General features: G+C 39.9%; 6 protein-coding genes and 3 non-coding genes across 11 annotated transcripts; 3 read left to right on the forward strand and 6 right to left on the reverse strand.

Annotated features, from left to right (window-relative positions):
- Window positions 1-419: 419 nt before the first annotated feature.
- On the forward strand, window positions 420-2,154 carry LOC120414828 (CAAX prenyl protease 1 homolog). Its single transcript, XM_039576155.2, has 2 exons — window positions 420-519; window positions 579-2,154. The coding sequence occupies exon 2, from the start codon at window positions 585-587 to the stop codon at window positions 1,938-1,940; it is 1,356 nt and encodes a 451-aa protein (XP_039432089.1). The 5' UTR covers window positions 420-519; window positions 579-584; the 3' UTR covers window positions 1,941-2,154.
- A 4,155-nt stretch (window positions 2,155-6,309) lies between these two features.
- LOC120414809 (GON-4-like protein) lies at window positions 6,310-20,527 on the reverse strand. 2 transcript variants are annotated; one of them, XM_039576128.2, is made up of 6 exons: window positions 20,013-20,527; window positions 19,333-19,951; window positions 19,207-19,269; window positions 13,343-14,778; window positions 7,025-8,760; window positions 6,310-6,961 (listed from the first exon to the last, which is right to left on the reverse strand). In XM_039576128.2, the coding sequence occupies exons 1-6, from the start codon at window positions 20,436-20,438 to the stop codon at window positions 6,370-6,372; spliced, it is 4,872 nt and encodes a 1,623-aa protein (XP_039432062.1). In that variant the 5' UTR covers window positions 20,439-20,527; the 3' UTR covers window positions 6,310-6,369. The 2 variants fall into 2 exon arrangements, with proteins under 2 accessions (XP_039432062.1, XP_039432064.1); XM_039576130.2 differs by having other exon boundaries at window positions 6,311-6,958.
- On the reverse strand, window positions 14,835-14,907 carry Trnaa-agc (transfer RNA alanine (anticodon AGC)). The gene has a single exon. It is a non-coding gene; the product is annotated as a tRNA-Ala (tRNA).
- On the reverse strand, window positions 14,981-15,053 carry Trnak-cuu (transfer RNA lysine (anticodon CUU)). The gene has a single exon. It is a non-coding gene; the product is annotated as a tRNA-Lys (tRNA).
- Trnan-guu (transfer RNA asparagine (anticodon GUU)) lies at window positions 16,762-16,835 on the reverse strand. Its single transcript has one exon. It is a non-coding gene; the product is annotated as a tRNA-Asn (tRNA).
- Window positions 20,528-21,049: 522 nt separating the features above from the next.
- Window positions 21,050-23,039, forward strand: LOC120414814 (protein C1orf43 homolog). 2 transcript variants are annotated; one of them, XM_039576136.2, is made up of 5 exons: window positions 21,050-21,580; window positions 21,641-21,770; window positions 22,228-22,314; window positions 22,373-22,641; window positions 22,923-23,039. In XM_039576136.2, the coding sequence occupies exons 1-5, from the start codon at window positions 21,187-21,189 to the stop codon at window positions 22,955-22,957; spliced, it is 915 nt and encodes a 304-aa protein (XP_039432070.1). In that variant the 5' UTR covers window positions 21,050-21,186; the 3' UTR covers window positions 22,958-23,039. The 2 variants fall into 2 exon arrangements, with proteins under 2 accessions (XP_039432070.1, XP_039432071.1); XM_039576137.2 differs by having other exon boundaries at window positions 22,942-23,039.
- A 22,338-nt stretch (window positions 23,040-45,377) lies between these two features.
- LOC120414825 (uncharacterized) lies at window positions 45,378-46,232 on the forward strand. The gene is made up of 4 exons (XM_039576152.2): window positions 45,378-45,529; window positions 45,594-45,709; window positions 45,769-45,901; window positions 45,958-46,232. Exons 1-4 carry the CDS (start codon window positions 45,481-45,483, stop codon window positions 46,230-46,232), a joined length of 573 nt encoding a protein of 190 aa, XP_039432086.1. The 5' UTR covers window positions 45,378-45,480.
- LOC120414824 (pickpocket protein 28) lies at window positions 46,204-48,046 on the reverse strand. Its single transcript, XM_039576151.2, has 5 exons — window positions 46,976-48,046; window positions 46,698-46,918; window positions 46,554-46,645; window positions 46,395-46,500; window positions 46,204-46,341 (listed from the first exon to the last, which is right to left on the reverse strand). Exons 1-5 carry the CDS (start codon window positions 47,800-47,802, stop codon window positions 46,229-46,231), a joined length of 1,359 nt encoding a protein of 452 aa, XP_039432085.1. The 5' UTR covers window positions 47,803-48,046; the 3' UTR covers window positions 46,204-46,228.
- A 19,972-nt stretch (window positions 48,047-68,018) lies between these two features.
- LOC120414821 (dynein regulatory complex protein 9-like) lies at window positions 68,019-69,076 on the reverse strand. The gene is made up of 2 exons (XM_039576147.2): window positions 68,626-69,076; window positions 68,019-68,570 (listed from the first exon to the last, which is right to left on the reverse strand). Exons 1-2 carry the CDS (start codon window positions 69,010-69,012, stop codon window positions 68,025-68,027), a joined length of 933 nt encoding a protein of 310 aa, XP_039432081.1. The 5' UTR covers window positions 69,013-69,076; the 3' UTR covers window positions 68,019-68,024.
- Window positions 69,077-70,285: the final 1,209 nt, after the last annotated feature.

The raw sequence follows: 70,285 nt of genomic DNA on the forward strand, positions 1-70,285 counted from the left end.
AAAAGAATAAAAGAATAAAAGAATAAAAGAATAAAAGAATAAAAGAATAAAAGAATAAAAGAATAAATGAATAAAAGAATAAAAGAATGAAAATTGAAGAAATTAAAAGAATGTATGATTTTTTTTTAGGTTTCAGGTTTTCGTAATTTTTAAATTTTAGAACTTTTGTTTTAAATTGAATTTTCCTTTTTTTATTTTTATATAAAGGGGGGGAGGGCTAGGATAATCGAATTCAACAAAATTGTTTCACAAACAAAATACAAAAATCAATATTTTAAAAATGGAAAAATGATGCTAACTGAGAACCTCTGAACGAACAAAATAAGAACACAGTTTGCTACATCACATAGTCGACATTGCGCAAAACGCCATTCGGGAGGGCAATCTGTCATCAATTTTCATTTTGTTGACGTTTCTCTTGCAAAGCAAAGCCGCTTCTCTTACGTGTGCCATTCATTCCTCGTAAAAATTTGGTTGCGATCTTGTTTTAAAGATTTTCCTAGCAGATTGTTACAAATTGTGAATTTTAAAACGTTTTTAAATCAGTTCAATTTAACAGCTAATTTTCTACATTTCAGTGCACCATGCTGGAGGGCCTGCAGGCGAGTGAGCTGACGCTCTACTCGATTTTGATTTTCCTGTTTTTGGAAAATCTGGTCAATCTGTACCTGACCCGGCGGCAGATTTTCGTGTACGAAACGAGCAAGGACATTCCGGCGGAGCTGCGCGATGTGATGAAGAAGGAAACGTTCGAGAAGGCCCGCCTGTACGGGCTGGACAAGGCCAATTACGAGGTGTTCAAGCTGCTTGTGTGCGACATTGCCATTTCTTCGATCGAGCTTTATACTGGATTTGTGGCCATGGTTTGGATGCGGGCTATGGAGGTGACTGCTAGAGTTGGGTTGGACAACGGAAGCGAGATCCAGGTCAGCATCGTGTTTTTGCTGCTGATCAACATCATCGGGACGTTTAAGGATATGCCGTTCAAGATCTACTCGACGTTCGTGCTCGAGGAGAAGCACGGCTTCAACAAGCAGACTCCGGCGTTCTTCATCAAGGACCAGATCAAGTCGTTCCTGGTTGGGCAGATGCTGTCGATTCCGATTGTGGCGGCGATCGTGTACATTGTGCAGATCGGTGGCAACTACTTCTTCGTCTGGCTGTGGGCATTTGTCGGCGTTGTTTCGCTTGTCCTCATGATGGTCTATCCGGTTTACATTGCTCCACTGTTTGACAAGTTCCGTGCGCTGGAGGACGGCGAACTCAAGAGCAGTATCGAGCAGCTTGCGGCTTCGTTGAAGTTCCCGCTGGGCAAACTTTTCGTCGTGGAAGGTTCCAAGCGATCGGCACACAGCAACGCGTACTTCACCGGTTTGTTTGGAGCTAAGCGAATCGTCCTGTTCGACACGCTCCTGCTGAACAAAGGCCTGCCTGATGATTCGACCCTGACCGACGACGAGAAAGGAAAGGGCTGCGAAAACAAGGAAGTTCTGGCCGTCCTCGCCCACGAACTTGGCCACTGGAAGCTCGGCCACATCCGGAAGAACATCATCATCATGCAGGTGCAAATGTTCCTCATCTTCATGGCCTTCTCGCAGCTCTTCAAGTATTCCCCACTCTACCAAGCCGTCGGATTCCCGCCCAACGTTCAACCCATCCTGATCGGTTTCCTCGTGATCGTCATGTATGTCCTCGCGCCGTACAACACCGTCATTTCGTTCGCCATGACCATCCTATCGCGTCGCTTTGAGTACCAAGCGGATGAGTTCGCCAACAGCCTGGGTTATTCGAAGGAACTGGGCAAGGCCCTCGTCAAGCTGCACATCGACAATCTGGGTTTCCCCATCTACGACTGGATGTACTCGGCCTGGAACCATTCCCATCCGACGCTGCTGCAGCGGCTGGAACGCTTGAAAAGACTCCAGAAGAAGGAGAAATAAGCGGCGAGAGTAAGATTGGAGTGCAAGTGGGATCTAGTCTCGGGGCTGGTCGGAAGCGGGGCGTGAGCGTTGAGAGCAACTTACAAACAGAATTGTCACAAATATTGAATAATCTACAGTAATTCATTTTTAACTATCAGAACTGGATAGCTTAAGATTAAGCCTAGTTGTAGTAATAAAGCATGCTGTCATCATTCTGCTATTTATCATTAAAGTGTGTTTAATTCTTCTGACATGTAAAAATTTATCAAATTTCAGATTAGAGGCAGTTTTTGCAGATTTTACTCGGTTTGTTCCAGAGATCGTATCGAGGTACTCCGATTTGGATGAAACTTTCAGCGTCACACAAATGTGAGATGAACTCATGCCAACGATTAGCCCTCTTCGACAAAAGGAAGTGGGGTTAAATGGACATTGAAGTTTGAGAGAAGATATCTGGAGTTTTTTTGAAAAGGTCCAATAAACCAAATTTTCAGTTTTTGCTTTTTGGATGTTTTTTTAATACCACTGACTCAAGGCGGTTTCAAAACACCCAAAAAGCAAAAACTAGAAATTTGGTTTATTGGACCTGTAAAAAAAAAACTCCAGATATTTGAAATCTTGAAATTCTTAAATTCTAACATTTTTAAATTCTTAAATTCTTATAAATTTGTCATCATCTTAATTAAAAAAAAAAAAACGTTACTTAATCCACCTTTAGGTGGTTGGTGCCTTCCTCACATTCATAAAGTCAATTCATTCAGTAAAAATAGCAACATGTTTAACAAATCCACTTTGTTACTCATTTCTTTTGATAGGGATCACAGACCTTGAATATTTCTGGCTCATCGGCAAGGTCTGATGAAAAACCTATCCAGCGATAGTTCGCATGGATGATTCAGGCAATATTTCTATCACAATATCTGAAATCCGGCCTCCAAAAAGTGTATAAATAACACTGAAGTGCTAATAACTTTTGATAGGGTTGTCAGATCTTCAATGTTTTGGACTCATTGGAAAGGTCCTTTTAATATCTTTCTGAAAATGTATAACATGATAGGTTTTGCTGCAAATACCACCCTTTTTACAATCTTCCGGACATACGCCAAAACCGTTTTTTTAGCATAACTTTTGAAGTACTTAACTAAACTTGCTGATTTTAAAAAGAGACCTATGGGACCCCAAGACGGATCAAATGAGACTAATACGGTCAAAATCCGTTCATCCAGTCTGGAGATAGTCGAGTGACAATTTTTTTGTCCACCCGCCTACACACATCCACACAGACATTTGCTCAGAGCATGATTCTGAGTCGATATGTATACGTGAAGGTACGAGTACGAGTTCAAACTAATAATTGCATTTTTCGAGTGATTTTATAGCCTTTCATCAGTAAAGTGAGGAAGGCAAAAAAGATAATTTTGGAACATTTGTTAAGCCATATTTTCGGCTAGAGACCAACATTTGGAGGAAAAATAAAACTTTCGTGATTCGATTATCCTGCGTGAAATTTTGACTAGGGCTTTGGATAATCGAATACAAACTGTGCATATATTTTTAAATTTCTGAAATATTTTTTTCTTTTATTTATTGCGTTTTAGTTTTATTTTTATTATCCTCAATTTTGAAAATTGGTTTTTTTTTATTTAAATTTTAGGTTTTTGAGTTTGAGAATTCGACCTTTTTTGTATTTTTTTTTAAACCTGCTGAAACTTTTTTGGTGCCTTCGGTATGCCCAAAGAAGCCACTTTGCATAATTAGCTGTCCATATAGTTTTCTATACAAATGTGGCAACTGTTCATACAAAAGTGATATATGAAAATTCAAAAATCTGTATCTTTTGAAGGAATTTTTTATTATTATTTTTTATTTCACGTTTTGTCACTAAAACTTGATTTGCAAAAACACTATTTTTTTATCTGATTGTTTTAGGGGACATGCCAACTTTTCAGAAATTTCCAGAATGTGCAAAAAATCTTTGACCGAGTTATGAATTTTTGAATCAATACTGATTTTAAAAAAAATGTAAATATTGGTAGCATTTTCAACTTAATTTTTCAAGGTAAAATTGAATTTGCAATCAAAAAGTACTTCACTGAAATTTTAATAAAGTGCACCGTTTTCAAGTTATAGCCATTTTTAGGTATTTTTTCTGAAAATAGTCGCAGTTATTGATTTTTTAAAATTAGTGCCCATGTTTGCCCACTTTTGGCAAAAAGTATTCTTGAAATGTGAGAAAATGCTGTATATTTTGCTTTTTTGAACTTAGTTGATACGAGCTGAGATGGCGTCTCGGGCGTCGCGAGGTGCGACGCATATCTTTTTTGCCGGGGCCGATTTTTCGAAAAAATGCCAAACTTTGAAGGTCTGTACCGAACTCCAGGAAGCTCCAAACTTCAATGTTATATATACCAAAAGATGCGCAAGGATCTGGCCTACACGCCAGTGATGTTTTTGGTAAACGCATTCGTGGCCAAAATGCCTCAAAAAGTGACATTTTTGAAAAAATCTTTTTTTACGGGTTAAACTGCCGTTCTACGCATAATTGTCCCATGTCATTTTTAGTCGATTCTGACTTTTTGTCATTTTTAGGTTTAGTTTGACGTTTACTTTTCAAAAAACACATAAAATCTAGTACTTTGTTAGGAAACTCATCAAAAACAACACCAAGTCTGTTTGTCCCATCGTTGTACTTCTACGCATAATTGTCCCACCAAGTATTTTCCTTCGAGGAATCATTAGTTTTACGAAGCATTGTGTCATGTTTACCTTTTGTAAAGCAAGAGAATAACAAATAAGAGAAATAAACTGCTAACTGGGGCGATCAGGAACATATGGGGTGAACGGTCGAAAAATTTCAATCGCGTTTTTCTCAGTTGCACTTTTTTGAACATGGGACAATTATGCGTAGAACGGCAGTAAATCCCATTTAAAATTAAAGGGCGGAGCACCAGCTCCTGTTACGTCCAATCAAGCTCACATTTGGGATTTAGGCTCAGTATGCCCACCGAAACAAACCCCTGAATGCCCGCCAAAAAGTCATTTTTGTTACACTCTAATGCATATCGATTCAAATTCAAATTCTGAGCAAATGTCTGTGTGTGTGGTGGAATGTAAGTCCGTGCACCGAAAAAAATGCACTCGATTATCTCTGGACTGACTGAACCGATTTGGACCGTTCTGGTCTCATTTGATTCGTCTTGGGATCCCACAAGACCCTAGTTATTATTATAAAGTTTTGTAAAGTACTTCAAAAGTTATGCTACAAAATAGGTTTTAACAAAAGTCCGAAGGATTGTAAAAAGGTTGTTTTTTCTAACGAGTTCAAAACATTGAATATCTGACAACCGTTTCAAAAGTTATAAGCACTTAAGTGTTGTTTATACACTTTTTTGATGCTGGATCTAAGATATTTTGATGAAAACGTTGTCCGGATCTATCATGCGACACATAATCAAATAGGTTATGAGCACTTAAGTGTTAATTTAACACTTATCAGAGGCTAGATCTCAAATATTTGTATGAAAATGTTGTCCAAAGACACAATGCGATTAAAAATTCCTTGCCGAGATGACGATTTTCGAATATTTTTACAGTAGTTGTTCGGTATCTGGGCTGAGAAGGTAGCCCAGTCACCGAATGTTGCTCGTTAACTGGGCTGAACAAAAAATAACGAGGGGACCACCGATGCATAATATTTTCCAGATGAAATATAAAAATAAAAGTTACTCAAATTTATTTACAATGCTTACTTTTCATTTTTCTTTAATTGTAACTTGAAATTAAACAAAAGTTTGAAAAAAGTTTTTTTATTTATTGAATATGATTTTTGCATCCATTAACCCCTCGGTCATTTTGGTTTGTTTTGGTTTTTTGACGTTTGTCTGCTTTTTAACTGGGCTACGGCCCAGTTATCGAGCGCCCAGTTAAAAAGCAACCCAATTAAACAACGCCCAGTTACCGAACAACTATAGTTATATACAGTATACTGTATATCAATTAGGTTTTACACCGTGACGTCATTTGACAGCTCGTGTGCACTGTTTACATGGTCTTCGTCGATTGTCGACGAATATCCCCGAACAAAATCGACGACCGCATCGAACTGTGCTAAGTCCATGTAAACAGTGCACTCCTTTCTAACCTCCAAATCGAGTCGGCGTAAAACATAATTGTATGGGCAGCCGTCAAAATTGTATTCTGATTTGTATCGATGGAACAATTATGCAAAACAAAGCTTTCAATAAATTAATAAGGTAAATGTTTCTAATTATTTGAGTGATTTTGCAAAGAAAAGTAAAGTTGTTTTTTTTTTATTAATTATCTAACAAAAAGGTTTGTAAATAAGGTCAGGTGATATCTTAGATTAAGTGCAACGAAACTGGGCTTAAAACTGATATTTTAATAAATATTCAACGATTAACACAAGCACTAGCCATTCTCCCCTCTCTTACGTCGTCTTTTGAAACTTTTTCAAAACTTCCATCAAAAACTCATACCGGGTCCGTATCTGCCCCCCGCTTCTCCCCTCAATCCTGGCCCCAATCCGTTCCAGCAGTTCCTCAACCGAGCTGTACCCATTCTTGATTTCTTCCAAAATTACCTTGTCTTCGTCCCTGGTCCAGCTAGGCTCCTCCCTCGGCGGTTCCGGCTCCCTCGTTTCCACCTGCTCCTCCGACTGCTGCTGTTCTTCCAGCTGCTCGTCGGAAGGGTGCTTCCGGAGGGGTTTCTCCTTCTTGGCCGGTACAGCGGAAGGCGAGGAGGTCGCGGTTGTGGGTGGTTTTCGTTTCGTTGGAAGGGGTGATTCCGGGGGAGCTTCCGACGAGGTTGCCTCGACCATGCTTTTGAGCTTCTTTGAAACGGAGATCACTTTGGAGTCGGCGGGTACGGTTGGGGTGGCCTTTTTGGAGGTTGTTGGAGAACTTTTTCCGGCGGTTCCGGGTTTTTTGCTGACGGGGGAGTTGATGCGCTTTTTGGGGACGGTTCCTTTGAGCTGCTGCTTCTTTGGTGAGGTGGGTTTGTCCTCGTCGGCGGGATTGCTGCTGAGAAATGGGGGGAAAAGAGGATTAGTTGCGATGTGCTGATAAACGAACTTGAACGCTTACCTTTCACCGGAAGTCTCCGGATCCGGCACCAGCAGGTGCGCCACGTCGGCATAGTTGACGCCTTTGCCGCCGTGCACGAGCGGATTCAGTCGAATGGCATGCGCCTTGAACGCGGCGTCGTCACAGAGTTTGTACCGCGGCTGCTCGTCTCGAACATCCTCGGTTGGGACATCAACCGTGGCATCTTTCTCTTCTTCCAAACCGCTCGGGCCGGCTCTCGATTTGTCGACGTTTCGTACCGCGTGGACACATCCCTTGAGCGGAGCTTCCTCGGCGGACGGCGTCGCAGCTCCAGCTTCGTGCGCCAGGAAGGATAACCGCGCCGGCAGCGTTCCGTACACGATCCGGCCCTGGATGTACTTGGTACCGCAGACGGTGCTCTCGCCGGCCGTCGGTTCCTGGGACAGCTCGACAAACGGGACGTCCTCGTAGATCTCGTTCGGGTCGGTATAGTCTGGGAGGGGGAGCTTCTTCATGGAAATCGCTTCGTAGTCGGAGAGATTGTTGCTTTCCGGGGGTTTCTCCTCCGGGAATAGCTGGACGAACCACTCGATCAAAAAGGGATTGCCTTTTAGGAGGGGGAGGATTCGAGCTTTGATCTGTTCCATGCTGACGTTTGGTTCATTTGAGAGATCATTTAAACTTGAGTAGATCTTTTTGATTTGAGAGGGCTGTTTGGCGAAGTAAATGTTCAGTTTAGCCAGAAAATCGTTGGCGTTGGTCAGGATAAAGTGTTCAAAGAACTTTCCCACCTCAGCGGCTTGACCTGGCAGCAGGAACGTCAGAAACAGATCGCACAACTCCGGATGCTCACCAAGAAACAGTTCTTCCATTTTACGATACAAGTCCGCAACGCGATCATCCTTCTCGTTGAAACTCTGCAGAATCTCCAAAAACTTTTCGTACTGAGCATGCTTGTTCTCTGCCAGCAGCGTTTCTTCGACCTTCTCGAAAAAATTATACGCGTAGTTGACGTCCTTCTCTTCGACTTGCTCCACCTTCATAAACTTCCGACCAACTCCGTTATCCACCGTCCCCAAATCCCCCACATTCCTCCCCGCATGATTCGCACTCATCTTTCTCAAATCCTCCAAAAAGTAACTAAACCCAACAATCAACTCACAGTGCCGCTGAACCTTCTTCAACTCCACCAACCCGAACTCTACCCCCGGCCCGTGCAAATCCCAAAACGTCCTATAAATCCGCCACAGCTTCTCCTTCAAAACTCCCCGCTTTCCAACCTTCCCCTCCTCTTCCTCCTCGTCCTTCTTCCGCGGCGTCCGCTGGAAGTACTCCGTCAACCGCTTCTGCCCCCTCAACAGCGCGTGTGGAGAGTCGCAGTCCTCCCGCAAACTCCCGTGGCAATCACAGCCGCAGCAGCACTTCCGGCTCGAGTCACCCTTGGACGCGTCCAACTCTACCACCTCGATCGATTCCTGCGACGAGTCCTGCTTGAACTTGGACACGTAGCTTGCGAGGGACGACGTTGGTTTCACCGGGTGGTACGATTGGTCTAGGAATTGCTGGTTGATCTGGAACGTCGACTCGTCGCCGTCGTTGCTGGCCACGTCCCGTGGCGCTGATTGGACGGATGGCTGCTGCTGTTTCGGATCGAGGATTACGCTGATGGTGATGTTTACGTTGGAATCCTTCGGCGGAAGATGCTTCCTGGCGGATGCTGGAAGCGGTTTTATTGAGAACGTTGATACGTCGGGGCAGCCGTTCAGTTTGGCGAGCTGGAAAGGGGAAAATATGTAGGAATTGTTGATGAATTTCCTGATTTATTTGAAAAATTACCAGCAACGAAAATTTTAACGATTGATGTTAAATTGCACTTTTGTGTTGGTAAACATGTCAAAAACGCATAATGAATGATGTCGATGACGTTTATGTCTTTTTAAGTCAAAAATGTTTATGGCAAAGTGCACAATGAGCGTTTTTCACAAAAAGGTGGTCAAAAATTAATTGAATACACTTTAAAAATATATTTAAAAAAAAGTTACTTTTAATTCTCCCTAAAGTGGTTTGGGCTTCCTCACATTGAAATGTGGTCCAGATCGCAAAATTAAGTGGAAATGGATTTTCTGAAAAATGGTGAAGCTTTGAAGCTTTGCTGTCTTCAGAAGAGTTGTTGCAAATAGAAAAGGGCAACTTTTGGTTTGGTTCAAAATTAGGATGGTTCAAGATTAAGCGGTGTATGCAAATCGGAAGGAACCGGTCAAGAAACATTTCAAATGGGCAGCAGCGGCAGCGAAAGCAAGCCAGAGAGGGTGAAGAAAAGCCCCAAGAAAACGCTCCCTCTCCTTTGTTCTGCTGTTCGTAAAGCTGTTTCTTGACCCCTTTCCTTCCGATCTCCATATTAGCCTTTAGGGTGATTTTGAAAATCTAACTTTTCAGGAATATTTTTTCGTCTCCTAAAAAGTTTTTGGACATGCTAATCCAAGCAACTTTGTCAGAGACACTAAAATTTTATCTCAAAATCTAGAAGCCGACCAAATTTAGAGAAAGCATCTGTGCAAACCTTTAAAAATCAGTTTTTTAAACGTAGCAATTTAGGGTCAAGTTTTAGAGAAAGTGATCTTCGAGGCACTTTTAGAGCTCTTAAAAACGAACATTTTTTTCATTTGACATGTCAATTTGAACTTAAGGGTCAAAAGTTGCAGCCATTTTAAGGTAAAAAGGATGCAAAATTGAAACTTAAATATCTCGAAAAGGCCAGGTTGCATTTATAGAGTTTTTTTGAATAGGTCCTATAAACATATGAAACACAATAGCATGAAAACATGGTTAAGTTATGTTTTCAATTTTCTGAGATACGATTTAAAAAAAAATAAAAACTGGGGGTTTCGACGCGCCACGCGCAAAAATGGGAAAATGACAAAAACGGCAAAAAAACGAAATTTTTCACTAAAACTGCGATAACTTGAAAATTTCAGCGATGACCTATACATGTTAGTATGTATGTATGTATGTATGATCCCCATACCCGCAGGCAACTTGGTCCCGAAACACATGTGAGCGCTAGGTGAACAATTCGATCATCTTTTACTCCATAATCTGTACACCCACGTGCATAAGTTTTTTTGCACGAATTTTAATGCTACAAATACCGGCGCATAGATCAAAATGGTTTCCCTCTTCCCTCCCCAAGCGCCGGATATTTGTAGCGGGTGTAGGGACACTTTGCATAGACGCCCTTGCTCCCATCACGTCACTGAGGGTATGGAGCGACGAGAAATTAATAAGCATGCCCCCTCAGCCGAACCTTCATTAGAGAAGCAGGCAATCCACAACTCACAAACGAAAAATCCACAACTCACAGCGAACGACTAAAGGGACACCCTACCGCGTATATAGTTAAATTGGCGTAGTTAGTCTTGAGTGAAGTGAGTGACTGTTAGCGTATAAGTGAAAGAGTTTTTTTTGTATTATAACAAGAACGGGCTCACCAAATTAAGTAGCGATGACCTATAGATGTTAGGGTACCAAATTTTTTTAATTGAAATACGCAACTTTTGGTACCCTAAAATGTATAGGTCATCGCTGAAATTTTGGGTCTCCTACGAAAGGCCGAATCTCAAAAGGCCGAATCCCGAAAGGCCGAAATTCAAAAGGCCGAATTACTCGAAAGGTAGAATTATCATAAGGCCGAATCTCATAAGGCAAACCGCGCCCGAAAAGGCGGAAACGCATTCCAAACTTCGTTTGTAATGCGTTTCCGCCTTTTTGGGCGCGGTTTGCTGTTATTTTTTTTTTTATAAACCATAGTTATGTAATAAACATTGGTTTCAAAATAAAGAGGGCATAACTTTCTAGCATTGCTGCTAACTAAATTTTAAAAGTTTCTATTTATTGGCCGCAAAAAAATAATTGTAATTATTTGAATTCATTTAAGTACTTGGTGACGAATAATCGAATTTCGGTTATCGTCACCATAATTCAATAAACAACACTATTGAAACACTTTTGAATTGCTTTAATTCACTTTACTCTACTCACTTGTATGCCGAATGTACTCATTATGTACTAATTTCGCTTAAAATTATAAAAAAGAACACAGTTCGTTAGTTTACTGTATCTTTGAATATCATAATCAATGAAAATCGTGAAAATATGAACAAAATTCTGAATTCCATAATCATTCTGCCTTTCGAGACATTCGGCCTTTTGAGACGTTCTGCCTTCTGGGCAAAAGACAAAATTTGGCCTTTTGAATTTCGGCCTTCCGAGGTTCTGCCTTTTGAGTTTCAGCCTTTTGAGGTAATCCCGAAATTTTCAAGTTATCGCAGTTTTAGTAAAAAAATCGTTTTTTTGCCGTTTTTGTCATTTTCCCATTTTTTTTGCGCGTGGCGCGTCGAAAAACCCAGTTTTTATTTTTTTTAAATCGTATCTCCGAAACTTGAAAACATAACTTCGCGATTTTTTTATATGTTATGGGAAATTTTCCGAGGAATCAGGTAAAAATATTTTCAGATATAGGCTTTTTGGTCCCAATACCTTCAAAACAGCATTTTAGATTTTCATACGACCTTTTCAAATGTTAAGCTAGATTTTTGAAACTCCTTACTATTTTTTGCAAATAGCTAAACTAATCACCTTTCTTTTGCGTCTAAGACAGCTAAAATCGGATTGAAAAAACGGGTTCATTTATTTTGACCAAGGAAAATTTTTGACCCCGGTTGGAGAACTTTTTTTCGAATCATGCTGTTTTCGTGGGGAATTGCTGAATATCAACGCTGAAAAAATCCCAGGGGTATTTTTCTTTATAAACTCGAGATATCTTCATTTGAAAATGTCTTATTTTCAAGGGAAAAGTGTATGGGACACCCCTAATGAAATTCGAAAATTTGAGTTTTTTCCATGTAATTTTGCCCGCTGAATCTGAATCTGCCCTCATAATTGAGCCAAAGTGTAAAAAAACGATTTTTGATCATATTTTTTTTGAATCTTGATTTTGGAAAATTAAAATAAAAAAATTAAAATATTTTAAATTCGAAAAAAATAAAATCAAAAATTTGAATATTTAAGAGTTAAGAACATCAAAAATTCAAAATCTACACTTAAAAAATTCAAAGAAATTATAATTACAAAAACAAAGTAAAATAAAAAAAAATTACAAATTTTTAAAACTTAAATATAAAAAAAATAAAAACTGTTCGTACTCTATTATCCGAAGATCTCGTCAAAATTTCGAATTTCTAAATCCTCTAAATAAGAGTTTCTAACCTAAAATATGACTCCAAAAATGTGTATTTTTTATGAATCAAGAAGGCGGCATTGAATTTAAGAAATTCAAGAACAATTTCTTAACAGAGAAATGTGGTGTAGAGTATACCGAAAGTCTGACTTTTTAACACTGGAACGCCCAACGCATGTCCAACTTACACGGACGCCCAAGCCTCCCAAAAAAGTTGGAACGGTAACTTCAACTCGCTGGTTCTCGGGCATAACTCACCCAATCAAGACGATTCTTTTTTCCAGTGATTTGTTAGGATGTCTAGATGATCCTAGAACTTTGCAGAACTCAGTTTGATCAAATATGTAATTTTTGCGAACAAAAACATCGTTCCAACTTTTTCAAAAAGACTGCCTTTGCGGAATTTTTGGCGAATTTTTTTTTACACGCGAAAAAAAAAGTTGGAACGATGTTTTCGATCGCAAAAATTACAGATTTGATCAAATTGAGTTCTGGAAAGTTCTAGGATCATCTAGACATCCTAACAAATCACTGGAAAAAATAATCGTCTTGATTGGGTGAGTTATACCCGAGAACCAGCGAGTTGAAGTTACCGTTCCAACTTTTTCGGAGCCTTGGGCGTTGGAATGTTAATAGATGAAAATGTATATTTTAATGTTTTTCGCTTGTGGAGCAGGGGGTCATTTTTTCTGGGCACCCTAATCCACAGACGTGTATCGTTCTTTTTGCGACAAGACTCCGCCTCCCGGGTCTCCGAAGTGTGAAGGTATGGCACGGGGAGAGGGCACCGAATACCTATATTTAAACTTAAAATTTTGCGAACTGGCGACCTCTGGATTGTGAGTCCAGTGCGCGGTCCGATTGATCCACACAGGCAGACAATATCTTTGATTTTGCCAAAGCTATAAATTTTTCAAAAAAAATAATCTCTCCGGTGCCAATTTTTGTACCATCTAAAATTCTAGCGCAAAAGATGCATTGTTTAGTCCCCTTAAACATTAAAAAATCTTTCAGAGATTTTGCAAGCAAAATTAGCGCTTCCCTAACACCAACGGGAATGTCAAGGGGAAATCACCAGTTTTAAATGTTTTGGATCAAAACAACAATGAAACTTCACTTACCCTCGCGTTTGAATACAGGTACTTTCCCCAGATCGTGGGCAGCTGGTCCTTTTGGTAGGATGCCGGCGGAATCACATTTCGCAGATCGAGCGCTTCCAGCACGTGCTGATACGGCGGTGCCTTCGAGTGCAGAAAGTAGTACTTGATGGGGTTCAGGTACGAGTACCGCTTGTGTCGCGTACAATAGTCGTAAATGTGATCCTCGGTGTAGTTTACGCAGAGATACTTGCTGATGTAGAAGCAAACCTGCTTGAGGGACGGGACCTTTTCCTGGACGTGCTTGACCCACCTGTTTTGTTCGGCTTTGAGAATATCGAAGAACAGCTCAAGACCGAACGCGATGAGGCGCTCTTCGCTTTGCGTGATTCGCTTCTTGGTCGTGGGTTTGGCATGGAACGGTGCGCAGGGTAGTAGCTTTGGGTACATGAACGCCTTGCAGTTGACCACCTTTTCCATCAGTCTCGGATGAAACATGCGCCGTTCTTGGTAGTTGCGGTCTGCTTTCGCTGATTTTTCTGCATCTTTTATGAGAAATTTAATGAGCTGTTTATTCTCCGCCGAGGGTTTGTCCAGTTCTGCTTCCCAGCTGAGGCAACACTCTAGAGCTGGGTCCAGGTTCCAAGGCTTAACGGACGCGTTGATCTCTTTCAAATCGGTCAGCATTTTCTTGAACGTGCTGGCCAGCTTCCAGAACTTGGGATGAGCGTGACATTGCATGAAGTTCTGCGCCGCAAGCTGGGTGTGCATTCGCAGCTGTTGTTGCAGAATCTGCAGCTGAAAGCTAGTGTATCCGGTTTGACCCTCGGGAAACTGGTCCTGCACTGGGTGAAGGTTGTGCAGGTAGCGATAGCGACGCTCGCTGTGGATCAGGTGGGAGGTTGCATCGATCGGAGCGACGGGAACCTTGTCCGAAGGCAGAATGTACGGATGGTAGCTGGACTTGTCCGGCGTCGAAACCTGGATGTAAAACTGCCCGTTGGTCATTACGCGCTGGTAGTTTGAAGGATAAACGCTTTGCACTGGAGGAACCACCGCCAACGGCTGAATCGCCGAAACTATCGGGGTATTGTCTGCAGCTCCAAAAGAATTCGGAAACTGTATCGCTTGGGCAGCCATAACCGGAACCCGGCTCACCGACTGAACTGCTGCCGTTGGCGTAGAAGAATTGGTCGGTTGAAACGAGACATGCTCAACCGAAGACACGGCACTCGAGCTCTGTTGCTCCTTCGGGCCCGGAGTGTTCAACCCCGACCTCGAATTCTGCTGCGGAACGTCGTTCTTTTGATGCACCTCTTCGCTGCTCGGCGCGGTCAGCGTGTTGAGACTCGTGTCCAGGAAGGACTCGTCGATGATGCCGCTCATCTCGATCAGCTCGGAAACCAGCTCGTTGAGCTCCTTTTTGGAGACCTTCACCTCGCGGAGTTCCTCGCGGTCGACTGCGGAAAGAAAAAGTGTAATTCCAGATTAAATCAACAAGCAAAAAAAAGAACTTTGGAGATGCGGGGCATCGATCCCCGTACCTCTCACATGCTAAGCGAGCGCTCTACCATCTGAGCTACATCCCCTAATGGACTTGAACGCAACACAACCCAATGCAGAGTTTTAGCCGACACAATGAACAATGCAAAAAAGAACTCGCGCCCAACGTGGGGCTCGAACCCACGACCCTGAGATTAAGAGTCTCATGCTCTACCGACTGAGCTAGCCGGGCAGATAAGTTTTGTTTGTGACTTTCGATGCTGTAAAGGCTTTTTTATAAGTATAGAGTATACATTTAATTTTTAAAAGTGTTTGAACATATTTTTTGTGTTTTTTTTGCCTTTCTTACAAAAGAAAGGTTTAAGGTTTGCTTTTGGAAAAACGCTTTTCTCAGAAATCTTAAAAAAATCGTGCGCGGCGAGGAATCGTCCCAGAAAAAATCCTATTACTAAATTGAAGGTTTAAATGCGCTCTTTCGATTGAATTTTGGCCCGAAACCCGGAACTCAAAGTCTGATTTTTGAGAGCTCTTTTTCTGAAATACTTGAGCGATGTCTGTATCCGCTCTTAAAAATTTGTGTCTTCCATCATTGGAAAACCGCTCGTAAAACCCACAATTTTTATATTTCAGATTTGTAGCCATGGGGTCGGAGACGAACATTTTATTTTTCGATTCACAATTTTCGACCAATAAATGTGGTCAAAGCCATTTTTAGAGGTATTTTTTGGACAATTTTACAGATAACACTATCAAATTAAAAGAATTCAGTTTCAAACAAAAATCCATTGGAAAACATGCGCCATAAACTGCTTGGGCCCAAAATTTGAAGCTTTTCCAAAATGTATTTCCAGAGATATAGCCATATTAGTGTTTTTCGTCTTATTTTTACCCTATTTTTTCCCATTAAATTTTTGGTTTTATACAGAATCATATACTGAACATCAAATTCGAAGTCCCGGCTCGTTCTCGCTCGAAAGATCGACAAGTCGTCAAGTCGAAGCATAAACGCCAGCACATTTACGCTTGCGCGTTTTACGCTGCGCGTGAAAGTGTTCTTTCTGGCTTCTCATAATAGATCGACAAAGTGCAATATCGATACATATCTTTTTAAGCTATTCATAGACTAACATTAAAGACTGAGTACCCTTTATTTTTTTCTAATAATGTCAATCCAATATGTTTTTCTTAATTAAATTTAAATATCTTGCGACCCATAATGTACCTCTGAAATTAAAAAAAAAATGGCATTCGAGGTTTAGCCTAAAAATATTCGAAGCTTTAGGTCAAATTCTCACTGGGTGGTATCATTTTGTTTCTGAAAAATTAATTGCACCAATATATTTGTCGGAGTTTCATCATTTTGTAAGAAAGGCTCTATTTCACCTCTGGTGATATTAAATCGGGTTTTTAATTAATAAACAATTATATAAAGATAAAAATAGTTAGAACTTTGGTTGGAACCCAAATATTCAATTGTTAGGCAGTGGCAAATATTTTCAATAGTTTATGTCGCTTCCCTTCAATTTTGGCTCGAAAAATAGGGGGCAAACAAATATTTTCTTCAAAAAACTTGAAAAATAATCGAAATAGACGTGCAATCTACTGAAAACTATGTAAAATGCACTAGCACCAGCTTAAAAGTATTTTGATTTTTTGTGTTTTTTTCGCAAACAAACGTTTTTGCCAAAACTTCTATATTTAAAAAAAAAACGAATGATAGTTAGACAACTGTACTACAAATTGTACAAAGGAAATTATTTTTTACTTATATGTAATGATGTATACATTAACCAATTTTAATTATTTTTAAGAAATTTTTGTCTAGTTATTTAAATGTAATTAATTAACATGTCTTCAATCTTGATTTGATAACCAACCCACAGGGCCCACTCGGATGACCTAATTAACATATCTTCAATACTCAGTAAAAATGAAACTCGCGCCCCCGGGTGGACTAGAACCACCAACCTTTCGGTTAACAGCCGAACGCGCTAACCGATTGCGCCACGAAGGCTCCTGATAGATTAATTGATTTTATGTTATCACATTGTTTAGAAATGTTGAACATTTCATGGAAACAGACATTAAATAATTGGACTAGGCTGCCCCTGTTCGCATAATTGTCTCATATGCATTCTTTTTCACTTTTGAGTCAATGATGCAGGTTGATTTAAAATCACGTGCGCTTTCAGAAAAACTAAAAATATCCAGTACTGTCTTCTACACAACCGAAGCAAAACAATTTTTTCGCAAAAAATTGAAACGAAGCCTTATTTATGGGACAAACTGTTAAAAGTCATATCAGGGCATCTGTTAGAGTCAATTGCCATCATTTATTGCATTATTGTTTTCCCTTGAATCATTGTAGGCTCCAAAAACTCCTAAAATTGAAGCATTTTCAGAATCGGGATATTTTTTAAAACTTCACTGTTTTAGTAGAAGTAGTTAATAGAATGCGAAAAATTCGATGAAATTAATTGTTACACGTCTCAAAAACAGTAACCTTGGAGGCTGTTTACTTTTTAATCCATACAAAAATTCACAAGTGGCTCTTCAGATCGACCAACAAAGAAAAGTCATTTTTCCTTTATATGGCCTGGGCTGGAAGAAAAGCTGAGGAAAAAGTTTTCAATGCATTATTTGTTTGTTTGGATCCTATTTAACATGTACACATGCTACATACATCGTAAATAGTCAAAATAGGCCCGATTTCCACCTAATAACAATGTCGCATTTTTTTATGGGCCATACTGTACAACCCAACCCCGCCTTTAGACGGGTTTCGATTTGAAAAATCGCCAATTTTTTTTTTCCAACTAATTTTTGATCTTTAGAAAGCATTGGAAAGAAGAACTCTTAAAATTTTAGAAAATTTCTGGGTTGGAAGTTTTACTTGTTTGATGTGACATTGCCAATGTTTTAAAAAATGTAATTTTTTAGGGGTCAACTTTGGCTGTGATACTAACAGTTCACGCAGAAAAATAAGGCCTATTTGAATCAACAAAACGTTTTGTTGATTTGAAAATCAAGATTTTTGTTGAATCAACGCTAAACGTCAAAGCAACTTTTTCAAAACAACAAAAGATTTTTGTGGAATTGAAAAAATCAAGGTTTGTTTCAACGCAAAATCGGCGTTGATTATATTCAACAAAATTTTTGTTGAAACAAACCTCGTACAGGCTGATTCTACAAAACATTTTTCTGCGTGTTCCTATATTTTAAGTAAAAATAAGTAAATATGCAGTAATTTTTCAAGTGTCCCAGACTAAGCCTCTACGCATTTTTTTTTTACAATTTAAATGATAATGGTGCCATTCTATAACAGAAAATGTGAAAAACAAGCAAAAAATTGAAAAAGTGACTGTAAAAACATGAAAAAAATAGATAGACAAAATGTAATAATAAGAGGTGGTAGAGTAGGCCAAATACTACCGAAAACAACGAAAAACATAAAAAAATGTTGACGAAAACTCCAGCATCCTCTAGAATTTTGGGAGATTACTTCCAATATCCTTCTTTTCTAAGCGGCCAGGCCAACTGCGTGGAGTTAACCGCAAAGATGATTCGTTGAATTGGATTGAGGTTGAGCACAAAATGTTTAAAAGACAATATACCGTCATCTGGGGTGACAATGGGCCTGGGGGGTGAGATTGGGTCATATAAAAATGCAGAAATTTGAACAATGTCACCCCTGATGACGGTATTAAAAAACAATTAACCTTCAATTTGTCAAATTTTTAAGACCCTTACGAAAAAGTACCAAACTGGAATATTCATAATTTGGCAACACTGTTGTGATTTTTCAAGAATTCTGTGAAATTTCCAGGTCTGTTAAGATTAAGGACCTCCGGATCGATCTTTGTGTATGTTTTGGACAAGTATTTGAAAGATTTCCCTTGGAAAATATCAAATTTGAAAGTCTGGCAACACTGTTATGAGATTACCAAACTTATGTGAAATTTTTAGAGCTTTTCAACTACTTGAGTAGTGTTGGATAGGTATTCTAAGTACCTTCCTTACGAACTGTAGTCTTTTGGATGATTTTGTACTCTAAAATTTCGCTGATTTGGCAACACTGTTTGCAATATAAACTATTAGTAAAAATGATAGTTTTATTCAGATTGGAAATAAACTCCTCATCGACCTTCGTCTACATCGTACGGTAGGTCTTTTTTATAAATAATTAGGTCTGGCAACACTGCACTGTTCTGAGATATTAAGGATATAGAATATTAAAGTTGGATTTTTCGTACAAGTTTGTGTAGAGAAATCTCGAAAGTTTAAAACATGTTTAAAAAACAATTAAATTTGAAAGTCCTTTGTTGAAAAAATACAAATCAATATTACAATTTTTACTTATACAGATAAGGATTTCTTTATCTTACTTGGAATCTTGTCCGCAGCTACGTATTCCGGATCCGTATCGTCGTCATCCTCGGCGTGATTTTCTGTAAAAATAAATAAAATATTACTTTGGATCTGTCATTTAAAAATGTGATTTCCCAACTCACGCAACGGCTTGGTAAACTCGTTCAGAAACTCCTTCCACACCAGATCCATGTCGCAGTCAAAGTCGTACATGTCGGTCGTAATATCGGGCGGAATGAACGTCGACTCGATCGTCTCGATCGCGGTCGTTTGGAGGCACAGCTTCGATCGCGTCCGCCGCGCAATGTTCTCCTGCTCCTGCTCGGACTGCTGCGAACAGTGCGAATCGTTGCGAAGGCGCGGAATCTTGAACAGACCATCCTTGCTGTACAGCAACGCATCCTGGCCGGCGTCCTGCTCGATCCGGCCGGGCGTTGTCGGAGCGGCCGGCGTTCGGGGTTGGGAATCAATGTCCGAAATGGTCGTGTTGGGATCGTCGTCCGAGGGGATGTCTTCCTCGGTGGGTTTGTACTCTTCGTCGTCATCGTCGGAGCCGAGTTCCTCGCGGATTAGGGCGGCGACCTCCTCGTCCGGAAGCGTCGTTTTGAGCGGGACGATTGGGAGCGGTTGCTTGTTGAGCTGCTTAGCTTTGAGTCGGGTAAGTTTCGGCTGGAGCGATTTGAACTCGTCGTCCTCGTCGTCACCTTCGGTGCCGTCTTTGGACGTTCCCTCCTTCGGGTCAGTCTTTTGCTCCTCCTCTTCCTGTAACGAAACAATCCGGTTAATTCTAGAACAAATCCACCTCCAAATCAAGAACACTCACCTTAAGCTTCACGATGGCCAGCACGTGCTCGTTCATGACCAGCTTCTTCAGCAGCTTCTTGACGCAGTCGGGCGTCAGGTTGTTCTTGGTGGCGCACCGCTCGATCGTTTCCTCGAACGTCTGGTCCTCCAGGTCTTCGGTGGTGCTGCTGGAACTGCAGGACCGTGGCCGGCGGCGTTTCTTGCGAGTCGAAGGTGTCGGCCGCTTTTCCGGACTTGCCTTCGGTGTTGAACTGGCCGCCCGGGTTACGGCCGGTTCTTGTTCCGGTGCCGTCATCGAATCGTCGATGATCAGCTCGTCGCAGCTGCTGTCTTTACCTGTTGCGGCTGCCGGCGTCGGAGTGGCGCGGTTTCGGGTGTTGCTCCGGCGGGATTTCTTCTCGGAGGACATGGCGTAAGCATTGCTTGCAAGGTTGGCCAAGGCCATGGGATGTTATCGGCACTTTTACGACGAAAATCGGATCTAATACGCGAAACACGACATAACTTGAATGTTTTTGTTTACGTTTTGCGTGTTTGAATCAAAACATAAAACGGCATTGCCAAAAATGACATAAAAGTGATAAAGTCGAAAGACATACAACTTTATGTCAAATCAGCTGTTCTTCAGATTCTTCAGAGTAGAGGGATGTTCAATTATTTTTAACTTTCTGTGAGAATATTTGAATGAATTTTGATTCAAACGGACTTTTATCGACAGATTTTCTCCAATTTGAAATGGGCTTTTCTGTCAAAAACAAAAGAACAAATATTTTAGGCATTTTTAAAAAGACTCATTTATGTAACTCAAGGGGGTTGACACGAGGGTTGACACTCTTGAAATAATCGATATTCACATAAGATTGATTTGGATGATTTTGTTATCTATGTCTAAGATTGCAATAATTGTTTATTTGAAACATGCATTATAGTAGAAATAAATTTTTGAATATTATTGAATTGAATTTTCAAGTTTCTGGAAAAAAAACTTTGGAGTTCAGAAACGTCGTTACGCCCTTTAAATTTTTCATCAGCCATGTTTGTTGACGGTTTGAACTGTCATAAACCAAAACACAAAGAAAAACACTTTACAACAGATTATCGATTTTTCCTCAAAAATGATCGCCCATCCCGTGGCCATCGGTGCTCATTAGTTTGCCTCGTCCGGAATCCGAAATCCAGTCCAACCCGGCCACATGTTCGAGAAAATCGAGCCGGAGCTGTCCACCACCAAGAGCAGCAGCATCATCAGCTTCAAAATGGAGGAACTGTCCGGAGTAATGCTGGTGCTCCTCATCGGCGGAGGAGTCCTGGCGGTCATCATTTGCTTCATCGTGGCCAAGCGCCAGATCGTGCGGTTCACGCTGCGAGGACGGCGGGGTCCGCACGTGGCCGTCGGCCATGACGCCCGCAAGTCTATCAAGAAGGAGATCGAAAGGCGCATCGACTCCATTCAGAAAATTTACTTCGAGCCGAGGCTGCTGTGGGACACGAAGAAGGACGACGGGGAGAAGTATATTTTGAGGCCGGACTCGAACCTGCCACCGTACTATTACCGCATGAAGGCCGTGGACGACGTGAAGGAGCTGGGTGGGATGCGATTTGTTAATTTCTTTTAATTGGAGCCTAATTAATGAATTTATCTTGTAGAGAAAGAGATCGCCAAACAGGACGGAACGACTCGGCATCCCCGGGATAGTTTGAGAGCGTTCCTGCTGGTATCGCTGGCCGCACCGTTGAATGGGGCGGGACAAAGGTTGATTCATCAGTTTTGTGACATGTAAGTATCTGAGGAGGGTTGCTCCGCACACTGAGGGCAATGGCAATGACGGATTTACTACTGTTGGGAAGAAAGGCAAAGCAAAAAGGCAGTTGTGGGAGGAAGAAGCATCAACGGGATGTGGGAAACACGCTGAATTCTGGAAACGGACAAAGCAATGACAACGGTAATAACAACGTGAACTACAAATAACGTTTTTGCTGGTTGTTCAATATCGGCCATGAGAGAGTTGTGCGAAGAGCGAGTATCGACAAAAGTGGCACGATCTTCAATAAGTCAATTCAAATCCGAGTTATAAGAGGAGAATGAGTGTGTACTTGGGATCGCTGGTAACTGCCAACAACGACATCAGCTGACGATGTATAGTTCACTGATTACACCGGTTGTCCGCTTGGTCACCATAACTGAACGATGCGGCATAGGACCAACGTGATAAAGGAAATTTATATCGTTTCAGGTACGAGCACGCTCGCCACGATCCCAACGAATTTGGTGAAGAAGAGTATCAGGCGTACCAAAGACTGCTTAAAAAAATTACAGATGCGTAAGTTAGATTCAATAAACAAGAAAAATGTTTAAGAAACCAAAACAACTAATTTTAGGGCAAAAATGCTAAAATCCTTCAGCCACAGCCGCAAATCGTCCCCGAGCCGTACGCCGGTCAAGAAGCAGAGCAAGATGCAATCTCTGCTGGATCCGTCCCGTCTGCGGCCACCACCAGCTGGTGCAGGAGGTGGCGTCGTCGGAGCAGACAACCAAACCGCCCGACTCAATCTGTCACTGGGCGTTCAACTGCAGCATCAGCAACAGCAACAGCCAGATTTGGACGAAAACGAGATACTGAGCATCTCCCAGTACCACGGGGAAACAGGTTAGAGCCGGTTTGGGTTGGAGTTTCTTTTGTTTAGTTTTATTTTTAAAGTTTAATTATTTGGTTATTTGCGAAACGAGATATTTTAAGTTCCTTTTTCTCTGCCATCGTGCCCACACGGATGGTGACCGCTTACAGCTCACATTTGTAACGTCTTACCCTAATCAGCTTGACCAAATTGCTACAAATCTCCTAACTTCCTGTTCTCTCTCTCTCTTTCCTTTTTCTATGTGCTTTTTCGACTTCTCTCTATTTCTCTTTTTTTAACACACTCTCTAAAGAAACCTTTGCCATACACAGGTCTTTCAAAAATTGAAATGGTCTAGAAATTTGGACACAGTTCTCTGTAGGATGGTTCGTCCGCGAAATTTTAAATAAACTCTGACTAGATTACTCAATTTTTGTCGTTTTTTTGTGTTTTGGATTTCGGATAAATAACAAATGAAGCATTTGTAAGCAAATAATTTAGTTTTACTTGTTTTAACAAAATTCATCTTTTTGCGAATAGTTCACACCGCTGCAATTGGGGCAATTATGGTTAGGAAATTCTCCCCAACCCAGCCAGTGCAAACGAAACATGTCCGAAAGCCTTTAACAACATTTTAAACAGTTCCTAGTTACGAAAAATGCATGTTAACGAAATGGTCGCGACTTTTGAACGTGGATCCCCAGGCTGCGTTCGCCTTGCCGTGAGAATCCTCCTTTTTGCCGAATGTGGACGAACCCGTCGTCGTTCCAGATTTCATCTTTTGAGCGTTGCCGAAAGGTGCCTTGCTGTCGGGCTTGTTGTACGCCGACGACGAGTGCTTGTTCTGCTGGGACTTGTCCTGCACCATTTTGGTATCGAGAGTGTTGATGCGGTTTGGGTGGGATTTAAAAGTGTGAGAGTTCCGTGGGCGGGTTGACGCAGTTCGTTCCTCCTCAGGGCACGTACTGGATCTGGGTGAGTACTTGGAATTCTAGCGGGTTGCCCGAGTTTCCTGTACGGCTGCCCTTGCGTAGGCTCAGGTTGTTGATCAGCCTGTGCGGGGAGAAGAGAGATGGGTGGGTGTTATTAGAATGGTTTCGGTTGAATGTCGTAGTTTTATATGAAAGATGGTAAAATATCACTACTGCTCAGATGTGGTTATTTTGAGTAACTTTTGCTCTTTTGTTCTTGTGCTTCAAAAGACCTTTCGAATGCATCTAAGAGAGTTGGAAATGGTGAAGTTTTACGGAAATGCGAGTAATTTTAGGATTTTTCGGGATTTTTCATGTTTTTTTGGACCTCAAACTTCAAAGCCCGTTTTACCCCACTTCCCTTCGTCGTAGAGCGCTCATATTTGGCATGAGATCATCTCATGAATAGACAAACAAACGCTGAAAGTTTCATCCAAATCGGAGCACCTTGATACGACCTGTTTCACATTGGTGAAAAACTCGCTCTTAATTTGCATAATTTGATTGCTGCTTATAATTTTAAATTTTAGCTTGTTTATAATAAACAAAACAACTTAAATATTTTTTGAATACATTATATTACTGAATGCGAGCGATGGAATAATCATCATCGAAAGAAAATCATTGGACGTTCATCAAGGGAAAAAATCCGAAGGGAGCATGGCTCTCCTCTCTCGCGCACGAAAGATCGGTAAAAGAAATCTAAAAAATCATCATCTTGATTATTCGGCGGAACATCTTTTTCACTACTGCACTTGCAAGTGTAACGTCACACGTCGAAAAATGACCTGTCACATTTTGTAGATGGGCAATGTGTGTAAACAAAGTGAAATAAATATGTTTAAGTGGTGCTGACAAGGAAATTCACAAAAAATCATTAGCAGATTGATTTTCTTGGAGAATTTCGGGAGCGATTTTCTTTTGCGTGATTTATCTCCTCTCTCTTTCGCGGGTGAAGAAAGTTCGCAAGCGAAAATGATTTTTTTGCTATTATTCCATCCCTGCTGAATGCAGTTTTAATGGAATTTCAGCATATCTATTTATAGAAAATTCAGCAAACTAAATCGCTTATTAATGTTTAGTGAAATCTTCAAAATGTAAACCGAAATTTGGTCAACTATTATCCTTCGAGATGTCGGGGTATTTTGGTCTATGACCGTAAAATGGTTGTAAAAAATAACTTGCTCTAAATGTAAAAATAAAGATCTGAGTCAAGAGTTGATGTTGGTTGAATAAATTATAAAAAATCGATTTATGTTTTAAAAACACCATAAAACATTGCAAATAATTTATATTTTCTAAGATATTTATGATTAGGAAAAAAAACAATTAAAAATGCAGCTCATTCACACAAATTTCATATCGATATCTATCTCTCTTGTTTAAAAAGATAAAATTTTGAGATACTTATTTTAGTTTAAAGATAATAGTTTGATAAACGGTTAATAAAAAATTTAGAAATTTTATTTTTTGGTGAATTTTAATTTCTTGTATCCCATCCCTCTAACACAAGTGAGTCTTAACGGGAGTGCCGAACTACTTTAATAACACGGCAGTGGGTATCAGACTGGTACAGTCTGAAGGAAGGTTGTGTATCGATCCCCTAGCTGATTAGATTTTGAAAACTTTAAAATATTACCTTTGATATTACCATAAAATGCTCAAGGCATGACTTTTTTATCACTGTTAAAAAAAATATTTTGAATTTGTTTAAATACACGTTTTTTTTCAAATTGTCGTAAGCTTTAAAGTTAGATTTTAAAATGAATAATTCAAGTTAGAAAATAAGCTCAAAACATTTATTTACTTTGTTAAAAAAATTCTAAATAGTTAACTTAATATTTATTAACGTAATGTTTTCTATAGTTATGCTGAAAAAATATCCTCTACAATTCAGCCCCGCTCTTTAAGTGCTTTGATGAATCAATTTTCCAAATTATATTTTGTCCATCAATTTTTGAGCTTTAAAAATACTTTCAAATACAGTCCAAACTCGATTATCATTGGCAAAATTTCACTTCGGATAATCGAAACTTTTTTATTTTTTTCTCTGTCTTATTTTTGATTGTCGAGCATCAGTATGACCCCTAAACTAGCCTAAAGTGATTTAGATTTTAAAATCCAAGATAGCGGCCAAAATGGCGGTGATGAAATATTGAAAAAATGCATTTTTTTAATTTTGTTGGCAATCAACAACTCAAATTTGACTAAAATGAGGTCGCAGAACTCAAATGTGATGTAAAAAGAAAGAAAATAAAAAACACGATTATCCGAAGTCTCATACAAAACTTTGGATAATCGAACTTCGGATAATCGCAACTTCGGATAATCGAGGCTTCGGTTAATCGAGTCTGGACTGTATTTAGAAATTTTTTTTTACAAATTTATATTTTTCCCTCGTTCAGGAGGTCATTTTGAGCAAATTTTGTTCTTTGTAGTACTATAATTCCCTTGTTTGATGTTTTTTTTCCTTATTTTTTGTATTTTTATTTACTTGTAGGGGAAATATGCCCATTTTAATCACTCTAAGCCGTTCGACCAATTCTCATCACTTTTGCCGATTTTCCGCTATTAAATCAACATTTTCAGATGTATCAACAATGGAGAGTTGCTTGCTCACTTTTGTTTGGGCTATTTATTACTTTGGAACAGTCAAACACACTTTATGAAAGCTGTAATTCATTATCAAAGTGCTGATAGGCCGATAATAGAAATAGGCTGAGAAAGGGTATAGTTCCCCTATGTTTAGTTATTTTTTTCTTTTTATGATAACATTTTTGTCATATTTTTCCAGTTATTCAATTTTTCAAATGCTTTAAAAAACCCGGAAATTTGTTTAAAAATTGACCTTTGAGCCTTTTTTTTATGGTTAAGGGTTAGGTTTGAGCTTTTATCGTGTTGTTTACTAAAATTCCAGTAATTAAGTAAAAAATGTCAGAAAAAATAAATAAATTTGAACGAAATTGAAGTCGCAAAGTATGAAAAGCAAGTGGAAAAACTAATTAAGCTCTTGATCTAGCTGTACAAAATATTATATTTTTTTAATTTACGCGCAAAAAAAGGTGTATTTCTATGATAAAAAATATGCTGTATCGGCGGCATTTATCAGCAGCCGTGCCTAATTTATATCGATTTTTTTTTGCAGAACCGGAAAAGTTCATTCATTTTTTGAAGAGCTACAAAATGAACTTCCATCGTTAATTTATTAAATAATTGAATTTGTGGCTGTTGAAGCTTCACCAAAGAGACGAAAAGTGAACGTCTGCTGTATAAGTTTCCGTCTCCCTTAACGGTACACATCAACCATAGCTTTTGCACCGAGATTTCTGTTACATACATTTTAGTATCTTCAAAACTGCGGGAACTATCGATATATTTTTTTATTCATCCCCTAAATTACTGTCTTCGTAGTTATTTACAACAAGGTTTGACTATTTTTACAATCAGATTCTTGCAGGATTGGGTCCGTAAGTTTGACAATTTTAGAATAAGAAGACAACAACTTCCTTGGTTGCTGTGCACCCTTAAAGAAAAAAAAAATTAAAAGGTTTCCCCAATACTTTAACATGAAGAAACAGGTCACAATAAATTCAAATTGAGTGAATCTTAAAATCGGCATGATGGAGGCGCATGGTAGTGCAAATTATGTTACTTGATTATCCTTAACATTTTAATTTAATCCGCCGCGAATACCAACTCGCAATATCCACCGTCAGATCGATCTTCGAGGTGGTTTAAATTTGAATAACTTCACAATTAAATAAACTCGTTTGTTCACTTCTTGAATGCACTCACTTGCGCCTGAGTGTAAGATGACGCTTTGTCAGGCCCATGTTGCATCAGCCTTTCTTTCTTCGACATGTCTGTTTTGCAAGTTTCACAAATTTAAATTGATTTCTCGTTTTATCTTTATGTAGATTTGTCGAATGAGCGCACAAAACTGGTTTGACTGATTTCATGGGGAGGAAAAAAAACACACACACAAATTCACTGGAAACTCCCAGAACAACAACGAACGGAACGACATCGATCAACCTTCGATAACTGGACTTCCTCGTTCTGAATCATCTTCTTACCTTACAGATGGAACGAACTTAAGCGCCGAGTCTGATCGAACCAATAACATTGACACCAATCTCTTTTTTCACTACCACGAGGTCGAAACAAAAAACTAACTTCCAACGGAGAAGACTTGAGCGTCTCTCTCCCCTTTCAATTTAGAACGACGGTCACTTTGGAAATGATGGCTGCGGCGGGACACGAACCCTCTATTTATACCCTCGGAGCACGATCGCGACCAAAACGGTGACGGAGACGAAGCAGATCGGTGATCGTCGGAGCTTTGGAGCTTTGGATCACCATCACGCGCTGGGAGCGTGCTACTCAAAATCGAAACCCCAGCACAACGAAAAAAAAAACTGGTTCCTTTTGCCGAGGCTGGGTTGTTGTCGTTGTTGGTTTTATGCAAATACTGCGGATAAATACGCGGCCCGGGTCGTCGCGCACACTGGGCACCGGGTGTGGGTGGCCTACGTCAAAAAAGTCACGTCCTCTGGCGTGGTTCCCCCGGTTGGGATGGAAATTTGGCCAGTAAAATACGGATCGGATTGGCGTGGGGAGAGTGCAGTTTGATCCTTTGCTTTTTCTTTCGGACAGAGAGAGGTTGACTCGTAACGGAGGAATGTCCACGACATCGCGATGATGGCTACGTGGCAAAGGCCGGGCAGAGGATGGAAAGGGTTGTGTCTTGAAGTTGGGCCTAGGTTCTACTGCAAGTTGAGATGAAGGATCCGCACTTAATTTGTTGACCTGGCAAGTCTTGAGATATGGATGCCCTTGCATTGCTTAACAGGATCGCAATCTTGGCCATCAACGGCGCCTACAAGTTAAAATGCAGATCTTGAGGAAACTGTAAACAAGCAGGTCATCTTACCGTCGACGTGCCATTCGAGTTACAGTGTTAAAGGATGGACTTGAAAAATCGATTATGGCTTAAACTTTCTAACGCCCATGATTTGACTATGAATTGAAATTTCTCGAAAACTACGAAATAAATATATTTATTGCTATAGCACTAATACTTCTTGTACAGTTTTAACTGGCGTGAATGATTATCAGTTAATATCTTAATACTGATAATCTTTCACATTTCATCCAATTCAAGAAGTCAAATAAATAAAATTCGGGATGACTGTATCTAATTAAGACACCTTGGGAAGATGACATATGGAATGTCAACATTAACATTAAACATGTAAGCTATGTACCGTACTGTCACTGAATCGAGACTTTGTAACTGTCAAATTCTTGAGGAAAGCTTTAAATTTTTTACTCCTGAAGAAAATTGGTAGAAAAAATTACATTTTTTCAAACTAGGATCTCATTTTGAGCAACTTTTTTTCTACGGAAAACTTGACTTCTCTTGTTTTATGTTATTCTTGGTTTTCCGAACTCTGCTTGATCATAATTTCTGTAAAGTTTTATTTTACTTCAAATCAGATTTTGCATCTGATAATTAAGATATTTTTTTCAACCGTGTTTCAAAAGTTTTCCAAAATCATTGATTTTTTTTACATAAAATTAGCAACACTTCCAAATTTTTTTTTTATTTTTTTTCCTTTTAAAAATTTTTAGTCGCCGGCATGCTATTCCCTTGAAATGTTAATTTCTTTTTTCAAATTGTTAGGTCTTTAAATCGCAAAATCTTTCTATCATCGCGATCGTGGTATCTTTTCGCACGTCGATTTTGGGCAAAATTGATTCAAGAATGTCATTTTCTGCAGCTCTCAATGCTTCACCTTTTGTTTTTTACAGATTCCCAAATTCGACTTCAATCCTGAGATATTCAACAAAAACTGTCACTTTTTACATGAAAGAAGTTTCATTGTGATCGTGCCATCTTGACACACCCTGCAAATTGGTGTAAGTGCGACAACTGACCAAAGGGATTTTAGTCAGAACGTGTTTGACAGAAGTACATGTCCGACTGGTGTAAAAAAAAACTATAACTCGGGACTTCGGCAAACAAATTCAACCAAACTTCGGGACAATGCACATAATGGTCAGGTAAACGAAACGTGTTTGTTATTGTTTACATTGCGTGCTCTATATTTTGTTTATTCAAGGTCAAACAAGGACAAACGTGGCTTAGTCAAAATCTTAAAGTGACTTACACAAATTTATAAAATATGCTGCGCATGCCCAAATAGAGAGGAAACATGAACTTTAAGGTCAAAAACAGCTTTGATAAAAAATAGGCATGTCTGAATGGGTTTTCTCCAAAGGGCGCACAGTGGTTCAAAAGGCTGTTTTGACGAACTTAATTGATTAGAGCTAAAAGTAAGCATTTTCGAGCTTTGACATGTTCTACAACTTTGTTCAGCATTGTCATGGTCTACTTTTGGTCAAATTTGTTTTTCAAAATATTATCACAGCAGGCTATGGAATTTATAACTTTTGACAGTTAAGAGATAGAGCTTTGGTGTCTTCGGCAAAGTTGTAGGGCAGAAAATTTCCACAAACTTTGTCCAAGACGTCAAAGCTCTATCTTTGCGTTGAATACCAGTTTTTGAACCTTTTTCATAAATCCCTGCCAAAAAACAGTTTTTTGACAGAAACCATGTTAAATTTTGATTTTAGACGATTACAATGTTCAGAAGAATTGTCAATGATATCAAAACAAACAACTTTGTCGAAGACACCAAATTGATAGGAGCTTTATATGATGAGTTATAGCAAAATTTTGTGATAATTTAGCTACTTTTCGAGCTCGGTATACAAAGCCTCGGGCAAATTTGGGCAACAACCCATACAATAGGCTTCAAGTATGACAATTCCACAACAAAATGTCGGGTGAATCATTCGTCCGAAGTTTTACGGTCATAGTTTTCCGAGCATTCCAATTTATTTTATTTTTGATGATTATTTAAATGCATTTAGGACACTTTTAAGGCACATAACCCATTTTGGCGATTTATTTGGACACACGAGGCGTGTAGGTCAGACTCTTGCGAATATTTTGATGTATAATAAAACTATTTTTGAGGCTATCCAGTGTATTTTTGGCATTCTCTTGAAAAAAACCCCTCCAAAAGAGCTATTCGGCGTATCGAAACCTCTAGTCAACGGCATAACTTTAGTGTTGTAAAGACAGTAATTTTTTCAAACATTCATAAAATTTATTAGACTATATTATTATTAGTACCGTAAAACGGAGTGACTTTGATTGGTTTGAGATTTTTTAAATACGTACGGATTGGTATGCAATCATACTGACGGTGGAAAAGAAGTGTTCAAAGTAATCCTAGAAGAAGTTTTTATAAATTTATAAATTATGAATTAATTAAATATCGATAAATAGCAGTATTTTCATATCCTCAAATATCCTCGGAATGCATTTTCGAATTCTTTGGATAATTTTCCAGAAGGAGAAGGTAATATTAGTTCGTAAATAATAATTATTATGTGTTTTTAGAAGCAGAATCAATAAAAATCCAAAAATGTAAAAATCTCAAAATGTTTGGGCATCTTCAGTACAACAAATTTCATATAAATTGAGAAAACTTTTGATTTTTGCTTCGAATTCAGTTTAAAATGCAATATGAATCGATAATTTTATAAATAAAACTGGATTAACGAATTTCAGGAAAAAATTTGATTTTTTAACAATTTTACTTAAGTTTTTTATGTATTTTGTTAAAAACTGGTAAACTTAGTTGACTTAATATAAACATTGTTCCCTTTTTTCTTAGAAAATATATCAGCAACCTTAGTGATGGTTCATTTGATGAGAAATGAACTGACTATAGTCACACCGGAATTCAAAAAATAAATTTTCAACGCAACTATTTTTTTAAACACTATTTATTGAAAAAACTTTTTTTCTGTGTGGCCTACCTCAGTACATGTATTAAAAATAATAATCTTGAGAAAAAGATTCCAAAAATAAATTGAAATCTTACCAATGTCACTCCGGTTTATGGTAGTCTGATAAAAGAATCAAAATTATATTTTCCATAGAGTCCAATTTCTAACCCAGAACACAAACGTAATGAAAAAAAATAATATTTCAACATGATTTTTTTCAAACATTCAGTAGCACCAATCTTGGGACACTAATCCTCAACACCTTTATTTTGGCAAACCCATACTGGTTTAGATGTTTGGCGCTAAAATGTATCCTTCACCGGAAAGTTCTGGAAATCTTGAACCTGTTTTATGCCTCATGAATGGTGTTTGTTATTGCCGAACAGTACGAAGTACAAACAAAGTTCCTACAACAAAGTTTATACATTTTTAAAGTTTATTTGAGTACTTTTTATATGTTTTATTAATTTTGCGAGATTTATAAATTAATAAATCATGATTGCACAAATATTCCTTAATAATATTTTATATTAATTTCAAAAAAAAATCATTTTTTTGACAAGCGTTTTGAAGTTTTGCTACATAGAGTACAAAGTAAAAACAAGTACAAATTTAAAACCATTTTGCGAGGTTAAAAATTAATAAATCATGATTTCATAAATATTCCTTAATAATATTTTATACTAATTTAAAAAAAATTCAACATTTTTTTGACAATGGTTTTGAAGTTTTGCTACATTGTACAAACTACAAAGCTTTAAAAAAATCTAGATGAATATGACCATTGTAGTTGCTTTCTTCTCGGGATATTGCGATCGAACTTTCTTTACCTTAGAAAATGCTTCGTCATTGCTCTATGATCGAGAGCATCATCAAATTTTAAAACTGGCATAATAGGGGAAAAGCATGTATTTCCATCTTGCATTTAATTATGGTTCATAGCACAGAACAGGACATTAAATTTTAGCTTTTGAAAAGTATTTTAATTTTGTAACCCATTAATAGTAAGCTTAATTTTCTTAATTTTTTTTTTTACAAGAAAAAATGTTATCGTTGTTTTTCAATTTTATTCTTTTTATTCATTGAATTTGATTTTTTTTAAGTCGAAAAACACAAGATAGTTTTCCCTTCTAAATTTATATTACCAATTGCAACCCATTCGAAAGGATACTGCATTGAGTTCAATATTCTTGTGCTTCAAGAACGCATTTGACTAAACTGCCCACTTGACTTTGCACAAGACTAAACATATCAACAAACACAGCTTCCCAAGTCAGATGTAGGATATGGCATCATCATAAAAAAGTTCGGCTCTCACCTTGGACCGGTGCGAACCGGATTGGCAGACCCCGGCAAAAATACAGGTTTTTGGGATTTGTTCAGCCGAACCGGTTAAAACTGGAATCGAACACAATTTGTATGAGAGAACGATCGAATGGGAATGCGAATGCAAATGCATTTCTGCATCGTCTGTCTCTAAGGAGCAATTTTTTTTTGGGGGGAATTTGAATGCAAATGAGTGATGCAAATGACGAACTTTCTGGACATTACACTGTGACACACTAAACAAACTCGATGATATAATTTTGAAACATTAGAAGGACATAAAACATGTATTTATTTGTATTTTATTCTGAGACGAGACTAGACAACTGCAATTACGTATCAGACAGGTTTTGTGCAATGGCGCAATTTCATTCAGTTTGCTCAGTCTGGTGAAATCTGGACACGGACTGGTTATTTGTATATTCCTCAGCTAAATTAAGCTTGGAATTCCCCGACGGAATTCAGGTTTGTGTCAAGTTGTGAATTCTGGAGAAACCTGGATTAAGAATGCACTGTTTTCCAGTTTTTTTTTTCTGATAATAATGGATATAAGTATTTGGTTGTTGTCTGCGTATTATTAACAAATATTCTTTAAATTTTATATCAAATTTAGTAGGGGTTACTTGATTCTTGTTATGCCTGTATCGTGCAGTTCTCTCTAGCAAACAAAGTATTTTTTTCAATAATTTTTAATGGCTTTCAAATGTTTGATTTGACTTGTAACTTTCCCTTAGTTACAACCCGCTCAGTCGCACAAAACCCCCCAAGAACACCCAGGGTCGGCTCACTCAGTTAATCTTCATTTGAAAGCAAAGAGGGAAAAGACCACTTCTACGTTTTCATGGCACGTTTATTTGAGAATCTGCCCTAACAACCTACTCCCTATACGCTACCTAACCGGACTTACTTGTGTGGTGTCAGTGTATGGGCCCGCTGATCAGCTACTCTCGGCGTCGCTCGTGGACATCGGGATCTGGTGCATTCCCCGACGCGTGGGTGGTCGGATCTCGTCCACGCTCTGTCCCCCGTCCTCGACCTGGGACCTCTCGTTGCCTGCCGTCTCCTCCTCGTGTTGCCGGACTTATAGCGTTCCGGCGTGGAACACCGTAGCCTTCGCCGCAGTCACGTTCCCGTCCGGAACCTCGTGACACGGCGTCTCTCGTACTCGCTTCCGTACCCGTAGTAGACGATCCGGGACGTTCGATGGACCGTGCGTGGTTGTCGTGCACGTCCAGGCACACTTCGGTGCGGTTCGTGGCGGTGGCTATGTGTAACGGAGCCCACCGATGCTTAGCTCGTGGCTAGCAGGAACACTTGCCAAGGGGCACTCCAGGGTAATTAACGTGCTGGTCGAACACTAGAACTCGCGGGACTTGGCCAGGTTACGGATGGCCGTACGATCGCGCAATCCCTCAGCCGTAGACGGTGGCTTTCGGGCTTCCTCGACCTCGTGGGAGGTTCTTAAATCGCGGTTCCACTCACTGGTGTGGATCTTCGTGAGCGTGTGGACTCCTTCCTGGTGCTCAAGCAAGTGGACGAGTCGATCCCGTCCAGACTCCGAAGAGCCCTCGAAGATCACGCAGAAGTCGAGGTTGCGTTCATCTCTGCGTTTCGTGGGTGTTGATAAGAGTAGCCAAGTTGTCGCTACTGAAAACAATGCCTAATGTGATGTGTGATGCAAATCTCTTGTGCCATTCTATTACTTTTTTTTCTAGCTATTTAAATTCAAAACGACTGTTGTTTGACGAATTGGTGCAGATTTATTATATTTGCAAATGTTGTGCTTATTTTGCGTTTCTTGGTTGAAAAACTACCCTAACTCTAGCTTTTCTAAGTGGTCGACCTCTTGAAATGACCCGAGTGTTCAGGGAAGGTTTATGAGACGATGTGGGCATACCAAGGTGGTTGGTCACACTACCGCACCGCTCGGGGAAAAAAAATATTGTTAGATATTTTTTTTGTTTTTTGAATAAGATTAGAATCAAACAAAATGCCGCAACTGTACCCTTACAATCAATCCGTTCAAACTGTGCATAAGTGAAGAAACGAAATGATCTTCGACTGAAATATTATACTCGCATCAAAAGATGGGAAACAATCATTAACAAACAATAAACATCAAACAATAAATTACACATTAAAATTACAAAAAAAATATGAATTCTTACTGTATTCCGGAATACTTCTACAAATTTAAATTTTTATTAATTAAGCGCGCGGATTCGTTTTGGGTGGTATTATGTTGCACTTGTGAGCACTAACTAGAGTGACACTGCAAACTATAGCCTTACATTTTCAATTCATATCGCAAAATTTACTTTTGTTGCGTATTTGATTCGATCCAGTTTAAGAAAACGAACAATTTTTGCGCAGATACGAAGTCGTAATGTATCGATTTTTACTTTAAAAGACTGGCCAAGATCAGTTAAATAGGGTTGACTTCGTACGTGGATTCTTAAACAGAAGGGAATCAAATTTGGTGTATTTGTACTTAATTTGGTGGTGTATAAATAAGAAACAGTTTAAAATTGCTCCTCCTTCAATGGATTCAACGTTCACAAGCGTCCTTGTGACGAAGTTAAAATAATACAGCATAAAAACATAAATACTGGTGCTTCAAAAGCTACCCACAAACATTTTCTGTAACAAAAACTCAGAGATAAATAAATAAATTCATTTTGTCCGCCCACAACTCGCTATTCCATGACCAAAAGAACTGTTTACGATCAAGAACAATGCGATTAAAAGACACAAAAGAAAATAAATATATCACAGAAGAGTATAAAAATTGTAAAGCTTTACTGTTTTGTTTTGGTACCCTTTAACAATAGGCAAACTGACCTTCAATTATTCCATCTCCAATCGTTATCCATATTCCTCTCCTTTTCTTGTTCATCATCCCGGGATACCATTCTATGATAAGAACGGCTGGGTCGAAACAATAGCTGAAACGGTGTGAGGAACCGACTTTCTACATGCTGATAACAGAAATCGGCTCTCAACTTTCCCATCACAAATCGTTTACACCAACGTTCTATCACTTCTAGCATAAAACATGCAAAAAATTATGCTTTTAAATCGCCAGCGGAAAAGACACCAAGACTTTTCCCTGCGTCATCACCAACTTCATACGCACAAGAACCTTTCTTCGCGAGAATCACCACCGGTTCGTACACTTCTCCAAGCTTCGCGTTAAAGTGGTCGCCGGCGGAAGACTGACGGAACGTACGTTTGTACACTTTCTGCCCGACGTCAAAGGTCGGGGCGTAACGTTTGTGCCTCAAATCGTAACGTCTCTTCGTCTCTTCGTGCGCCTTTCGTAGATGGTCAACAACTCTCTGGTGAACCGATCTACTGACGATCTGCATCCGCTCCATCCTCTCTTCATCACTCAATTCCAGTGAGGATTGGAGTCGATGCTCGGAGCCCTTGGTAACGATCTCATGCCCGAAGATCACCCTGTACGGGGTGTACTTGGTAGTCGCGTGAACGGTGTTGTTCAGCACAAATTCCACCTCGGAGATTCGCGTATCCCAAAGTCTCTGATTCTCCCTAACATAACTTCTAATCATTGCATTTATCGTCCTGTTCAGTCTTTCCGTGGGGTTCGCTTGACTACGGTGTCTTGCGCTAGCCCAATGTTGTATTTCATATTTGTTCAATAGTTGTTGAAATTCTTTAGATTGGAATGTTGTTGCGTTATCTGATATCAGGTACTGAGGTACAGATAAACGACGGAACCAGAACTGTTCTAGAATCTCACAAACACTACTTGCACAGATCTTCCGGACAGGGACCAACAGACAGTACTTAGAGAACACGTCCATCAGGACGAGCAGATGTGCATTGCCCTTGGCACTCCTCGGAAGAGATTGTATGTAGTCGATTGTTAGAATCTGAAATGGTTTGGTTGTAATCCGTTGATTGCCCATTTCTGGGACAACCGAAATTGTTGAATGTTTTATTCTCTTACAAGTTTCACAGTTCATTACATATTTCTTAATTTCAGCTGCCATTCGTGGCCAATAAAACCTTTCTTTAATTTTCGCAACAGTCTTTTCGTAGCCAACATGGAATGCTTCATCATGTTCTTTGACTAAAATGTCTGCTCTTTTAGAAGTCGGTACACATTGCTTCCAGTCAAACGCGTAATCTAATACATCGGACTGTGAAGAAACTAGTTTGTAAAGGACATTATTTTCTATTTTGAAGTCAATATAATTTTCAGGATCTCGTTTTACAGAAGCGTAAAGTTTAGAATACCAATCGCTACCATCGTCAATCTCCGCGATTTCTAAAGATCGGGAGAGAGCGTCTGGAACAACGTTTTCTTTTCCCTTTCGGTGTTTTATGATCATATGATATTGTTGTAAAATTATGCTCCAACGTGACAACCTTGAAGAAGTCTTCCATTTGGAGCGCATAATGAATGTTAAAGCTGACGAGTCGGTCACTAGTGTAAATTTACTCCCCTCGATATAACATCGAAACTTTTCTATACACCTCAGAGCTGCTAATCCCTCCTTTTCCGCGGCGTGATAGTTAAGTTCCGCGCCTTTTAACTTTTCTGAATGATACGCTATGACCTTCTCCTCTCCGTTCTGAACTTGAGTAAGCACCCCCGCAATTGCGTGATCGCTTGCATCGGTTTGCACCGTAAAAGGTAATTTGAAATCAGGGTTTGACATTACAGGAGCGCTAATCAATTTCTCCTTAATGGTCCGGAATGCCAGATCAGCCTCAGCAGTCCACTCAACCTTTTTAGGTTTGTTTTTGAGTAGATCTGTGAGTGGCGATGTCAATTCGCTGAAATTATTGATAAATCGTCGATAATAGTTCGCCATACCGAGAAATCTGCGCAACGCACGAACAGACTTAGGGACCTCATACACAACAATCGCGTGAACGCGATCAGGATTGGGCCTAAGACCGTCTTTTGATAAAATGTAACCTAAGTAGGGCAATTCCGGGACACAAAATTTGGATTTTTGTAAATTGATTCTCAAATCAGCTTCATTCAACCTTCTAGCTAACTCTTTCAAATGTTCAACGTGTTCTTCAAACGTGTGACTTGCGACAACTATGTCATCCAAGTACACAAATATATTTGGCTCAAGCACACCGAATCCTAGCACTTTGTCCATCAATTTGCTCAAACTGGCTGGACTGTTTGCTAACCCGAACGGTAGTTTCTTAAAATGAAACAATCCACGTCCAGGTATGGAAAATGCTGTAAATGGCCTAGATTCGGGGCTAAGCGGTATTTGGAGAAAGGCTTGACTAAGATCAATGGTGGTAAGATATTTGCAAGAACCAAGTCTGCTTAAAATGCGATTTTGATGCGGAAGCGGATAAGCGTCACGCTTAGTGCGCTCATTCAGCTTTCTCGCGTCGAGACAGAGGCGTACAGCATCGCTGTCTCTTTTTGAAACAGGTACTACTGGTTGAGACCATTCTGAAGTAGACGGTTCTACAATATCATCCCTAATCATATTATCTAAAGCAATTCCTATTTTTCGTTGAACTTCGGGACTCCATGGGTATGGGTTTTGTCTAATTGGTGGTTTGTCACGGTATTCGTCACTAAGTTCAATAGTGTGAGTTAACAACTTTGTACAGCCGATATCACCAGGCTTTGGTACCAGAAATAAAGATTTAATTTGTTCTAACTCGGCTTGTTGTTTGGGAGTCAACAGAACTTCATCATCGATCTGCTCCTCAGAGTCATCAATTGTTTCGATAAACGACTCTCGGAGAGAAGGATAGATACCGAATTGGTCCCAAAACGACATTCCAAGATAGCACTGTCGCTTGAGAGAGGGCGCGACTACAAAAGAGACGATCTTTGTAGTTCCGTTAAAAGAAACTGGAATATCAATCTCTCCTGCAACTTCTACTGGATGACCTTCGGCAGTAATCAAAGACATGTCCGACGGTGAACAGTTCAAATTCAAATTCGTGACGAGTTTATGTGAATTTTTCCCTAAAATGTTTCTATTTGCCCCGCTGTCTAAAAGTGCAGTTATTTGGATTCCTAGCAAGTCGATTCGCACAAATGGCCTGTTATCACCATGTGGGTGGAGAAAAATTGTGTTGACCTCCCCATCATCGTTAGATTCAGCCTCCACGTGCGCGTAACCGAGCTGCGTAAGAATACTTTTGGTGGAATTTTCTTCAAGAGGGCTTTCAGGTAATTCCTTTCGACTACTCTGCCTCATTGAGCAGCCTTCTCTGAGTTTTTTGTTGGACAAAAAGGACAATCACATTTTAAAAATCCAGGAAAACCACACTCTTCACAAAATATTTGCTTTTCCTGTTTACATTGATAAAAGTTGTGCCCAAAATTATGGCAATTAAAACAAGTACCTTTACGTAACGGGACATAAGACTTTAAAATCTTTTCCAAAGTATTTAGATTTGTACTAGGCCCTGGATCAGGTTGACTAGTTTTTTGCAATGGCTTCCGCTCGGGCTCTTTTTGCAACGAATTTTCTGGTTTAGTTGGTGGATTCTGCTTATTCTGACCATTTCTGTAATTTGGATTTGGACGATTTGTGTTTCTAAACTCTCTCGAGAAATTCTCTCCCTTATTCCATGGACGATTATTGTTTTGATAATTTCCAGCATTGTTCATCGGGTTTGGGTTTCTTCTCTCTGTTTTGATTTCGTTTATCTGCCTATCATTTGTTCGTGTTCCTCGGGGACTGTCTTTTTCACCCTTAGTGTACCATTGCCAGTTGATGGCGTCAAAGTTTTTCCCAAATTCCTTCATAGCTGGGAGAGTTTTAACGTTTGCAGCTAGCATAGCGCTTTTGTACTCGCTTCGAGCATTACGAAAAATAATTTTAAACTTTCTGTCCTCCTCCATCGGACTAGACAAATTTCTAAAGAGTCGAATCATATCAAAATAATAATCTTGAAACTTTTCCCTCGCAGCTTGCTTACGCAAATGCAACTGCCGTTCATAAAAATAATCAAGATCAGGTGGAAGAAATTCTAGTTTCAACTCACTGACAACATTTTCCCAAGTTTCTAACTCATTATTTGCATTAATTTCCATAAACCATGACCTAGCTTTCCCTTCAAACAAGTGATGAGCTGAATTTAGTGCGTCCATCCCGGGAATTCCCGGGACAAAAATCCCGGGATTTTTCCAAAACCGGGAATTCCCGAATCCCGGGATTTTCCATAATTTGTCCCGGGAATTCCCGAAATTGAAAAAAATAATCATATTTTGGTCTGGAAATTCAGATTTGGTTGTGGAAATAGTAGAACAGTTGAATACTTAGTAATCGATAAAATGCATTAAAATTTGTATTCGGCAAATATCAGCATTTATTTGGCTTATTAGGGAAAATTATTATAATTTTAGTTAACAGGTCCGCAAAATGCCTAGCGCTTTAAATGGATATATTTACGTATATTTACGATTTTAAATTTGAAAAAAATAATCTCATGTCTCATCTAAGCAAAAAATAATTGCAAAAATATTTTGGATGACTTCGGTTAAAACAGGAACAGAACAAAACAATTAGTACACCGACTTCCAAATGTATTGCTCTAAAATCTCCTGTACCTATTCAGACTTTAGACCCGATTTTCCCCCAGTTGGTGGTAGTAACTTGAAATTATTTTGTGAAATATGTTTTATATAAAACAATGTATTCAAAACTAATCTAAAAATTTACATTGATTAGTCTAATTTTATTTGTTGTCGTTTTTTTGTTATTTATACATATAAAAGAAACTCTTTAAGCTGAGTGATGTCATATAAAAAAAATTAAAAAGAAATATTTTCATAAAGACTAACTTATGTAATTTGAATCGCAAATAAAAAAAAATCAAATTGGAATTAAAAATTGTAATTGATTTAAAATCCAAAACACCACAAAGAACAAAATTGATTTTTATCAATTTTTTATTTCTTTTAGGCTATTTAAAAACTTGTTTATGTTGAAGTGTAGATTATCACCAATTAATATTATTAAGCTCATTCTATGATTTTAAGCATGAAAACATAACAAATATAATTAAAATATAGATTTTATTACTGATACAAAAATTTCCCGGGATCCCGGGAATTCCCGGGATTTCAAAAATATTTTTCCCGTTTCCCGGGAAATTCAAAACCCGGGAAAATTGGACGCCCTAGCTGAATTGTACAATTCTTGTTTGTTAAAACCTTCGGATCTTGCATTAAATTCTACTTCTTTCAAAAAATCGTGCAGGCGACGACCTCCATCAGAGCCATCGTACCTGATTTTCCACTTGTGCACAGGAAACCTTTTTCCAGTCACTTCTCCTGCCGATCCCTTATGGCTTGAAGAACTCGGTTTTGGTTGTTTATGAAATTTTTTATTATCTTTGACATTTCCGTTTGAATTTTTGTTGCTATGTTCACCTGAATTTTCATCTTTGACCAGCCAATCCAAAAAATCTTTGTAACTAAATTTTGGTTTTGATGGAACTTCCAACTTAGGTTTATTCTGATTGTTAAATTGGGTGCTATTTTTCAAGACATCCTCTGGTTTGGAATTTTCAATTTCTAATTTGTGTATTCTCTCTAATAATTGATCAACTATAGTTCTAAGCTCACCGTTAATTTCTCGCAACTTATTTAATTCGTTTTGTTGTTCATTCCTTTTTCCCGCATCTCCCTCTTCTTCGATGTTTCCTTCCTCTTCTACTTCATCTCCTTCCTTTTCATCTTCTTCCTCTACTTCTTCCTGTTCAGTTCCCACTCCCGAATATATTGAATTTGATTTGGACGGAATAGGGGTTACGTTACCATTGTTCTGAGTAGTGATCTCAGTTGGAGTCTTATCTTTGTCGAGTTCATCTCGCGCTTGGCGTATGCTAGAATTGATAATTTCTGCTTCTGCCGCTCGTATCTCCTCAAACGGTGAAGTCGGTGAAAAATAATTTGTTAATAGTTTAGCGCAAACTCCTACCATTTCCTTAATCGTATTAATATCAGCGTCCTCCGTAGTGTGAACTTTAGCTCGAAGCATGCGGATAAATAAATGAAGTAATCGTGTTTTGAATTTTTGATCTGGGACACTTTTAGCTGTTCTGTTTTCTAAAATATTTTTGATCTCCTGAATTTTATCATCACATAATTCCAGTTCATCGATCAATAAATCCCATCCTTTTTCGTACTCAAATGTTAAGACTTTGGACTCTCTTTCTTCTTTTAATTGTCCTCTTAATCTTCTCTCTAAAGCTGATCGAGACTCCGAACCAAACTCAATATTGCGAATGGTCAGCTCGTTGTTCAGCTCGTCTTCCAACAAATGAGCAGTGTTCATATCAAAATATTGACGAATAAATTGATCCATTTTGGATAGAAAAAAACACACTTAAACAGTTTAAAATAATAAATAAAATAAATAGAATAAAATACAGCTCATGCAAATTGATTCACACCTTAAAATGTACAAATGGACACCAAATTTAATAAATTAATTGAGACAAACGATTTCGCGACAAATTATAACCAATAAATATTTTTACATGCGGTTTTCGATCGAATCACGCCAAAATTGCAAGTTATTGAGCGATTAATTTACTTTTGAACAATCATTGCCACCCAAATTAAGTGGTTTATAATATCAGTTGAAGAATTCACTTCAGAACTACAATTATCTACATTAAATTGAACAGTTTAAAAGCAAGTGGGTTTACCAGAAACACCGACGCCAATCCGAAGACCGATTTTGCCGATTCAAACCAGATTCTCCCCCCTCGTTAACCTCCAAAATAAAGGGAATAATTGAAATTATTAACTTTTTTTTGTTGGTCGCCAATATGTAACTTTCCCTTTGTTACAACCCGCTCAGTCGCACAAAACCCCCCAAGAACACCCAGGGTCGGCTCACTCAGTTAATCTTCATTTGAAAGCAAAGAGGGAAAAGACCACTTCTACGTTTTCATGGCACGTTTATTTGAGAATCTGCCCTAACAACCTACTCCCTATACGCTACCTAACCGGACTTACTTGTGTGGTGTCAGTGTATGGGCCCGCTGATCAGCTACTCTCGGCGTCGCTCGTGGACATCGGGATCTGGTGCATCCCCCGACGCGTGGGTGGTCGGATCTCGTCCACGCTCTGTCCCCCGTCCTCGACCTGGGACCTCTCGTTGCCTGCCGTCTCCTCCTCGTGTTGCCGGACTTATAGCGTTCCGGCGTGGAACACCGTAGCCTTCGCCGCAGTCACGTTCCCGTCCGGAACCTCGTGACACGGCGTCTCTCGTACTCGCTTCCGTACCCGTAGTAGACGATCCGGGACGTTCGATGGACCGTGCGTGGTTGTCGTGCACGTCCAGGCACACTTCGGTGCGGTTCGTGGCGGTGGCTATGTGTAACGGAGCCCACCGATGCTTAGCTCGTGGCTAGCAGGAACACTTGCCAAGGGGCACTCCAGGGTAATTAACGTGCTGGTCGAACACTAGAACTCGCGGGACTTGGCCAGGTTACGGATGGCCGTACGATCGCGCAATCCCTCAGCCGTAGACGGTGGCTTTCGGGCTTCCTCGACCTCGTGGGAGGTTCTTAAATCGCGGTTCCACTCACTGGTGTGGATCTTCGTGAGCGTGTGGACTCCTTCCTGGTGCTCAAGCAAGTGGACGAGTCGATCCCGTCCAGACTCCGAAGAGCCCTCGAAGATCACGCAGAAGTCGAGGTTGCGTTCATCTCTGCGTTTCGTGGGTGTTGATAAGAGTAGCCAAGTTGTCGCTACTGAAAACAATGCCTAATGTGATGTGTGATGCAAATCTCTTGTGCCATTCTATTACTTTTTTTTCTAGCTATTTAAATTCAAAACGACTGTTGTTTGACGAATTGGTGCAGATTTATTATATTTGCAAATGTTGTGCTTATTTTGCGTTTCTTGGTTGAAAAACTACCCTAACTCTAGCTTTTCTAAGTGGTCGACCTCTTGAAATGACCCGAGTGTTCAGGGAAGGTTTATGAGACGATGTGGGCATACCAAGGTGGTTGGTCACAGACTTGTTGACAGGAAATGCAGAAAACAAAATTAAAGTTCGATCAAATTGTAGATTCTCTAAGGCAGACCCGTAGCCAGGGGGTGGCTTCCGGTTCCGGGCTCCAAAAATTCAAAATGGCGGTCATTATGGCGGCTTTGAACTGTTGAGCATAATAATTTGGTAACGAAACAGACCACTCAAAGTTGACTAATTTGAAGTCGCTTATATCGAACTTGCATCGACCCTATATCATCACCAAAAATAACAATACTGCAAAGTTCATTACAGAACTTGTTTAAGGGATGAAAAGTTCAACTTTTGATACAATTGCTGAAAAGTTGAACATTTCATCACTTAAATAATAAGCAAGAGACGAATGCACACTTGTGTAAAATCTCTTTAATAAAAACAAAAAAAATAATCATTCAAATAAGTGCATAATAGTAGTTTATGCAACAAGTTGCAAAAAGAGGATTTTTTCAGCACGAGTCGTACATTTATCCAACGAGGTTCACCGAGTTGGATAAATACGAAGAGTGCTGAAAAAATCAAGTTTTGCAACGAGTTCCATACAACATTTTTTGCAATTCCGAAAAACACCCATTAAGTGAAATTTTAAGTTAAATTTTCATGTATTTTGTCAATAAATTGTTTAAATCAAAAAAATGTTGAAAAGTGTTACTTTTCCAAACAAGTGCTGAAAAGTTCAACTTTTCAGCACCCATTTCAGTGCTGAAAAGTAGAACTTTTCAGCATTTATTTTGAAAAGTGTTGCAATTCGATTCTGTTATTTTTGGTACAGAAAAGTAGACTATTTCGTCGTTCAAGAATGACAGGAAAAGTAAGTAGTTTCACGATGGAATTGCAAAAAAGTCATTTTTGCAATTCCGTCGTGAAACTACTTACTTTTCCTGTCATTCTTGAAAGACGAAATAGCCTACTTTTCTGTACCAAAAGTAACAGAATCGAATAGCAACACTTTTCAAAATAAATGCTGAAAAGTTCTACTTTTCAGCACTGAAATGGGTGCTGAAAAGTTGAACTTTTCAGCACTTGTTTCGAAAAGTAACACTTTTCAACATTTTTTTGATTTAAGCGATTTATTGACAAAATACATGAAAATTCGACTTAAAATTTCACTCAATGGGTGTTTTTCGAAATTGCAAAAAATGTTGTATGGAACTCGTTGCAAAACTTGATTTTTTCAGCACTCGTCGTATTTATCCAACTCGGTGAACCTCGTTGGATAAATGTACGACTCGTGCTGAAAAAATCCTCTTTTTGCAACTTGTTGCATAAACTACTATTTCAGCATAGTTATTTTTAGTGATGATAATTCAAAATGTGTTTATACGTGCACACTGCACGTACACAGCAAAAAAAATGTAAATTTGGAAGGTGTAATTTTAGAAGGCTGAATATTGCCTCGTTTATGATGTAATTTTACCTCAATTTAGACTGAAAATGCGATATTACACCAGAAAAGTGGTAGAATTACACATTTTCAGAGGTAAACTTACACATTTTTTCTGATATAAAAGATGTACCCCTTTCCAGATGTAATATTACCGTGAATTTTTTTTCTGTGTACTTATCTATCAACCTTGATTACCATGCGCCAACTGTCATCAAAGATGGCCGTGCTGCACGACATGTGCATCCGGCAGCGTGGTTTGTTTATCTGTGCAAAAGTATTCAACTGTTTTTGGGTACAGACTTCAAGATGGACGATAAAGCAAAGTGGTTGGCCAGGGAACACCGTCGAATTATGGGTAAGATCAATTGAGAAACACGTGGCTGCCGCACGTGAAAACTAACACCTTTGATGCCATTTAGAGGAGTACAAGCACCAAAAGACCAAACATGAGGAGTTGCGCCGGAGAATCCGGGACGTTACCGGAAGTCTCAACAACCGAACCAGTCAGCTCCAAGTGCTGAAGAAGAGATGTGAGGTTTGTCGAGATGATAATTTTGTTTATTTTTTGAGACATTGAAATTTGAATAACTTTAGGAGGTCAAACTACATTTAACTGACGCCATGGCCGACGACAAAACAATTACGGCTTTTCACGAGCTTGAGAGGTCTCGTTACGCGAAACTTCGGCAAGCAGTTGAAGAGCACAAGGCGGCGGTTACACGTGCTGGTGAGGTTATGTTCTGTGACCTAATTCCTAAACATTTAATTTCTTTTGATATTCAGTGGAACAAAAGCAAACGAGCGTCGTTAAAGCGGTCGAAATCTCGCCCTCGTACGTGCGCTGCTCCCGGGAGTGTGAGTTGGACGAGAAGGAGCGTCAATTGGCCGACCAGAGGCGCAAGCTGGCAAAGCGCGAGCAAGCCATCGTCATCCGGAAGAACCACAACGCGGCTCGCATCGTTCGGCTCCGGAAGTTGCTGCAGTCAAACGAGGAAAAGCGTGCCCTGTACAAGGAACAGCTGGCGGCGCTGCGCTCCAAAGCTAGCCGGCGCTACTAGGTTGGCCGGGGCTGCTGCTTGAACAGCCGCCAGGCGAAGAAGTACAGGAACTCGGTGAACGTGATCAGGCTGCACCCGAGGAAGAACCCGCCGAGGCCACCGATGTAGACTGAAATTGTTAGTAAATGAGTTAATTTGAAATTGCATTTTGTTTTATTTTACCGAAAACATCCGAAAGTCCAAAGATCATGTCACGATTCAGTTGCATTTTTGGGTAGTCTGTTAACCCCCACTGCAGATTTGCCCCAAGGAACCATTCGCGGGATCTCTGAAAAATTGTTTTTTATAATTAATTGTTTGAGGTTTTTCCCGAATACTCACGTAAGCTTGTATGAAATAATTGGAATCGTCGCAGTTTGGAACACAGTTGCATTCGGTGTTGCCCTTTATCCCTCGAAGAGCTATTAGTTCCTCTAAATTTAAAATGTTTACGTACTTAAATCAACAAACAATCGCAAATCTTACCCGCATTTTGACCCAGACATTGATACCCGCTCAAGTCACAAATCCGGTACTTGAGCGACTTCTTTCCAGCGTTTCTGTAAAAATGTGGCACACAACCACAAAATCTGACCGCCAGCTTCATCCGGCACTCGATCCGGCACAGGTTGTAGCTGTAGACCGGACTGAACTGCAGAATGTCCGCCTCGTGCGTGAAGCGACACTTGCGCTGTGAAATGGACAGTCTGAAATATCAGATTAATTTTAGGTTAGGGAAATCACGCTACTAGTTCGGCCCGTACTCCCTAGCATTCGGCGATGTGATGATCTCCAGCGCCAGCAGTTCAACCGTGGTGTAGAAAGCTTCCAGAAACGAGTATCGGCGCTTGCTGATCTCCGGCACTTCCATAAACCCGTGAAAGAACACCTCGTACGAGCTCTCCAGCTTGATCAGCTGACCGTACACCTCACCGTCCAGTGGGTGCACGACTACCGGTTCCGGTGGTGGTACCAAATCCCACCGGTTGTTCCTCCAATACTCGTACGAGCTGTACGCCGCAACCTTGGAGTTGACGGACACGCACGATCCCAGCTCGGTTATGGTGGGCTGCAATTGCAGCAACAACGTGGTTCCGCTACTACTCATCGGCTGAAACGGCCACGACAGATTCTGAATCAGCTCCAGGTAGTCTTCGCTTGGAATGCCATACGTTTTGTGCACCGGTAGTTCCATAAAAGTATCATAGCTAGCGTTCGCCAACTTGACGATGAACTCCTTGAAATCATCCGAATCTCCCTCATTCGCAAACTTTTCCGGATGTTCGCCAATGTACCGGTCAACCTTGTCCTGGTCGATCCGATGGTGCGTGCACACGGTCAAGCTCGGAAAGCTCGTGTTCCAAAAGTACATGTTACGATCCATCGATATGACCACCGGTGAGGTTTGGTACCGGTCCCAGATACGCTGAGCCAACGCAACACTTCCAAAGATTCCCACAAATATGAAAGTAATCCAGACCATCCGTTCGACGATGTGGACGCCCATGCGGACCAGATGGCGCAAGCCGTGGGCCGAGGTGGTTTCGAACAGATTGATGATAAACCATTGCAGGTGCTCGAGCAGATTCATGACGGTTTAGCTTGGATCTTTAGACGACACTACCCTGCAGGCTCATTGATGGTTAGTTTTATAGTGAGCCGTAGATTACGTTGTAATTATTTCCCGTGTCCAAATAAAGATTACAGGATAGAAGTTGGGGCAATTACCCGTTATCTTAACATCTATCAAACATGCTCAGCAGCTTACTATTGGAATTTGTTTTTGATACTCATAATTGTAACAATCATCTGTTTCCAATCAATTAAGGATGGAAATTTTGTGCGATATGACTTCCATGCTGAACGTGATGAAGCTTATAATAAAACCATATGAAATCAGTACCAACACAGGGAAAAGGTCATTGAAATATAGAAAACTGCTTTGTTTCCCAAACTCTCGCCCATAAATCGTACCTTGTGGTTCTTCCTTGAAAAGTGAATTCCAAAAGTTGAAAATTCCACTTTCTATAAACACGTTTATCGTATAGGCAAAAACTTCCAATAGCTCACTTCGGGACGCAAGTTTGTACGCAACAGGTAATAACCCAAGGGACTGCTCCATGATTTTGTAGCGGTACAGTTTGTTAGCTGGATCGTAATAACGTGGTAGCAATTTTAACTCGCTTAAACTTTTCTCAGCAATATATGCATGGACAAAGTCCATTCTGTACAAACTTTCATTACTTTTCACGAGCAATCCATTCAACTCCTCTAGTTCTGTGGCGAACAGAGTAACTAAGTGATCATACTTCACTTTAAATCCATGCTTGATCAAATCTGGGATTGTCATAATCTCTTGTGTAGCGGGTCTACTAATCATGCAAGATAGTATTTTAGTCTCATATGCTCTGGAGATGAAAAACATGACAACAATCAATGAAAACAGCACTAGTTTCTCTACAATTCCTGCTCTGTTAAGGTTGTACCGTTCATATCCACAGACTACCAATAGAATCGGTTCGTTCTGGAATATCAGAGGCATTTTAATCTTCACTAGTTCTACCATAACAATCACCAGCAACAGTGCAACCCAGACCGTCCACTGAAAAGGAATCGTGAACAGCTGCGCTGTGCTAATTGGAGATCTCGGAGCTAGGATAACGAAATTGGTCGTCATTGGAGTCAGCATGAAACTGAAGAACATATTATCGACCATTCGAATTGAATAAACCCACGGTTCAAAATCGATTTTTCGACTTATCAAGTGACGTACAAAACAAGCATTTGTGTCGTCGTTAACAATTGTGGAATTGCAATTGTGCGATATCTCACGCACTGTTGTGTTCAAAAATGTGGCAGTTTCCGCTAGCCATCTCAACGACGGTTTGTCTGGGGTCATGGGAATTCTGGTGGAATACGTAATAGTCCTTTGAACGTTGCGTTTAGCTGACCTTTTATTAAAACTCCAAGGTTCCGGAAAATTCTTCAGCACAACTCTGTTCACGATTATCCAATCATTCTTTTCGTCTAGAAACACTGCATTATAGTATGACATATGTTTACAGAGGAACGCCAATTCAGCATAATCATGACTTTTGGTGTTAATCAGTAGCATTATTCTAGTGCTTGGTTTGAACAACCGCAACGTATGAAAAACTTGTTCAAGACGAGCTGAGGCAAGCTCACCTTGTATCAGAAGCAGTGACGGCTGCACTGGCCACCGAGTAATGTCAACGGCAGCGGTGCCGGAAATGATAAATTTTGTAGTGAATGCAAGCCGAGGATCTTCAAGGACCTTTCCGAGAAGGTTATCGAACGGATTTTTAAGCGACGTGCCATAGAAAACCATTCTTGGAACTTCAGGTTCATTTTCCACTAGGTGGGTAATAACTTGCACTATATAGTCGACAGTGTCCTGTTTAGCTGAGGCTAATCCTGTTGAACAAAACAGCAACACAAATGATAATACAATCCATCCTATTGAGGCCATATTTGGAACAACACTAGCTAAAAAGTAAACTTTATGTGTTGACATCATGCAGTTAAATGATAGAGATCCATGTTGGGTACATTTGAGAAACACTTTAGGGTGCATTAGAGCACTAAAGATCCTAACGATAGGAACTAGTAAGTATATAGAAAAATAAATTCATGCCTATCAGCCAGCATGTATGGTTTTTATATAAACTCTTCATTTTGAAGATCAGTGCTTGTGATTGTTTGCAATAGGCAACTTGGGCTTAGACAATCATCACGTCTCATGGCGAAATCTAGCCTGGAATTTGCTTAAATCGCCGTCTCTTAGCGAAGCGTGACATCTTCAAATTTAACTTTTAAACTCAAAAATTATAAATCTCATGGAAGTGGCGTGTTTGTGTTTTTTTTTTCAGAAAGACTATTCAATTTCTCACAAGATTGTCTTATGATAAGATGCAACGGCTTTGAGTTACAGTTGGGTCATTCCATCTGAAGCGGAACAGCATTTGAAAATTACCCTCTCCGATCCTGCGCAAATTTGGCAGGGCTGTTGATACTATCAAAACATGCAAGAATCCCGAATTTCATCCAAATCGGACCACCCCCTCCATTTTTGTACCTCCCCAAAAAATCGACTTTTTGGCGATTTTTGACCAAACCTCCTAGTTTCAAATGACGATAACTCAGGAAACACAAATCTTAGAGGGTCGGTCTTAGATTCAATTTTGAAGGAAATTGGACGTAGAATCCATTTCCGTGATCAATATGTCGATTAATTTATTTATTCTACCTGTATTGCGCAATTGAAAACTTGAAACGGCCGTATCTCAAAACACCCCAACTTATTTTTTTTATTTTACCTCACTATCGTGTTCCCCGGCCAATTTTACATAAGAATCACTTATCGACAGAAATGAATATGAATCGTTCCAGAGATATCGAATTTTAAAGTTTTGTGTTTTCGAGATTACCTACATCAGCTTCATTCGCCGGCCGATCAATAACTGCTACCTGGTCAATTATTGAAATAATATTTCATCATAAATAATCTTTACCAAATTGGGCAAAAATTAACTGTATAACACTGTAAGAAACTGAAGTTTAATCGCAAATAATCGCGAAATATCTGTGCTAATCCACAGGACAGAGCAATAACGACACACAGTAAAGGGCAGAATTGGATTCCGACGAAGCGAGCAGGAAAATGCAATTAATCTTGTTAGTAACACTGAACAATAAGTGCACGATGCATTATTGAGTTAAAAATATGAATTAAAATGAATAAAATTTGTTGATACGTTGTACCCTAGTGAAGGACGATCACAAGGAGTAGGAAAAGGATTTCTGGAAAGTAGAAAATTGAAAAATGTAAGCAAATCACAAAGTTTGATCTGCTTCAAAGCGGCTAATTCCCCAAATTTAGTTGCGATGATTTCGACACCGTCCGAACAACAGTGTTTTTTTTTCTTCTATCACGGCTGCTGTCCTCACGTATGAAGATTTTTTAAATTAAATGTATGTAAATGAGCTGGCTAACAATATAAAAATAGATTTAATATGATCAATCTTTTAAACCATAAATCAGATTTGCCAAATTATGGTAAAGTGTCAATAGTAAACTATAATAATGATAATAATAATAATAAAGCAGGTTTTGGGGTTTTTGCTGAATGGCACTATTTTGCTACCGCCCATGATAAAGGCCCTAGTCATGGCCTCGGAGGTACTCTGAAACGGTTAGCAACACGTAAAAAACGGTGCATTCAAAATAACCCAATAAATATTCCTTTCACTAAAATAGATTGATCAAAGTAGGTATCAGCCATTTGAATAAATATTTGCGTAATTTTTTTAAAATTTAAATTAAATTATTCATCTCCCAGAACACCAGGTAGCAGTTATTGATCGGCCCGCCTGTGTGCTTCTAGCAGATGCGGCGAATGGAGCTGATGTAGGTAATCTCGAAAATACAAAACTTTAAAATTCGATATCTCTGGAACGAATCATATTCATTTCTGTCGATAAGTGATTCTTATGTAAAATTGGCCGGGGAACACGATAGTGAGATCAAATAAAAAAAAGGTGCAGGTGGTTATGTTACACATGACCAGTATGACAAAGAACTTTGCAAGATGATTGTTGAAATTTTCGATAAGAATGTCCGGTCCAAATTTCCCCATGATTCCCGTATAATTACATAAGACAACTCTTGTGTGAATAGTTTTAAGACATAATATCAACGTCCTATCGAACTAAGGGGACGGAAATTGCAAATGGAGCTGCAATAGAAATCAAGGTGAAATCAATCGACTTTCCCTCACCACTCGAAAGTTATCAAGATGCGGAAATGTGTTTGCAAGGCTGTTGCAAGCAATTGGCGGCAGCAAAGTAAATTTCAACAGCAAACATTAAAACTGCCCTTTCAAGGGCTCTAATTGAATTTGAAATAGTTATTCTATATTTCCAGAAACAGAATTTCGCCGCGGCACAATAAAAAGGCAATCGCAGTAATCGATTTATTACTTCCTGCGTAAAATAAGCGATTTATTTTAACTGCGTAACTTCAGATAATGGTCAGATGCATGTGCAGTATCAAAAACCATAAAGTTTGATACCCATATTGCCTCAACTCTTATGGTTCGGGAAATGTCCCCCCACCGGAACATCCCCGGGGCCTCCGGATTGTGGTCACTACTGCTGAAATGTCAAATTTTATGTCCAGTATCAAAAACCATAAAGTTTGATACCCATATTGCCAAGCATATTGCCCTAACTCTTATGGTTCGGCAAATGTCCCCTCATCGGAACATCCGCGGGGCCTCCGGCCACTCCGGATTGTGGCCAATACTTCCGAAATTTCAAATTTCATGTCCAGTATCAAAAACCATAAAGTTTGATACCCATATTGCCCCAACTCTTTTGGTTCGGGAAATGTCCCCCTTCGGAACATCCGCGGGGCCTCCGGCCACTCCGGATTGCGGTCACGACTGCCGAAATGTTAAATTTCATGTCCAGTATCAAAAACCATAAACTTTATCGCAACCACAACCAACTTGACCCAAAGGGAACTGGTTCTCGATCAACACGGAGACCCCTTCTTGATGCCGTTAACCGGAGCCTTCCGGGATCAGCAGCTTGACCACATCGGTCCCTAACGTTCTTCCTTGATGGCCTGCAGCGACAATCCGTCCCGTTCCTGCGACGGCCCGAGCCATTTCGGCGACCTCTCCACGTCGTTGACCGGGGGAAATTTCTGCTGTCCCTTCTGATTCTGCAACTGCCACTCGATGTTGACTCCTCGGCTGTCAGAAAATTATGAGCTTGAGTGGAGATGATTTTAGATACATCAATCTCACGTCTCTCGGAGAGGATGATCGGGAAAGGTTTGTTCAACCAATCAGCGTGAAGGAAAAGGAGGGGAAGTCTGCGAAGAGGGGAAATCGCCACGTAACGATTTCGCTCCGCAAAAATTGGGTTCCGATCTTTTTATTCATTCTCTTTACACATACTACACACCACCTAGAGCACCAAACAGTGCGTTGCAAGCAGGGCTCTAAAAGGGATCGATCACTGATAGTGATCGCACGATATTTGACACAGCTAGCCTATCAGCTGTCATTTTCCATTTGATCGTTGATAGAGAACTCAGAACGCCTATCATGAATTCAGTGCTAAGTGATCGCTCAAAAGAGGGCCGGTCGCATGAACGTTACACTCAGTGAGCTCACATGTATTTAAACCGAGAGATTGCCGATTTTGACTCTCAAAGAGTTACTCTGACTTGACGGCTTGCCTTCTCTCTCTCTGCTGCTCACTGCTCTCTTTAATTTTCATTGCTTACTTGGATGAGATAAACAAAAACAAACCCATCCAGATTTTGCAAATAATATTATTATCAATTATATTATATTATTATAATACACCATATTCTTGATTTACACAACGAAATTGGGGTCAGTGTCTTGCGAACCTTCGTGGGGAACGGACACTAGAGCTGCGGTATTTTTTACTACCTAAGCTCAGAGTTATTTCAAAACAAAATTCACAGTCTTTTTAAAGACTACCTGAGTTATTTTCCAAAATTCTAAACAGTCTTTTCAAGACTAACCCCACCTGAAATTTTGTTGTATTTTACAAACGAAGCCATCTTTTTAAGAGAACTTTGCTTGCAAAATGCGTCAAAACAAAGGTAAACGCAAATCTTCTGAAGATTTGGTCGTTACGTCGGTGAAGCGTTTGAACGCTAAACCGGCTAACGGAAACAGAAAAAGAAAACAGCCTCTTCTGAGGTCTGATTCTGATTCTGAATGTGAGGTCAATCCTCCAATTCCATTGACAAACAGTTTCGGTGTTTTATCCGAAACTGATGACAAGGAACCTTCTCCTCGTACTGAGCCTTCTGCCGTCGAGAAACGAGTAAAGGCTCCGCCAATTGTAGTGACTTCCGTCTCCGATTTGGCCAGCTTTCGAACGCAACTGAAGAATTGCAAGGAAACTTGCAATTTGAAAGTTTCGTTCCAGCTTGGTCGAAGAGGAGAATGTCGCTTGTTGACGGAATCTTTACAAGATCACCAAACTTTTGTTGGTTATTTGAAAAACCACAAACACAATTTCTACACGTATGAGACCAAGAATGCTCGGCCATTCAAGGCGGTCCTGAAAGGTCTCTCCAACGACTTGTCGGTGGATGAGATCAAAAACGAACTTAAGGTGTTGCTTGGCTTTGCCCCATCCCAAGTAATACCAATGAAGAAAAAATCAAACGGGAATATTTCTCGCTTTGGTTTGACTTCACAATTTTATCTGATTCATTTCAACAGAAATGAAATCAACAATTTGAAACTTTTGGACAAAGTTCAGTTTTTGTTCCATGTACGGGTAAAGTGGGAGCATTTTAAGAAACATGGCGGTAATGGCCAGAATCTGACCCAGTGCCGGCGTTGCCAGGCATTCGGTCACGGTACTGATCATTGCGCCATGGTTCCAAAATGCATGGTTTGCGGGGATTCTTCTCACAACAAGGACAATTGTCCCGTGAAAGAAGTCACCCAATTTAAATGTGCAAATTGTGGTGGAAATCACAAATCAAATTTTTGGGATTGCCCCATCAGAAAAAAGGTTTTGGATTCTCGTGCTAAGCATCAGCCGAAATCCAAACCGAAATTTTCTCAAAGTCAGGTTGTACCTGCATCTTTAAATCAAACGTTCGTGCTGTCTCACTCGAACAATTCTAGAAATACCCCTACCGTGGAAAAGTTAGGTAACAACAATGGCATTTCTTATGCTAACGTCGTTTCGGGTTCATCCACGAATTTTAAATCCTCTACCAATCTTTCTGAAATTGGGCAGGTACCTCAAATCTCATTTGAAAATTTTTCTGCTGGCAACGCTTTGGGATCTTCTGATCTCGGCGATGTTACGTTTGAAAAAATGACTTTTTTGCAAAACTCACTGTTTGGTTTGATTCAAACAATGAGTAATGCTACATCCATGATGGAAGCAATCCAGATTGGATTAAAATTTGCGAATGATGTTGTTCTTACCCTGAAGTTTAATCATGGATCTAAGTAATTCCATCAATATTATGAATTTTAATGCTCGCTCTTTAAAAGCGAAAGAAAATGAATTTTTCAACTTTTTACGAGTTCATAACGTGCATGTTGCTGTTATAACCGAAACATTTTTAAAAACTGGCACTTATTTGAAAAGTGATCCAGATTATAAAGTTATAACTAATAACCGAATGAATCGAAATGGCGGTGGAGTTGCAATAGTTATCCACCGTAGTATGACTTACAGCACGTTACGTGACTTTAAGTTAAAAGTTATTGAAAGTTTGGGCATTGAACTTGAAACTTCTTTTGGGAAAATTATGATTGCAGCTGCATATTTGCCTTTCCAATGCACTGGGGAAAATAAAAATTATTTCAAAGGGGATTTGAATAAACTTACTCGGCATAGATCTCGATTTTTGATCATCGGTGATTTTAATGCGAAACACCAATCTTGGAATAATTCTAAAGTAAATTCCAACGGTAAAATTCTATTCAGAGATTGCACTTCTGGTCTTTATTCGGTTTTATACCCGAATGGGCCAACTTGCTTTTCTTCTGTTAGAAATCCATCAACAATTGATTTGGTTTTGACAAATCAAAGTCAGTATTGTGGTCCTTTAGTGACTCATGCTGATTTTGATTCTGATCATCTTCCAGTAACTTTTTCACTTTCTCATGAAGCAGTTATCAGACCCAATAGTTCTGTGTTTAATTACCACAAAGCTAATTGGGACAGGTATCAGCATCATATTGAGAATAATTTAAATCATGATTTTGTTTTAGAAACCAAAGCTGATATTGATTCAGCCTTGGAATCTTTAACTAATGCAATTTTGGATGCTAGGAATATTGCTATTCCTAAAGTCCAAATCAAATTTGATTCTCCCATTATTGATGACGATCTTCAGCTTCTGATTCGTCTGAAAAATGTTCGCCGAAGACAGTATCAACGTTCTCGTGATCCTGCTCTGAAGCGAATTCAAAAAGATTTGCAAAAGGTTATTGACCACAGATTCACTCTCCTGCGAAATGAAAAGTTCGCAAGAGATGTCGAACAAATTAAACCTTATTCCAAACCTTTTTGGAAACTTTCAAAGGTTCTTAAGAAACCTCAAAAACCCATCCCTTCTTTAAAAGATGGTGATAATATTCTATTAACTAATGGGGAAAAAGCTCAAAAACTTGCTCAGCAGTTTGAGAGTGCTCATAATTTCAACTTGAATGTTTTGAGTCCTATTGAAAATCAAATTTCAATAGAATTTCAGAATATTGTTGAACAAGAATTTACATCAGATGAAGTTTTTAATACGGATCTGAATGAAATAAAATCTATTATCAAAAAATTTAAAAATATGAAAGCCCCTGGTGAGGATGGCATTTTTTACATTTTAATTAAAAAATTACCAGAAGTAACTTTAAGTTGCTTGGTCAAAATTTTCAACAAATGTTTTGATTTGGCATATTTTCCCAGTAGTTGGAAAAATGCCAAAGTAATTCCGATTTTGAAACCGGATAAAAATCCTGCTGAAGCCTCAAGCTATCGGCCCATTAGTTTGCTTTCATCTATTAGTAAATTATTCGAAAGAATAATTCTTAATAGAATGATGACGCACATTAATGAAAATTCAATTTTTGCTGATGAGCAGTTTGGATTTCGCCTTGGGCATTCAACTACTCATCAGTTGTTGAGAGTTTCAAATTTAATTCGAAGCAACAAATCTGAGGGCTATTCTACTGGCGCTGCTCTTCTTGATATAGAAAAAGCATTTGACAGTGTTTGGCATAAAGGATTGATTGCGAAATTGAAAAGGTTTAATTTTCCGATTTATATCGTGAAAATTATTCAAAATTATTTGACGGATCGTACTCTGCAGGTATGTTATCAGAATAGCAAATCTGATCAACTACCTGTACGTGCTGGCGTCCCTCAAGGAAGCATTTTGGGTCCAATTTTATACAATATTTTTACTTCTGACTTGCCTGATTTGCCCCCAGGATGTCAGAAATCACTTTTTGCTGATGACACAAGCATCTCCGCCAAAGGCAGAAGCCTTCGTGTCATCACAAGAAGATTACAAAAAAGCTTGGATATTTTCAATTCTTATTTGAAAGAATGGAAAATAACTCCAAATGCTGCAAAAACTCAACTTATTATTTTCCCTCACAAACCAAGGGCTGATTTTCTTAAACCAAAAAGTCATCACATTATAAAGATGAATGAGGTAAATTTAAAGTGGGAGGATCAAGTGAAATATCTTGGACTTGGTTTTGACAAAAACCTTACTTACAAGGATCACATTGAAAGTATCCAGGTTAAATGTAACAAATATATTAAATGTTTGTATCCACTTATAAACAGGAATTCTAGACTTTGTCTCAAGAATAAACTGTTAATTTATAAACAAATTTTCAGACCTGCCATGCTTTATGCTGTGCCGATCTGGACAAGCTGTTGCTTAACCAGGAAGAAAAAACTTCAGAGGATTCAGAACAAAATTCTGAAAATGATTCTGAAACTTCCTCCCTGGTTCAGCACCAGTGAACTTCATCAATTAGCCGAAGTTGACACTTTGGATGTTATGTCCAATAAGATAATTGATGCATTTCGACAAAAATCATTGCAGTCTTCAGCTGCATTGATCCGCTCTTTATATAGTTTATAAGTTAGTTTTAAGGTATCCCTTTTCCCTTTTGTACATGTAGGACCTCCTACATTTGAAATCACTGAATAGCGAAAGCTACAATATTTCATGAATAAATGAAAGTTGCTAGTATTTAAAATTGAGGTGAAAAGTCATCGTTTGTGATTGGGCACTCAATAATATTTTAACTGAATGAATGTACATGGAAAAGAAATTTGAATAAATATAAATTAAAAAAAAAAAAAAAACGAAATGGGGGTGTTTAAATCGAGAATCGTTTAAAAAAAATAATGTCCGTGACTTAAATTGAGAATATGACTTAAATTAAGAATCTTTGGGAATTCGTAATTTGTCGGAGAATTTTCAAAATGTATCAATAGTATTTTGTTTAGTTATGATATAAAAACATTTTACATGGTTTTGGAACACCTGGGATGTTCTAGTCCATCCGAAACATCCGGAAATTTTGTGCAACAGGCTAACCAAAGAAACAAGTTGAAACTTCAAAATTTTGTCAACGGATCCTACCCAGACTGCTTCAAGAGTGCGGTAGGCTACAGTGCATTGTTGTAACAACTTATTGGGATGATCTGGGTCATCCAAGGACTCCCTGGAGTTAAGATCTGTGGGTCTACCGCCGTAATAAGCCAGAGGTCGACGGGTTTTTACCCCGGAACATATCCACATAGCTTCAGTGAGTATTGTAGACTAATTTTCGGATGAGTTGGGATGTCCTGGGTCATCCAAGGACTCACTGAAGTTAAGATCTGTGGGTCTACCGCCGTAACAAGCCAGAGGTCGATGGTTTTTGACCCCGGAACATATCCGCATAGCTTCAGTAAGTATGGTAGACTACTTTGCTGATGTGTTGTGATGTCCTGGGTCATCTAAGGACTCCCTGGAGTTAAGATCTGTGGGTCTACCACCGTAACAAGCCAGAGGTCGACAGTTTTTTACCCCGGAACATACCCGCATAGCTTCAGTGAGTATTGTAGACTAATTTGCTGATATGTTGAGATGTTCTGGGTCATCCAAGGACTCTTCTGGAGATATGATAGACCACCAGATCTTAACTCCAAGGAGTCCTTGGATGACCCAAGTCAGCCCAACACATCAGCAAAGTAGTCTACCATACTCACTGGAGCTATGCGGATATGTTCCGGGGTCAAAAACCGTCGACCTCTGGCTTGTTACAGCGGTAGACCCACAGATCTTAACTTCAGTGAGTCCTTGGATAACCCAGGACATCCCAACTCATCAGAAAAGTAGTCTACAATACTCACTGAAGCTATGCGGATATGTTCCGGGGTCAAAAACCATCGACCTCTGGCTTGTTACGGCGGTAGACCCACAGATCTTAACTTCAGTGAGTCCTTGGATGACCCAGGACATCCCAACTCATCAGAAAAGTAGTCTACAATACTCACTGAAGCTATGTGGATATGTTCCGGGGTCAAAAACCGTCGACCTCTGGCTTGTTACGGCGGTAGACCCACAGATCTTAACTTCAGTGAGTCCTTGGATGACCCAGGACATCCCAACTCATCAGAAAAGTAGTCTACAATACTCACTGAAGCTATGTGGATATGTTCCGGGGTCAAAAATTGTCGACCTCTGGCTTGTTACGGCGGTAGACCCTCAGATCTTAACTCCAGTGAGTCCTTGGATGACCCAGGACATCCCAACTCATCAGAAAAGTAGTCTACAATACTCACTGAAGCTATGTGGATATGTTCCGGGGTCAAAAATTGTCGACCTCTGGCTTGTTACGGCGGTAGACCCTCAGATCTTAACTCCAGTGAGTCCTTGGATGACCCAGGACATCCAAACTCATCAGAAAAGTAGTCTACAATACTCACTGAAGCTATGTGGATATGTTCCGGGGTCAAAAACCGTCGACCTCTGGCTTGTTACGGCGGTAGACCCACAGATCTTAACTTTAGTGAGTCCTTGGATGACCCAGGACATCCAAACTCATCAGAAAAGTAGTCTACAATACTCACTGAAGCTATGCGGATATGTTCCGGGGTCAAAAACCATCGACCTCTGGCTTGTTACGGCGATAGACCCACAGATCTTAACTTCAGTGAGTCCTTGGATGACCCAGGACATCCCAACTCATCAGAAAAGTAGTCTACAATACTCACTGAAGCTATGCGGATATGTTCCGGGGTCAAAAACCGTCGACCTCTGGCTTGTTACGGCGGTAGACCCTCAGATCTTAACTCCAGTGAGTCCTTGGATGACCCAGGACATCCAAACTCATCAGAAAAGTAGTCTACAATACTCACTGAAGCTATGCGGATATGTTCCGGGGTCAAAAACCGTCGACCTCTGGCTTGTTGCGGCGGTAGACCCACAGATCTTAACTTCAGTGAGTCCTTGGATGACCCAGGACATCCAAACTCATCAGAAAAGTAGTCTACAATACTCACTGAAGCTATGCGGATATGTTCCGGGGTCAAAAACCATCGACCTCTGGCTTGTTACGGCGGTAGACCCACAGATCTTAACTTCAGTGAGTCCTTGGATGACCCAGGACATCCCAACTCATCAGAAAAGTAGTCTACAATACTCACTGAAGCTATGTGGATATGTTCCGGGGTCAAAAATTGTCGACCTCTGGCTTGTTACGGCGGTAGACCCACAGATCTTAACTTCAGTGAGTCCTTGGATGACCCAGGACATCCCAACTCATCAGAAAAGTAGTCTACAATACTCACTGAAGCTATGTGGATATGTTCCGGGGTCAAAAACCGTCGACCTCTGGCTTGTTACGGCGGTAGACCCACAGATCTTAACTTTAGTGAGTCCTTGGATGACCCAGGACATCCAAACTCATCAAAAAAGTAGTCTACAATACTCACTGAAGCTATGCGGATATGTTCCGGGGTCAAAAACCATCGACCTCTGGCTTGTTACGGCGGTAGACCCACAGATCTTAACTTCAGTGAGTCCTTGGATGACCCAGGACATCCCAACTCATCAGAAAAGTAGTCTACAATACTCACTGAAGCTATGCGGATATGTTCCGGGGTCAAAATCCGTCGACCTCTGGCTTGTTACGGCGGTAGACCCACAGATCTTAACTTCAGGGAGTCCTTGGATTTGTTTTGTAATTTTCCTCGAGGGGGGGGGAGGGGTCTGACATTTAAAAAAAAAACTGTCCACGTGGTTTATGGATAGTCCCTAGGCGCGCGGACAATTTCCAATTCGAGCAAAAAAAATCAAACTCAAAACCGAGCTCAAAATTCAAAAAAATCTGCCTTCGATTATCCGCCGGGCACTCGACTAGCAACAGTCAGTGATAGAGAAAAAGAGCTGTCGATTGATAGCTATCATTGCAAAATTGATCGAAATTCCGATCAAATGTCAAACGAACTAGTGATACGCGAATGAATTTCAGGAGAGAGTCAATTGAGCATTTGAGTGACTTTGTTACGGCGTCCTTCAAAATTGAGTCTAAGACCGACCCTCTAAGATTTGTGGTTCCTGAGTTATCGTCATTTGAAACTAGGAGGTTTGGTCAAAAATCGCCAAAAAGTCGATTTTTTTGGGGAGGTACAAAAATGGAGAGGGTGGTCCAATTTGGATGAAATTCGGGATTCTTGCATGTTTTGATAGTATCAACAGCCCTGCAAAATTTGAGCAGGATCGGAGAGGGTAATTTTCAAATTTGCACTTTTTCGTGCACAGTTGAGATGGAATGACCCAGTTATAGTTTTTTAATCACAAAATTAAAAAATATTTAAATTACTTACGCCCTTCTCAAATGTCATTTTCGAGTAAAATTGTTTAAATAAACACAAAAATGGTCTATATAGGCTTAGGATAACATGTCAAAAAGTTTCATTGAAATCGGAAAGGGTCAGGTACAAAAGTACCAGAAAAAATCCTGATTTGAGCTGGAATTGCTCAAAAATAAAAGTGCTACAATTTGACTCAACATTGTCAACATGGACCTGAGAAGTTATTTTTTTCAGTGTTGGATGGGGAGGGACCATCCATAACACGTGGAGGGGGGGGGGGGGGGGTGATTGTCCGCGCTCCATACAAAAAAAGATTTTATTTGTATGGAAATTGTCCACGATGCACAGTGGGCGAAATGGAACCCAAAATCGGACTTAATTGAACGCGGCTGGTTCCCTGGTATGAAATGTTTCTAATGTAAAAAAAAACCGGGGAATCGATTGATGATGGTTTCATCCACCGCAAGAAAAGTCAAAGGGTCCATTTTGCCCCAATTCCCAATATTTTTACATTTTTTCTTAAAATTTAGTCTGCATTTAGAGCGAAGGCTTCATGCGGCCATCCAAAATACACTTAACTTATGTGAAAATGTCCCAGGAATGACGAGTTGCTAGAAGGCCTCGGATATTGTCTGAAAATCGGTAAGTCGGCAGTGCAAGTGATCACACTGAATAAAAAGAATTTCGACCTGGTGTTTGAAGAATTGAAGCGTAGCAACTTCAACTTCTTCACATTCAACCCCGAGAAGCCCCCTGTCAAGGTTGTCTTGCAGGGTTACCAACACCGTCCGGTTTCTGACCTAAAAAAACACCTTTCGGACGCCGGAATAAAACCACGGGAGATCAAAGTACTCTCGCGCAAGACATCGGTCACGGGTGTGCACACACTGTACCTGTTGTACTTCGACCGCGGCACCGTCAAGATCCAAGACCTGAGGCGGACTAAGACGTTGGACGGGTTTTGGGTAAACTGGCGGTTTTACACCAAAAATCCAACGGACGTAGCGCGTTGCCAGAAATTTGGCCACGGCTCCCGGAACTGTATCCTCCGGCCCCGCTACGTGAAGTGCGGTGAGTCAGCACTGCCACGAAAGGCGGACTTGGGGGACAAGGCAGAACAAACCAAGCCGCGCGTAAAGTGCGCGAGCTGTGACGGCAACCATACCGGCAGTTACCGCGGATGCGTCGCGCGCAAGGCCTACACAGAAAAAAAAATGTAAATTTACCCAACACTGAAATCATGCTTTGAACGTAAACATGCTCAATGTAATTTTGAAATTCAATTTAAAAAGTTGTTTTGCATTTAAACAGCGTTCATGTAAAATGAGATTCAATGTAATTTATGAAATGCATGTAAATAAAGCTTTTGGGTCTGGAAAATCAAAAATTTTAAAATATAAAAAGCATGTAAATTTATTTCTGATGTAAATGTTTTGAAATGTAAACTTAAAAAGGCTTTAAATTCATGTTTTTTGTTAGCTTTGCGAATGACAGCTCAAGCGCAAGACACAAAAACAGTTCAATGTTTGTTTCGCAGCTAAGTGGAAGTATTTTCAATTTTACTGCTGGATTTCAACTGCAAATCCAATAGTAATGGTTCGTTTCATTAAGGTTTCATAATGTAAACAAACAAATAATTCGAGTAAAACTTTTTTCCAGGATCATTTACATTGTAAACAAGAAAGGCAACTTTTGTTTATAGTTCCGTCACATCTCGACCGGCACCAAATAAATCACCCGGAAGGTGCACCGGAGTTGGCAACCCTTTAGGAGGAAGGACTAGAAATGTTGGTCCCGGGCCGGAGTGGACCCGGAGAAAATGCCGTTTGTTTTAAAACTGAATGTTACCGAGACGCAGGCTTACCTCGATCCCCCATTGATACCGTACTTTTCAATGGTTTGAAGCGACAGCATCCTGCTGGCAGCGGGAATGTTCACATTGGCCGGATCCTCAATGACGGGGCCGTGTCGATGGGCATTCCATCCTTTTTTTGATACTTTCTGCAGCACGATCTTGGTGAGCTGTGCCTTTGTTGTGATTCGCCAGACCCGATCATCTGGAACCGGTGAACGGAGCTTGGAGGCCAAGAGGCGCAAGGCAAGGTGTTCGATGCGAGTGCCGGACATGAATTTCCTTCAGCGATACTCCGTCAATGTAATGTCCATGTCCGCTAGCAGATTCCTGACCGGTACGGTAGCCCGGGTAGCCCTCGTTGGTTTCGTTCCTTCTCAGTATTTGTTATTGTTTACCTTTTAGCTTTTGAAAAGTTAGATCGGAACAGGTTTTTGAAAGATGAAAAGTGTCGAAGTTTACACAGTAAAGTTGGCATACCAAAAACTTGTATAAATTGTTACTCCGACAAAAAGAGCGTACTTTTCCCAGCCCGGGAGCATGTTGACAGCTCCCATACAAACTGAGCGTACCTCTTTTTGTGGGCCCAGTGGGCCTAAGATGGCGGCCTTTGATATTATCTAGCCAATTTTTTGAAAATGTCGAATAGTTTAAATAAATATAGTTTTTGCCTTGTTTCGACAAAATAAGCAGTTTGGAATCATTTTTGTAAAAAACTTGTTTAGAGATACGCCTCGTCCAAATATTAGTCTAGAACAGTTGAAAGGAGCGTACCACGAAAGCCGTCACGAAAAAAAAGTTTCTCATGCAAATTTTGAGTTGCGTAATTAATGGGCGGATCCGACGAGGCCCACTGGCCATCTGTCGGTGAATACGCGCAACTCACGAAAACTGTCAGCTTAGGGTCCGGCTAACTTTTCCCCATACTGTAACTGAAAATCGCACTTTTTCATACTATTTTTTCAGTTCGACTGCGATTATACACAAAAAAAGTGTAATCGTAGTTGAACTGAAAAAATCGTATGGGGACGTGCGCAAACAAACACTGCAAAGCGATTTTCAGTTATAGTCAACTCGAATCATACAGAAATTCAGTTTCAAACGCAACAGCCGGTACAAACACAGATCACGGTTGTTGCGTTTGTAACAGAACTCGTATTAAATTTTATTTCAGAATTTGGAATGAGTTGAATGGGTCGTTTGATTAAAAAATGAGTGTCAGAATTTCCAAAGCTAAAGATTAAATCTGGAGATTTTTTTTTAAGTCCAATAAACAAAGATTTCATTTTTGCTTTTAGGGTATACCCCTGACTCAAGACGGAAATGTAAACGATAAAACGTATTTTTATCAGAACAATTACACATTGTTTGATAGGCGCAAAACAACTACAAAGGATTCTCAAATCAACATTTCTAGAGTAAATTTTCAAATAAAAAAAATCTAGATTTAAAAATTATCTTCGCTGCCTTTCTCAACAAAAAGTCTCTTCTTTGACAGTTGAGATATTTTGTTGCATACGTGCATTCATGAGCTTGCAATATCATTATGAGGTCACTTTTTTAAATATTTGTTTCCCTCTACCAACTGTATGCAAGGGAGCGTTCTTTTATTACGTATCGCAAAATTTGGGATTTTCGACCCCCCTCTCCCCCTTCGTAACAAATCGTAACAGATGAGCGATACCCCCTACCCCCCCTGTAACGCGTAACACAAGGTCTTTTTGCGAATTTTTATGAGTGCTTTTATGCAAATTTTGCTTTACGTATCATAATTTTTCATCAAACCCCCCCCCCCCCTTCCCCTCCCCCAATTTTCGTAACATTTCGTAACAGACGCCGAGACCCTCTCCCTAATTGCGTTACGTAATAAAAGAACGCTCCCCAAAATGTTTTAATTCTAGGCCCGTTTGAAATATTTACACCGTCACGCAACTCCGACAGCTTCAAGCCAGTCTGTCGCTGTTCAAGGTTATTGGACTCAAATGTCAAAACAAATGGAACAAATAAAAACATCACTCTCGTCGTAAGCCAGAATCAGCTGATCAAACTTCAAAGTCAAATTCCGATCCGAGATTTAGTCGGTTTCCGCCGGGAACCGGCTGCAACTTTTTGTTCTCGAAGGTGTCAATGCGGACGGAAATCTGTGGATCGTCATCGGGTTAAGTGCGCCGAGGGCGACCAGGTAGCGGCCAATCTGCGACAAGGCACGTGCATGGTAGTTGAAGAAGAGCTGTTATTTTAAAAAATACCCCCAACTTTTAGGTTACGGAATATCTGCTGAAACATGGTGCCGACTTGAATGCACAGGACAAGGATGGACCCACTGCAAATGCGTCCCAGATGGATCGCCCCAGTTAGGATCATTTCTCGTAAGTTGTGGTTGAACATCTCCCGTTGTTAGGTTACATTTGAAACTTATTCTAAGCAGTTTGTCAAGAACCAGAAAGGTTAGCCAAGCCTGAATCTGGCCAGTGGCATCGCTGTGTCGCTGGGTGTGCAGGGACGTGTTGGCGACAACGCGCTCTTCGACGACGGAATCCGTCACGCCTCCATGAAGCTTCTGGTCCAGGTGGGATGAATTTGACATCAAATTTATTTTCAAAACTAATACTATTCTTTGTTTGCAGTTTACTCAGTCTAGAGTTGAGGACGTCATGGCCGCAATGGTGGAAAGTAGGTTGGCTTGTCGGCGTACGGCTTCCGGCACAATATTCTATAGAAAATCGCTCCGCTACTAGACTGACCCCTACAAATATGGATCGGCAATCTATCAACATGATTAAAAATTAGTTGCACCGTGTAAGTATATATTCCTCTGGTCGCCGTGGTTCAAGTATTGATTTTTTTCAATGATAATAAATTCCGCAAAGCTAAACTCACAACTTGCATTCTCAAAAAGGCAATTTTGTTGTTGCCTTTAGTGAAATTTCATATTACTCCGTTGAATTTTAATTCTGATACTATTTTTCAAGCTATCAGCCTTGTGTACTTTGGCATGATTCACTTTTGTCTTTTCTTATCAATAAACAGTACAGTTTGATTAAAATCAAGTACTTAAATTGATTAGAAAATTATAACAAAAGTGCGTCGTTTCAATGAACATTGAGCTATAAAGCATTTGAAATTTACATCAGATTCAAAATTCAACGGAGTAAAAAAAATTGGACTTGGGTAAAATTACATCGATTTCATCGGAAAATTACAATTTTCTGAAGCAATGTTTGTTCGCAATATTTACGTCGGATGGCATTTAAATTTACAATGAATTCGATGTAAATTTGCATCATTAATGACGTGCACTTTTGGTACATCATAAATGATGTAAATTTACCGGATTATTTTTTTCTGTGTACCTCGAGGAGCAGGAAAAGAGGAAGAAGAAAGCAGCAGCGTCCCACCCTCCTCAGCGAAGTACGAGCGCAGCCGTTCCTGCAGCTGAACAGCTCACGGTTCCAGCAGAAAACTCAACGTTCCCGCTGCCGGTAGCGGCAGTACGACCCAGCAAGAAGTCACCGGGGAAGATCTCTTCACCCTGCCGAAGTTCTTTGCTCTCGCGGGGGAGATGATGACGTGGTTTCGGAGCTTCCGGAACAAGGCGGAACAATTCCTGGCCCTTGGGGAACTGATGATCAAACACATCTACAAAGAATAAATATCCTGTGATCTAGATATAAGTTTTCTCTTCCTCTATCCCCTTTCCTTTGCAATTTCTGTGAGTTTTTTTTATTTTTCTTACTCTTGCTAGTGCCTTAGTTAAAGAAAAAAATGTTCCAAAATGGATTATGATGCAACACACAGCTGAAAGGAACCCCAAACTCTGTTATGCACTTCAAAATAACTCATTGTGTCTTGATTATTCACCATTAAATTAAATTAAATTCAGAACAGTATACTGGTTGAATCATTTCATCTGCCAAATTAGACTGCACAAAGCTTCCATTACAAATTTGCATAAATTGGGTCAAGTCGCAAATTAATTTTGCCAACGAGAGACCATTCTGTCGATAAACACTCTCGAATCAATCCCAAAATAAGGTCAACATCACTTGACCATATCACAAAACGAACCCGCGTGGTGCGTTAGCCGGAATTATATTCACGTGTTTGTGGCCAAAACCATCGGTGAATATATTCGTCATCAATAACGGCAGGAGCACAAAACCACACCGCTCCAGACGGGGAGGAGTGCACGAGGTTATATCAATTCAATTTGATAAAACCGGAAGGTGCTTCAATCTGTCAGAACCATTTCCGAGTCCTGCTCAACAACGCTCTGCCAAGTGGGGATTGAACGCAATCTCTGTTCGGACCCGGTAATGGAGACGGACGTAATCAATACTATGTGCAGGGATGGGGGATAATTGATTTAATGCACGAAATGGCTTTTACCGGTTTGCGTAGAAGGTAATTCATTAGGAGCCTCAAATTAAATCGAAATCAATCGTGAGCAATGCTGATTAGTAGCGCTAGGAAATTTGAACTGTACTAATTAAACCAATTACGGGTAAATAATACACGTGTGCAGAGTGAGCTAATTATTATTTTTGAATTTTATTCGGACCTTTGGATTTTTTGGCCTTGCCCTTCTTGGATTGCTTCTTCTTGCGTTTCCGAGCTCCGAGTACAATTCCACGACGAACGATCACCCCACGCCACCAAGCTTGAATCTTCGTTGCACTCTTCAGGCACAATTCCCGGCGTTTGATTCGCTCCAAATGTGCAGTTTCAACTCCCTGCAATCGTCGAATCTCTAAAGTTCTCTGTTCAACTTCCGTCTTCAAATCATTCCAGTGGTTTTTCTTCACACGGGCCTTCTGAAGTCGTCCATCAAGTTCGTCCTTTTCTCGATCGAATCGACTCATCCACTCGTCGATCGACTGCTGAACCTGTTCGAGTTGCCACGAGTAGAACTCATCGGTCAGGACACCAGCTTGAACAGCAGTTTGTAGCGTGACCTCTCGGTTTACGGTGTCCTTTCGAAGAGTCTCGCAACGATCTTTGTTCTCTTTCAGCTGTAGAGCCTGTCGTGATCGTTCCCATCCATCGACGAGCTTGTTCTTAGCAACTTCAAGTTGAAATTCTTCCTAGAAGTCAATACTTTTATTGAGTTCAAAATGTCAAATAACTTCAACTTCTTACAATAAAATCATGATGCGTCAGATCCCGCAACCGGTTCAGGTTGTTCAGCTGGCGAGTCAAGATTCGTTGCTCCTTGCAGTACCGCTCGTACCGTTCCATGTCGAACAGCTCTTCGAACCCGGATCCCCATCGTTCGAAGCTTAGCGTGACCGTTCCAGAGTAGTCGCTTCCACCTGCAAGTGATTCCTCCTCGCTACGGCTGGCCTCGAAGCAGCGAGATATCCGTTGGAGGTAGCGAATTTTCTGCATAAGTACCTGGTCAATTGAGTAGCTACCCGATTCGTCCCATAGCTGACCGGTGCTGGCGGGGTTGGCGTTTAGAATTTGCAGTCGGACATTGGCGTTGTGGAAGAATTTTAGGACCAGATGCTTTTTCAAAAGTTCCATGGTTTAAAGAATTTCCACACGGCCTACTAGAAATTCTAAATTCACGAAAAAATCGCAATGCTCACTTGCACAGCACTTTTCACCACTCAGCCTAATCGTTATTTAAATGTCAACCACTAACCACGTTACGCCCAATTGAGTTCACCATCCAACAATGGAGGAATTCCGAAGACGTTCCTCTCCGGTCTCGACTCACTTTCATGTGGTATTCCAAGGATCTGTCCCCCGCTGACTCGACCCCGACCCAGGGGGAAAAGTGGGAAATACTCGGGGAAAGGGTCGAGGCTGAGAAGACAACCCAAGGAATGGGGACGGCTGTCGATGATGACGAAGTTAAGATATTTAATTTTCTCACGAAGTTCTTGCCCCGGAATGCTTCTCATAATCGGAGAAGGAATTCAATAATAAAATAATGGTCCCAGAGGCAACGTGGACTGCCGGATGTGTGTAGGTGGGAATCGGGAGATAGGGTTGTCTCGAAGGACATCAATTCAAAAATTAAACGCGAATTTTCCTTAAGAACCTCATGAGAATTTTCCCAATCTCTCTTTTTTTAAAACTTTTTAAACCTTTTTTTTATGCAAGTGTACCAAATTGATTTTGAGTATGGAATAAAAACGAATTGCTGCAACTACATACTTTAATTGGAAAAATATATAAAAAATACTTAAAAACTGATGAAAACATTAAAAAAACAATAGCCATACCAAGAGCCATACTTAATATAGTGATATTTTGAAAATATACCATTTATCTTCTGAATATTTTTTTTTCGAAAAAACGACTATAATACTATTAAAAATTATCATTTCATCTAGAAATTAAAACAACGTTTAAAATACATTGAAATCTGATGTTCCTAAGTTCCTAACAGTTCAATTGTTGGAAAAATAACATGGATGTTATGGAATGAAAATGAAATGGTCCCAAGAACCACGTGGAAACTGGTTTCGAATTCTCAGACCTGAGACAACTGTCCCTACAAAAAAATCGTGTTTGTATGGAACGTCCACGTGGTTTATGATTGGTCCCCATGCTGTTTCATGCATTCCCACTAGGTCGTCCAATTTCCCGGGAAACGAATTTCTGAAAACAGTCATCATCTATATTTTCATTATATTAGTTTGTTTTTCAAGCTCAAAATTATACCATTAGCTCAATTATATTAATTATTGATAATCTACACTTCAATCTAAACAAGGACAACAGTTTTCAAACAGCTTAAAAGTAATTAAAAATGGGTACTTTAATGCCAACTGGGGAAAACCGGGAC

The sequence above is a fragment of the Culex pipiens genome, chromosome 3 (assembly GCF_016801865.2).
Source record: "Culex pipiens pallens isolate TS chromosome 3, TS_CPP_V2, whole genome shotgun sequence".
NCBI lineage: Eukaryota > Metazoa > Arthropoda > Insecta > Diptera > Culicidae > Culex > Culex pipiens.

Bases quoted from the DNA above. Each gene is read 5' to 3' on its own strand.
- LOC120414828 (XM_039576155.2), top strand. From the start codon at position 585: ATGCTGGAGGGCCTGCAGGCGAGTGAGCTGACGCTCTACTCGATTTTG.
- LOC120414825 (XM_039576152.2), top strand. From the start codon at position 45,481: ATGGACGATAAAGCAAAGTGGTTGGCCAGGGAACACCGTCGAATTATG. The intron at 45,530-45,593 runs GTAAGATCAATT...GATGCCATTTAG, and splicing joins GGAACACCGTCGAATTATGG to AGGAGTACAAGCACCAAAAG. The intron at 45,902-45,957 runs GTGAGGTTATGT...TTTGATATTCAG, and splicing joins GGCGGCGGTTACACGTGCTG to TGGAACAAAAGCAAACGAGC.
- LOC120414814 (XM_039576136.2), top strand. From the start codon at position 21,187: ATGTTCGAGAAAATCGAGCCGGAGCTGTCCACCACCAAGAGCAGCAGC. The intron at 22,315-22,372 runs GTAAGTTAGATT...AACTAATTTTAG, and splicing joins CTTAAAAAAATTACAGATGC to GGCAAAAATGCTAAAATCCT. The intron at 22,642-22,922 runs GTTAGAGCCGGT...CACTCTCTAAAG, and splicing joins CCAGTACCACGGGGAAACAG to AAACCTTTGCCATACACAGG.
- LOC120414809 (XM_039576128.2), bottom strand. From the start codon at position 20,438: ATGGCCTTGGCCAACCTTGCAAGCAATGCTTACGCCATGTCCTCCGAG. The intron at 19,952-20,012 runs GTGAGTGTTCTT...GTTTCGTTACAG, and splicing joins TGGCCATCGTGAAGCTTAAG to GAAGAGGAGGAGCAAAAGAC. The intron at 8,761-13,342 runs GTAAGTGAAGTT...TCCCCTTTCCAG, and splicing joins ACCTGTATTCAAACGCGAGG to CTCGCCAAACTGAACGGCTG.
- LOC120414821 (XM_039576147.2), bottom strand. From the start codon at position 69,012: ATGGAACTTTTGAAAAAGCATCTGGTCCTAAAATTCTTCCACAACGCC. The intron at 68,571-68,625 runs GTAAGAAGTTGA...ATTGACTTCTAG, and splicing joins TGACGCATCATGATTTTATT to GAAGAATTTCAACTTGAAGT.
- LOC120414824 (XM_039576151.2), bottom strand. From the start codon at position 47,802: ATGAATCTGCTCGAGCACCTGCAATGGTTTATCATCAATCTGTTCGAA. The intron at 46,501-46,553 runs GTGAGTATTCGG...ACAATTTTTCAG, and splicing joins ATTATTTCATACAAGCTTAC to AGATCCCGCGAATGGTTCCT. The intron at 46,342-46,394 runs GTAAAATAAAAC...TAACAATTTCAG, and splicing joins TGGACTTTCGGATGTTTTCG to TCTACATCGGTGGCCTCGGC.